The 62,301-nt window shown below is 31.0% G+C and overlaps 6 protein-coding genes and 1 long non-coding RNA gene across 11 annotated transcripts; 1 reads left to right on the top strand and 6 right to left on the bottom strand.

The window, feature by feature from the left end:
- Positions 1–2,157: 2,157 nt before the first annotated feature.
- LOC111638245 lies at positions 2,158–3,146 on the bottom strand. Its single transcript, XM_023383905.1, has 4 exons — positions 3,128–3,146; positions 2,745–2,856; positions 2,480–2,665; positions 2,158–2,358 (listed from the first exon to the last, which is right to left on the bottom strand). Exons 1-4 carry the CDS (start codon positions 3,144–3,146, stop codon positions 2,265–2,267), a joined length of 411 nt encoding a protein of 136 aa, XP_023239673.1. The 3' UTR covers positions 2,158–2,264.
- Positions 3,147–4,053: 907 nt separating this feature from the next.
- LOC111638240 (pancreatic lipase-related protein 2-like) lies at positions 4,054–5,792 on the bottom strand. Its single transcript, XM_023383901.1, has 4 exons — positions 5,492–5,792; positions 4,641–4,752; positions 4,376–4,561; positions 4,054–4,254 (listed from the first exon to the last, which is right to left on the bottom strand). The coding sequence occupies exons 1-4, from the start codon at positions 5,730–5,732 to the stop codon at positions 4,161–4,163; spliced, it is 633 nt and encodes a 210-aa protein (XP_023239669.1). The 5' UTR covers positions 5,733–5,792; the 3' UTR covers positions 4,054–4,160.
- A 582-nt stretch (positions 5,793–6,374) lies between these two features.
- Positions 6,375–11,437, bottom strand: LOC111638241. Its single transcript, XR_002758830.1, has 5 exons — positions 11,358–11,437; positions 7,739–7,968; positions 6,741–6,890; positions 6,555–6,672; positions 6,375–6,470 (listed from the first exon to the last, which is right to left on the bottom strand). It is a non-coding gene; the product is annotated as an uncharacterized LOC111638241 (long non-coding RNA).
- Positions 11,438–16,029: 4,592 nt separating this feature from the next.
- LOC111638253 (lipase member H-like) lies at positions 16,030–20,088 on the bottom strand. The gene is made up of 10 exons (XM_023383920.1): positions 19,939–20,088; positions 18,071–18,300; positions 17,810–17,959; positions 17,624–17,741; positions 17,444–17,545; positions 17,242–17,370; positions 16,886–17,149; positions 16,647–16,770; positions 16,386–16,571; positions 16,030–16,276 (listed from the first exon to the last, which is right to left on the bottom strand). The coding sequence occupies exons 1-10, from the start codon at positions 19,985–19,987 to the stop codon at positions 16,183–16,185; spliced, it is 1,446 nt and encodes a 481-aa protein (XP_023239688.1). The 5' UTR covers positions 19,988–20,088; the 3' UTR covers positions 16,030–16,182.
- Positions 20,089–21,906: 1,818 nt separating this feature from the next.
- On the top strand, positions 21,907–34,226 carry LOC111638252 (lipase member I-like). Of its 3 annotated transcripts, none has more exons than XM_023383918.1 (10): positions 21,907–22,086; positions 30,810–31,039; positions 31,131–31,268; positions 31,342–31,459; positions 31,536–31,637; positions 31,724–31,825; positions 32,083–32,331; positions 32,443–32,557; positions 32,634–32,819; positions 33,853–34,226. In XM_023383918.1, exons 1-10 carry the CDS (start codon positions 22,038–22,040, stop codon positions 33,944–33,946), a joined length of 1,383 nt encoding a protein of 460 aa, XP_023239686.1. In that variant the 5' UTR covers positions 21,907–22,037; the 3' UTR covers positions 33,947–34,226. The 3 variants fall into 3 exon arrangements, with proteins under 3 accessions (XP_023239686.1, XP_023239687.1, XP_023239685.1); XM_023383919.1 differs by having other exon boundaries at positions 31,119–31,268; positions 31,724–31,786; positions 33,853–34,225; XM_023383917.1 differs by having other exon boundaries at positions 31,119–31,268; positions 33,853–34,225.
- A 2,789-nt stretch (positions 34,227–37,015) lies between these two features.
- On the bottom strand, positions 37,016–46,792 carry LOC111638251 (protein toll-like). 2 transcript variants are annotated; one of them, XM_023383915.1, is made up of 2 exons: positions 46,621–46,792; positions 37,016–40,383 (listed from the first exon to the last, which is right to left on the bottom strand). In XM_023383915.1, exon 2 carries the CDS (start codon positions 40,372–40,374, stop codon positions 37,219–37,221), a length of 3,156 nt encoding a protein of 1,051 aa, XP_023239683.1. In that variant the 5' UTR covers positions 40,375–40,383; positions 46,621–46,792; the 3' UTR covers positions 37,016–37,218. The 2 variants fall into 2 exon arrangements, with proteins under 2 accessions (XP_023239683.1, XP_023239684.1); XM_023383916.1 differs by lacking the exon at positions 46,621–46,792 and adding an exon at positions 43,998–44,267.
- Positions 46,793–59,521: 12,729 nt separating this feature from the next.
- On the bottom strand, positions 59,522–60,741 carry LOC111638254. 2 transcript variants are annotated; one of them, XM_023383923.1, is made up of 3 exons: positions 60,474–60,741; positions 60,137–60,411; positions 59,845–60,039 (listed from the first exon to the last, which is right to left on the bottom strand). In XM_023383923.1, the coding sequence occupies exons 1-3, from the start codon at positions 60,652–60,654 to the stop codon at positions 60,004–60,006; spliced, it is 492 nt and encodes a 163-aa protein (XP_023239691.1). In that variant the 5' UTR covers positions 60,655–60,741; the 3' UTR covers positions 59,845–60,003. The 2 variants fall into 2 exon arrangements, with proteins under 2 accessions (XP_023239690.1, XP_023239691.1); XM_023383922.1 differs by having other exon boundaries at positions 59,522–60,411.
- Positions 60,742–62,301: the final 1,560 nt, after the last annotated feature.

Raw genomic sequence — 62,301 nt, 5'->3', positions numbered from 1 at the left:
ACAGACAAACACTACAAACACCACCAGAGATGCAGACGCTGATCAACCCCAGACCCCGTTGCAACCTGCGCATCACTATGCACTCCGAAGTCAAGGACCAGTAAGTGATTATCCCTGGGTCCTTCCTAAATCATCGGGAATAATTCCGCCGAAAGTGACGATGGTGCGAGACGCGGACGTTTCCGAAACTCAGCAGGATGAAAGTCTCCCGCGCTTGCCACCTAACACTCCAATCGGATTATTCACCAATTGTAAATGGTAGCTTCTCTTTCTTGCAAAGAGAGGATATCATCTTCCAAATGGAGAGATGTCCATTGTAAATACGCGTGCTCATTTAAACAAATTGTCGCGAAACCGGAACTTTAGTAATGTGAATTCTTTTTGATAGAAAATGAAGGTAAATCTTGTGAAAAAATTTTTTGTTCTTGTTGATGACATGAGTCGCAACGAAGACTTGAATTTTGTAACTTTGTTGAGATGAGGAATTGTGTTTTGTCAGCACGAATGAAATGTGAAGTCCAGATTCACACATCCGTTATACAAAGCCAAAAATTGTCGCGAGTCAGAGACAAAACTTCAGCTAGAAAAACATTGTCGCGAGAAACAATCAAGCGAAATCTGTCATAGATTGAGCGATTCATACAGTCCAAATATGAGGAAAATTGTCCCTCCTTTTTCAAATGCGCGAGACGATCTTCTGTCACAAGGAAAAGTAGCAATCAAATCACCCGACTCAATCGAACATGCCGATATTAGGAGAAAAATGTCAAAGTCGACATCAAAACCAAGCATCAAACATTCAACAGAATCGAGGGAAATGTCCCCTCAGAGCTACGTGACCTTGATTTGCGGTAATCTGCATCGGAAACCGATAGCAGAAATTGTCACACGTTCAAGAGACGGACACCCAGAAAAAGCGTTGCCTGCAGAGGATGACGAGGTTGTTAGATACCCACCATTCATGCAGACATCTTTTCATTCCCCATCCAGTACAAAATGGAGAACACTCCAAGGTACTTGACAAGATTCTGTTGGAAACTGAAAATCTCGAGAGAAGGACAGACACACTACGAAAGGAACGTGACCATTGGACATAAAGTCAACACTTCCACGTGTCCAGGAAGTAGCAAGCAAAAAGAAAAAAAAAACTCATTTTCTGAGTGACAGACAGACCAGACAAACCCCTTTTAGGCCTTTTTGAAAGAAAATTGAAATCATAGGGAGTGATATGGATAGCTCAATCTCCAAATGAGAAAATTTTATGTTGTCAAATGAATCCGTACCTTGACAGAAGTCAAGAGATGTTACNAACCTCAGGGTGGACATAGGCTGTATATTATTCCGTTAAACATTCATATAAATTAAAATATATAATCTAAGTTAAGGCTTTTATGTCCAACAGATGGCGCTACGAGTACGACGCCCTAAGTTTGCTTTTCTGCGAGGCATTATGCTTTTCTGTGAAAATGAACTAAAGCGGATCATCTTCTATCTATCTATATAAATAAAAATGTAATGTTCGTTTGTTCCTATCGATTTCCTTGAAATTTTGACATAACGCTGCATTCGAATACGCACGTGTTTTTATATAATATACGTGTCGAAATTCCACCCACTGAAGGGAGATGGTTAGGATTAAGGCTTACCGTAAAGAACTCTGCTTCTATTTATACTATTTTAGATGCGGGTTTTTGCGTTTTAATAGGGTACGTCAACAGAATGTACACTAACAACAAATTTTTCGATATTCCCCCCGCGGGGGAGAGAGACAGGATTAAGGCTTACCGTGAAGAACTTGGCTTCTATGATACTATTTTAGATGCAGGTTTTTGCATTTTTGATTGTGTTTTAATAGGGTACGTCAAGAAAATATACACTAAGAAGAAATTTTTCGAAAAATTTCCCCCCACGGGGGAAGTGTTATAAATTTATAATAGATACATTTTGAGCCACAACAACGAGTGGCGGGGTCTGCTAGTTGATAATTAAACTCAATATTGTAGATTATTTCGCTCGATCTAGTAAAATAAATAACAACTTTAAATTATAAACTAATTTTTTCTACTAATAATTACAAGTTTTTGCTACTATATAAAAATAAAAGCTAATTTAAATTATTAAAGAAACTAAATGCAGTTATAATTAATGTATAGAGAATAAAAACACTTTTACACGATGTTCTTGATTATTTCAAGTAAAAGTGAATAAATAAAAATTACAGAACATAATAACTAATAGAAGAAACAATATTTCGATTTCTGAATTTAACAACTCGAATTTAAGGCCAGTAAAATAATATTTTCGGGCGATATTGGTTCACCATTTGTAGTTCCATATGTAGTCAAATTGGAGCGATTTCTGAAAAAATAAATCATTTGTTCAGAAAATAATACAAGTTAAAATTATCTACTTATGCTAATTGTTATTTAATTACCTAATTAAATTTGAATTTTTTTGTTAAAATAAATTATAAACATACGTTTCTAAATTATTCATTGGGACGATCTTGATACATTGAACGTACAACTTATTATCTTTACGAGGTGATACTGTATACCAATAAAACTGTACTTTTATTATTGGAAAAATATCGTGAGTAGTAGTTATTAAATATTGTTTCTTTTCTTCTGGTTGAAATGATTCTGTAATCGATTGCAGATGTTGACTGTAATTATAAAAAAACTTATTATGTTTTTACTATAAATAATCAATTTAAATTGGTATAAGGCAAAATGTATACATACTCTTTATTCAAAATCTTAATTATTCGGCTATTAATAATCAGAATTAATTTCCCAACTTCAGTCGTGCTGTTCGGACCCGAACTCAACTTAACTTCCACGTGATATTGATACACTGATAAGTTATGAAACAGTAAATATAGAGCAATAAGATTATAAAATTTGTTAGATTAATATATAAAAAAAGACAAGAAGTAGATATTTAAAAAAACATTTATTTTTTTCTTTATGATATACAACGTTATAAATACAGTTTCTGTGAAAAACGTGACAGAAGTTCTACGGATCTGCATATGTTGTGCACACAATTGTCGTAAGAAAACATGACAAATGACTGAGATGTCTGGAGACAATATAAATTGAATTCATCTAAAGTTTATGTTTACGGGCATATTCTGATAACATTAATAATTGGAAGTTAGCAAGATTTGTGTTGGTTTAAAGTGATGTCAGAATTCATATTNAACCTCAGGGTGGACATAGGCTGTATATTATTCCGTTAAACATTCATATAAATTAAAATATATAATCTAAGTTAAGGCTTTTATGTCCAACAGATGGCGCTACGAGTACGACGCCCTAAGTTTGCTTTTCTGCGAGGCATTATGCTTTTCTGTGAAAATGAACTAAAGCGGATCATCTTCTATCTATCTATATAAATAAAAATGTAATGTTCGTTTGTTCCTATCGATTTCCTTGAAATTTTGACATAACGCTGCATTCGAATACGCACGTGTTTTTATATAATATACGTGTCGAAATTCCACCCACTGAAGGGAGATGGTTAGGATTAAGGCTTACCGTAAAGAACTCTGCTTCTATTTATACTATTTTAGATGCGGGTTTTTGCGTTTTAATAGGGTACGTCAACAGAATGTACACTAACAACAAATTTTTCGATATTCCCCCCGCGGGGGAGAGAGACAGGATTAAGGCTTACCGTGAAGAACTTGGCTTCTATGATACTATTTTAGATGCAGGTTTTTGCATTTTTGATTGTGTTTTAATAGGGTACGTCAAGAAAATATACACTAAGAAGAAATTTTTCGAAAAATTTCCCCCCACGGGGGAAGTGTTATAAATTTATAATAGATACATTTTGAGCCACAACAACGAGTGGCGGGGTCTGCTAGTTGATAATTAAACTCAATATTGTAGATTATTTCGCTCGATCTAGTAAAATAAATAACAACTTTAAATTATAAACTAATTTTTTCTACTAATAATTACAAGTTTTTGCTACTATATAAAAATAAAAGCTAATTTAAATTATTAAAGAAACTAAATGCAGTTATAATTAATGTATAGAGAATAAAAACACTTTTACACGATGTTCTTGATTATTTCAAGTAAAAGTGAATAAATAAAAATTACAGAACATAATAACTAATAGAAGAAACAATATTTCGATTTCTGAATTTAACAACTCGAATTTAAGGCCAGTAAAATAATATTTTCGGGCGATATTGGTTCACCATTTGTAGTTCCATATGTAGTCAAATTGGAGCGATTTCTGAAAAAATAAATCATTTGTTCAGAAAATAATACAAGTTAAAATTATCTACTTATGCTAATTGTTATTTAATTACCTAATTAAATTTGAATTTTTTTGTTAAAATAAATTATAAACATACGTTTCTAAATTATTCATTGGGACGATCTTGATACATTGAACGTACAACTTATTATCTTTACGAGGTGATACTGTATACCAATAAAACTGTACTTTTATTATTGGAAAAATATCGTGAGTAGTAGTTATTAAATATTGTTTCTTTTCTTCTGGTTGAAATGATTCTGTAATCGATTGCAGATGTTGACTGTAATTATAAAAAAACTTATTATGTTTTTACTATAAATAATCAATTTAAATTGGTATAAGGCAAAATGTATACATACTCTTTATTCAAAATCTTAATTATTCGGCTATTAATAATCAGAATTAATTTCCCAACTTCAGTCGTGCTGTTCGGACCCGAACTCAACTTAACTTCCACGTGATATTGATACACTGATAAGTTATGAAACAGTAAATATAGAGCAATAAGATTATAAAATTTGTTAGATTAATATATAAAAAAAGACAAGAAGTAGATATTTAAAAAAACATTTATTTTTTTCTTTATGATATACAACGTTATAAATACAGTTTCTGTGAAAAACGTGACAGAAGTTCTACGGATCTGCATATGTTGTGCACACAATTGTCGTAAGAAAACATGACAAATGACTGAGATGTCTGGAGACAATATAAATTGAATTCATCTAAAGTTTATGTTTACGGGCATATTCTGATAACATTAATAATTGGAAGTTAGCAAGATTTGTGTTGGTTTAAAGTGATGTCAGAATTCATATTTGTTCGGACATTTTTAAAGAATAATAACTGTTTTATTTTATCTAATTAATTTTTAATTGGAACTTATTGCTAATTCTTTGTCGCCAAAATAGCAATAAAATTAGCAATTTTATTGCTATTTATAACAAAATAATAATAATACATTTTATATTACCAGTAGACCCCCCTATAACGCGGTAGATAATTCCGTGTTAAATGAATTCCATGTTGTACGAGTCACTTAGATTTTACAAATACGTGAGCCGTTTACAGCCCGGCACAACATGGAATTCATATAACAAGGAATTATCCACCGTGTTATAGGGGGGGTCAACTGTATTATAAATATAAAAATCTAATTGTGTTTTATATTGTTTTTGATTTTTTTACTAAAATAATACTTCATACTCACAGCAATAATCGTCGGTGAATGTTGTATGCAAGTACATTGTTACTGTTCCATTTATTATTTTATCAGCATATTTTTCCGAATGAATTCCCATTGCAGCACATTGTTCACCATTTTCTCCGCACTCACTACATTCTCCTCTACTAAACGTTTCGTAATCTGCACAACGATAACCAACGGCAATACATTCAGAGTAAAGTGAAGAAGCGAATAGATAAACTGGGCGCGTATGTGAACACGTCATTACAGATTCTAAAATATGTAAAAATATAATTTGTTAAATATCTGAAATAATTAACTAGATACAGTTTACAATTTGACATTTAAATTGTTTGCACTTGTGTTAATTATCAATACATTACATAAAGTGGATGAATTTTGTATTTATGTAATACAAAAGTATATACTGGTTCCATATAAAATTATTCTTATCCATTACTACAAAAGTATAATTCTTACTTCACATGTGGGGAGATGGTTAGGATTAAGGCTTACCGTAAAGAACTCTGCTTCTATTTATACTATTTTAGATGCGGGTTTTTGCGTTTTTGATTGTGTTTTAATAGGGTACGTCAACAGAATGTACTGTACACTAAGAAGGGATTTTTCGATATTTCCCCACGGGGGAGAGGGACAGAATTAAGGCTTACCGTGAAGAACTTGGCTTCTATTATATTATTTTAGATGCAGGTTTTTGCGTGTTTGATTGCGTTTTAACAGGGTACGTCAAGAGAATGTACACTAAGAAGAAATTTTTCGAAAAATTCCCCNACATGTCCTGTAGGTTGATCCATAATAACTTGTGCTAAATATTACAATATAATTATATTATAAAATAATTGAAATATTAAAAAAAATACGAAATAATCATTATATTTACAAAAAGCCGATCCTGTAATAACGTCGACGAACTTTGCATCTGTATAGTGAAGCTTATATTTTGGTGGAAATTTAACGAAACAAATACCTGCAAAATCTAATGCTAACAATAGTTATAATAATAAGAGTTGTATTTAATAAAAATAAATGGAAGTTTTTAGTAAATATCTACAAATGATATTTTTACCAGTAATTCTTCCAATCTTTCCCGTTTTCATGTATTTTCCAATAAATCCTCCTGTCTGACCTCCAAGACTAAATCCAATAACGTGAAATTTATCAAAGTTGATTTCCTTACAATTTTCCTGCATGAAATATATAAAGAAATGTAATAAATAAATTATTTATTTTATTTAATGAAGTTAGTTGTTACCTTCCAAATTTCCAGTTGTTCTGCAACATATTTTCCTGTTATTAGAGTATTTCTTATTGCGTCTGGGAAAAAAAAGACTGCAGCCGCTATACTCCAATCCACAAAGATCACATTACAATCTTCTTAATGTAAATAAGCCGATTTTAAAAACTATAAAATTTTAACTCTTATTAATATTTTCTAAAACAAAATTTAAAATGAAGATTTCAATCATAAAACATAAGCTTTCAATATTCCATATATCCATATTTCCAAAAATAAAAAGAACAAAAATGTATGATAAAGTACTGTGTATGTAATGTATTAAATTAAATTTTCACAATTCTGATTGGCCTATGTGTACTCTCAATTAGCCATTAGTTCCATATTTTATTAAATTCTGAATTTCTTAGAACAAGATGATGCAACTTCACAGCTGATCTGGATACGTTGGGCTTCGTTCCTCATCATCCGGTCATTTTCATTGTGTGTCTGACTGAATCCAAGACGAGAACTCTCTCAAATTTTCCGTAAATGTAAAAAGTATCGAAGGATTTTACTTCTTGGTGAATAAAAACCACCGAATACTAGTAATTGGCCTCAGATTTACTTCTAAACTCCACTTACTCCGCCGTCAGCGGAGTTTTCTGGATATAGGATTAGTTTCTGTAATGAGATCTCTCTGATTTGGAAGACTGCGTAATAATGCATTGCCTTATCCTAAAAACAACATTTCTAATTTAAATGTTGAACTTTTAGACAAAATTTAAACTTGAAGAATTAATTATTCAAACATTTATGCGCTTTAAAACGAGAAAAAAGAAGCAAAACAGCCATTTTTAACGCAATAAATAAGTTCTTTTGTTGACTCATAAATTTAATAAATTTAAATATTTTCCGTTATTTTAAGAGTATACAAATTTCCGTACAAATCAGTTAAGTGTTTAAATTTTTATAGTGCTAAAATGTATATACTAAAATCGTTATTTATTCAAAAACGAATTGAAAATGATACTTACGACAAGTTCTTCGCCATTGGGATTTCCTTGATAGCCATGTACCACAATGACAGTTTTCTTATTCGGATTGTAGTTGGTATTTCCTGTACAGTTAGTAAATGTTAAATTCTGAGGGTATTCTGGATTCTCTCGGCTATAAAAAAGAAAAAAAGTTGGAGGAACGGCAGCGTTTTCCGCTCCAGAAAAGATAACTTCTGCTGGTAAAGGGCATGGTAATTGAGCGTTTGTTTCTGTGAATAAAAAAATGATTTTATTAATTATTTTTTGGACAAAATCGACAACAACAATATCAAAATTATAATCTACTTCATTATAAATTTCTTATATTCCTATTGAATAATTTAAAAATTGTTTCATTTATACTTTCCCGGCTGTTATACATGGTATTTAACAAAAGAAAAGTATGGCGATCAGTTAAAAAAAATAAACCAGCCCAAGTTTTTTGAACTCAGGAGACCTTGAAACGTAGAGAAATGCAAAAACTTGAGGTTATTTTTTTTTAATCTGTGTGTATGCATATTAGTATGTTTAGGAGGCACGATTTTGCTCATTTTCTTTGGAGTTAACTCTTGTGCTTTTTGTCGAAAATTTCTGAACTTTTGCAGAGAGGTTTGTGTATTAGGGGAATTGCTACTATTAAATTTTGGTGGTTACAAGTCGACGAGGTGGGGAGATAGAGCGGAATCGTATGTCTTATCTCGAATAGGGTCGTACGTACAGTACTTACTAGTGGTTATACACTACCCTACAATAATGGACCGGACAGCAAGATGTGATGGCATAAGTTAAAGAATACATGTATTAATAGGAGTAGAGTCCTCCATAAAATTACATTAAGGGCTGCAATTACATTAGCAACCCTTCTGGGCATATTTTCAAAAAGGTTTTAATACACAGCTATGGGCATTTGTGTCCATTCCTGCTTCAAGAATGTCGCCAGCTCAGCTGTAGATTTTGGACGTGGTTTCTTGGTCCGTAAGCGTCGTTCTAACTCGTTCCACAAATGTTATATTGAATTTAGGGAGGGACTCTGAGCAGGACAAGGAAGACGGTTGACATCCGTATCTTGATACCACTGCAACATGACATGGAGCATTGTCGTCCTGGAAGTAACATTGGCAATTTTATGGAATGGACGAGAGCGTAAGCAGAACCTGATTGTCCAAAATGTTTATATAGGTGTAGGCGTTCAATTTACCAGGAACAACATGCAAAGGTCCCANAGACACCAACACACACACACACACCCACACACCTATCCATGGAAGTTTTTCGTGCTTTGACATTTTTGGGTTCAGGGGATCTTAGAACATGGAGATTATCAAAAAATTCGCCGCAAATTTGACACGATTCCAATAATTTCCTGTGTTTTGTAATTAACAAAACAGAAAAATAAAAGGAACGTAAAAAATAGCAGTTTCAGGAAATATATTATTTTAAGCGCTTCTATTAAACAATATAATTTCTAATATACCTAAATCGGATGCGCCTTTATTATTATTGTGAAAAATAAGAATTACTTTCATGTATACAAACACCAAACCGAACAAAAATGTAATTAATAAAGATAAAAGTGTTATAAAATATGAAAAATGAGTGAAAAATATAACAAAAATAGTTTTCAATATTAACTAAAACGTTATTTAGAACGAATTGTATTAACATCAGTTTTCCGGTAAAATAATAAATTACTATTATTCAGGAAATTTTTGTATGTAAACAATGTCCATCGAAGGAAAAAAAAACAATATATCATAATTTTTAAATTGAAGCATTTTCCATTATAGAATGGATTTATATCATTCATAAATCAAAATTTAATTAAATATAATTATTTTAATAGCAATATTTATAAAAAAGAAAAACTATTAAACTAAAACAATTCAAAATGAAATAATAATAATAATGTCATATTTTATAGATAAAGAAAAACACTAAAAATCTATTGGATTATGTAAGTGAATAACTTTATATGATAATGTCAACAAAAAAAGACGTATTAAGATATAATGCTTGAGTTTTTGTATTATTTTAAGAATAGATTTCTTTACAACGTTATAAATAATTTATTTTATTTATTTTTTCCTATTTCGTTACATTAAGCAGAAAGGCTATCTTTCAATTTGCTTTATTTGCACCCGAAATAGTGGTTATTTCGATATGCCAACGTATTGTTTTATTCTGCATAGAACGACAACATTTTAAAGCATTGTTTTAATTATAACTCGGTTGATATTTTAAAATAAATGGAATTTTGTTGGTACATTATTTACAAACCGTTCAGCACACGTTATTTTCTCGGACGACAGGATTCCAAACTGTTTCGAATTTTCGAAACTATATTGGAATTATAAGAGAGGTTGCGGCCGAAGTTTTCATCTCTCAAACGTGAACGTCGAACGTCGAGCGCCGCTAACAAGATTGCGGTGCTCGACGTTCGGCGTTCACGTTTGAGAGATGAAAACTTCGGCCGCAACCTCTCTATAGTTTTTTTAGTTTTGTGTCTTCCGTTCTGTGGGCACGAAGAGGACCTATTTTAATCATATGGTAGCGCAGGCCTGGCCGACAAGATGGGCGGCAAGCTGATGAGAGACGGGACTCAATATATCTGAAACGATCCCGTGAAAATTCATGAGATCGCTCGCATGGGTTCGATTCCGTGTTCACTGAGCAGTAGGTTGTGCCTTTAACTGTCTGGCTGTTTTATCATCATCATTATCAAGAGAAAAAAAAGCTTATTTGTAGATTTTCTTTTGCTCATTACTTTTTTGGGTTAGGGTATTTTTATATTGTGTTCGGAAATTGTTACTGAGAAAGTTGGCAATTCCATCGGACGATAAATCGAAACTTATTGATCTATCTTCTACTATATTATAGATACTACAATATGTTAAAATTAATAGACTACATATTGTACTTTAATTTTTATAACTAATTAAATTTAATGAAAATTTAAATATCATGGATATTAACAGTTCTGTGACTAATTTCATTTCCTTATCTCTCGAGAATAAATCCTTATTATCCAATTAATGAAGAAATATAAAACCAATTTATTAATCTTTTCTTTAAAAGAAAATTAATTTACGGGCAATGTTTGAGTGAAATTTTGCGACTTAGATGAAAACATTTGCAATTGAACTCATCAAATATTACAAAAATTAAAATTAATCATTCCAGTTTTTGCGCTTTCAAATCATAAACATGATAATTAAATATGTTTTTAAAAATAACATCTGTCTATTTCTATTCGTATATATTTTAAAATAGAAGATTCTTATTTAGAAATTTACTAATGATATCATATACAAGGGAGGATCAATAAATAACCAACCGGAGTAGCCAGCCAAGCAGTTGCTTTTGACTGCTTATTTATTTATCCATTCTTATATATAAAAACAGGTATTAATTCGATATAATTTGTACAAATATTCAAAATAATATATTTTAAATTTCTATATAAAATTGAATGATAATATACAGTGGGTGGTGGGTTAAAAGATGAAGATAAACTAAAATTTATAGTTTTGTATACAGATGATTTAAAATTAAACTGATTTTCTTTTCTCTAAAAGTATTTTTCAAATAAGAAAACAGAAGAAATGAAATTAAAACTCACCTTTTAACAACGTTACTAAAATCAACAGCAATATATAATTGGTAACCATTGATGTCTGTGATTGGAGTAACTTTACTATAATAGTTCCATATCTGGCTTACAATATGGATATTTATATAAGAATCAGATGCTACGGCCCAATAAAAATTGAATATGAAATTAATAGTTTGCTATTGTTATTACTAGGAAATAAATGACAAAGTAATATTTCAAAATATAATACTTTCAATCATATGAGACGTATTTTTCTACAAATGTCTCCAACTGTTTTATTCAATACATCTAAACATTTTTTAGCTTTGTAAAACATCATGCTAATGATATTATTTTGAATTGTAAAGTAATAAAAGATATTTATTATTATTTATTCTTTGAAAATATAAATGTGATTAAATGTACTTTAAGGATAAAATCTATAAATTCTAGATACTAATTGTACTTGCAGTTTTCCTTTCTACTAGTATCATACCATTGCTACTTACATCGTAGCGAAGATCGGAAGTCCAGGATGGTATTACCCGGCTGGAAACGTTAGGGAATGAGAGATAATTGAAGTCAGAGTCCAGTGCTTTAGTTGCTGTGATGAACTTCATGAGGCACTTAGTTTATTTTTGATGTAATACAACAGCAGACATTTATTATTATTAATTCATCAAATAATTTAAAAGAGAACGTCAACCGGAAACTTCATTTTCTAATATCCCTCAGTGGGGAGTACTCGAAAGAATAGTAACAATTAAAGAAAGATTTATTACAGTTTATAACAAGAAATTAATTATTGTAATTGTACTTAATTTGTAAGTAGGCCTATACAACGATCAATACAGGTACTCTTTGGAGCTGTAGGAAAATTATATTGTATAACGAAATAAAGTATAAGAAATCCTCATTTAACGTCCTCGATAGGTTCTTGAAACTCCAACGTTAAACAAAACAACCTATAATGAAATCAATTTTACTGTTTATAAAGAAAATTCAACAACGATAAGTGTAAACGATTACAAATATACAGTACTTGTATGTTTTCTCAATGGGGAAACGTCAAGTCCTCTCCTCACTTGTTGTGTGCAAATGAAGCCTGCAAGGAAAGAGGCATTTCGTGTTAATGACGATGTTGTTGCATGAGAAGATGTTGTAGTGTCATCGTTGTTTATTTTCTATTGATATTATGACGTGAGAGGCGTTTAAAGTACTTTCTAAATGTCTGGTAGGTCTGAAAGTAGTCGTCAGGACAATAAACAACAGTACGAGATGTAAGAACTGCCATAGTTTATTTGTTTTGCTCTTTTTCTTTCTAGTTTTGGCTTGGTAATTAAATAACTTAATTGTTTTATTGTTAAACTGACATTTAGTGACTGAACAAAGAGCCGGATGTTACAATTTCCAGAGGGTAATATTTTATATTTTATCAGCCATATTTTTACAATCAATTCTAGAATAACTATATTTTTATTATAAATTGTCACAAATCTTTCTTTAAATGACACTGTTCATTGATGCATTTTCTATAAAGGGACCATAATAAACAGTTTTTTGTTGATGATTATATTCTCATACGCTGCGAATCCTTTACATATTCGGAATTTCACATTAGACCTGATAAATAGTTTAACAACACTTTCCTTATCAAGCACCCTTATTTCATAAATTGCTGTTCAATAGCTAGACACGTTTTGGAACATTTATATTATTCTCAGAATGGAATTCTACTTTGTCTCATTGACAAGACCTCTTTGCAATCTGAAAATTACTTGACAAGAAAGTATAGTCGTGGACTAATCAGTTCTTCAGTGGTTGTAATGTCTTTTATTTTTCTTTATCCTTGAAAACGAAATATCGAAATACCCCATACTAATTTCTGTATAAATAGAAGGAATCGAACCAAATATAGTCAGGATAGTTTCATTTGGATGGCATCATAACATCATCAACGGAGACCTCTAACCTCATACCTGCCGATGTCATTAAACATCCTATCATCTGATGGGCTTTTCCCAGGCTAGATTGGATAAAAAGGAGGCAGTAAGTCAAGTTGGGGTGGACTGCATCGAACGCCATACATAGGCAGACATCTCCAGCCGCACTGTTTCAGCGGACATTTTCAGACTCACCATAGCTAGTCTGACATATTCCAAGACGCCATACGGAACAGTCCCTATGGTGTCCCAAGTTGTAACACCAAAAACTGAAGATTAACGCATCGTACAGGTAAACTTTCTTGCTACTTGGATGCAGTAACTTAATTATTTACCATCATTCACGTTTTAGCACATTAGGCTATATTATCCTTGTTTAACATAATAGGGTTCTTCAGTAACAAGACAATGCGAAATTGCATATTACTCATTTGACAGTTTCATTCATGGAAAAACTACACATGGAGTGTTTTACTCACTCTATACTCTCATACCTCTTATTTGGATCATTTAAACGTGCTGAGATTCAGAAGGCGGTGCATGAGTAGCTCTACAAGCAACCAAAAGAATCTTATTTTAGAGTAATCCGTGGTCTCTGTAACCTACGGAAAATATATATTGCAAGAAGTATAAACTGCGTTAAAGATTATATGACATTTTTTATCAATACATTGACTTGACTCTCCCTTATAGCCTATATACGAGGGCGGTTTTTTGTTCGATCTCCGATGGTCCATAATAGAAAGACAAGTGTAAATAACAAAATCAATTTATTACCAAAAGTTAGGTACAAACATGCTTACTTTTCGACATAATCACCGTGAAGATTGAGGAATTTTTCATATCTGTGGATGAGCTTTTTCATCCCTTTATCATAGAATGTTGCCGCCAATGACTTGAGATGGGGCCTAACGTTTTTTGGAGATCGTTATTAATCTCGAACCTCTGCCCTCCTAGTCACTTTTCCTGTTCAGGAAAGAGGTGGAAGTCACTCGGCGCTAAATCGGGACTATATGCTGGGTGTTTAAAGGTGGTGAAAACTTCCACCTTTCAGACTTCCATCCAGCTTAAAACTTTTTAATATGTGAGGACTTCCACCTCTTTCCTGAACTGAAAACGTAGCTAGCAGGGCAAAGGTTTGAGACTAATGACGAACTTCAAAACAACTTTAAAGACCATCTCAAGTCGTTGGCAGCAACATTCTATGACAAGGGAATGGAAAAGCTCGTCCACAGATATGACAAATTCCTCAATCTTCACGGTGATTATGTCGAAAAGTAACCATGTTTTTGTACCTAACTTTTGGTAATAAATTCAGTTTGTTATTTACACTTGTCTTTTTTTATGTACCATCGGAACTTGAAATAAAAACAGACTACGTATATTGTATCAATTTACATTGAAAGCAGAGTAAAAATATTTTCGAAGATAGATTAACTTACTTTGTAATAGAAGTGAATTTTCTTACGTCTGAGAATTGATTTACACGGATAATTGGGAATCTACTGTATTAATTTTGCCGTAGTTAAATAAAATATTCACAATAATTATTTAGATAAACTGAGAAACACTTGTCTGTATAGCTCGGAATAGTTAGAGTTAGCTTGTTACAAGTCTTGTGAGCAAATCCTGGATACTGAGCCGAGCTTTCGGTTGTCGAACTTTTCGTTTACAAATACTTTTACTAAACTTCGTGGCAGTTTCTTTCAGATACAATAAGTATACCGATTTCATACCTAACGTTATAACAATAGAAAACACAGTGAAATAATTCTACAAGATTTAATAACGTACTTTCGTTGCTCCCTTAACGTGTTTTCTCTACGAGTAATCAATAAGTATCTTTTGTAAGTAATGATGATTGAAGCGTCATAACTCACCGCTTTGGAACCTTTGGCGTTGCAAGCAACGAAATAGCAAGCTTTTAATATTTCAGATATTGAGACATTAATAAGTTGCATAATAAATGCAGTGGAAACTGTCACTCAAGGCATTTTACGTAAGGTATTACGTAACACGTAACACGCCTCGAGTGACAATCAATGGAATACTGTCTTGATATTCAGAGAGTGATGCATGTGCACGTATCAAAATATTCTTAGAGATGAGCTCACTAATTAGGGAAATCGTGTAACTAGCTATATTTTCCTAATATAAATATGAGTTTCTGTAATCTGTCAGTTTTCTCCGTATATGTTTTATGCAATGACAGTGTACAGTTTTTGCTTTCTTTCTCCGTAACTTCCGGTTCATAGGTTTTGGAAAGATTCGTTAGATGGTTGATGGGGATGAGGGAGCACAACACGACAATCTTCTAACGAGTTTCTTCATAAGAGAACTCTCTACGAGAAACTACAGTAGTCACTGTGTGTTAGACTACACTGTCGTGTTAGACTGTGTGTTAGGATCAGAAACACCAATCACTAGTGCTCAGTGCTCAGTGGTTTTATTTACTTGGTCACTGTTAGTCCGATATAGAAAGGTGGCAATCCTAGTCCGCACTTCAAGTTAAGAACTAAACAAAATATACCGTATTATATTCTACGTTAATTATTCAAATACTTTAAATGCTCATATTGTTACTTTGTTCAAAAAGAGTCTGTTCAAAACAGTAGACAACAAAAGTAAATAGCGACGTCGCGACGACTTTTTGTCAGTAAGAAGAACAGATTTAAAGTATCGATTGTAATTTTATTTTCAATTATGACAAATGTATTTATTAATACAATAAAAAACAATATTTTGTATAATAAATATAAATATTCTATTAATTCCTTCACCATGTAACATATTTTTTAATTAATCATAAATTTTGTAAATTATTATCTATATTTGAATTGTCACAAATATACTATATGATTTAACTAAATGTATATAGAACGAAATTATTAGAAATCAATCTCATATCTCTAACAACTTGCAACCAAATTCAACAACACAAATTCTTCAGGATAAATTGGTCCACCGTATGAAGTGCCATACATAGTCAAACGGGAGCGATCTCTGAAAATAAATAAATATTTACGATTTATTCGGTTAGACCACTGCACAATAGCTGTATACGTTATAATAATAATATAAATTTATGATTCTTAATAGAAAGGCAACTTACGTCTCCAAGTTATTCATAGGAACAATCTTAACGCACTTCACAGATAACTTGCTGTCTGCACGTGGTAGTGTAGTGTACCAAATAAACTCCAAACTAATTACTGGATAGATACTATAAGTAGAGACTATTAAAGATTGTTTCTTTTCGCCAGGTCTAAGCGTGTCTGTATTATAATTGACATACAAACTGAAATATAAAACGATTTATTCAATTTAACACATTAAAACAATGTTAAAAATTTAAAATTATATTAATACGAACACTTCATCCAGTACAACGTTTACTGTTTCACTTCGATCGTAATTTATAACCAGAAGCATTTTACCTACTTCGGTTGTAATATTCGGACCCGAACCCAGTGTGACTTCAACGTGATAATGGTACACTAAATACCGTAAACAATTTTAAAATTAAATTTTGTAATTGTAAAACATTCGTAAATTAAACTTTTCATACAATGCAAAATTAAATATTGATTTAAATTATGAAGTAAAACTCACAAAAGTAATCATTAGTGAATGTTGTAGCCATGTACATCGTTACGGTTTCATTTGTGCTTCTATAAGGGTACTTTTCTGCATGTATTCCCAACATAGCGCATCGTTTACCATCTTCACCACATTCGCTACATTCTCCTCTCTTAAAGGTTTCATAGTCCTTACATTGATAAGCAACGGGAGGAATTTTAGAGTAAAGAGAAGAACCGAAAAGATAAACTGCACGTGTATGAGAACATTCGAATACTATTTCAGGAATTACAATACCTAAAATATTTATAAAACTATTAAATTTACATTAAATGAATTATGTGTAATCTTGTTTTAAACTTTTAATTAATAAATGTTTTTATAAATACCGGCGAACTCATATGCAAAATCTAATTCCTTATTTCGCATTAGATATTCATCTCCACATCCCCTACCAATATGGCCTCCGTCTGGTTTAAAATTCAAATGTCCGGCTGATTCATTCACGAAACCTTGCACTAAATGTTAAAACTTTTGTAAATAAGAATAAAATATAAAATTTAGAAAGATTAAATTAAGAAAAATATTAACAGGATATTGAAGTAGTTATAAAATCTACAAAATATGCATCTGAAATATCAAGTTTAAATTCTGGTGCATTCCCTTCGAAGCAGGTGCCAGCACAATCTAATCCTAGTAAAAGCATAAATTTAAGAAATTAAATTAAGAAAAATACAGTTTAAAATTTAATTTAAATATAATAAATTTTGCCTGTAATTCTTCCAATCTTTCCTATTTTTAAATGATTTGCAAGAAATCCCGCTACCTGACATCCCAGACTATATCCAATTATATGAAAATTGGAAAAATCGATTTCGTCGCAGTTTCTCTGTAAGAATCGGAAAAAAGTTTATTAAATAGAAAGAAAAAAAAATGCTTTATAAAATGAATTCTTACCTTTAAACTTTCTAATTGTTCTGCGATATATTTGCCTGTCGGTAGCGTGTTTCTTACTGCATAAGGAAATAGAGGAAGAGCAGCTCCTAAACTCCAATCCACAATGATCACATTACAATGTTGGTAATATAAATAAGCGGCTTTTAAAAACTACAAAAATAAAATCGATTAATGATTTTGGAAATTAAATTTTACGTATTATTTTTAAATTATAATCCTTAGATTTAGTAATTTTATTTCTCTTTTCGATTGTTTTCTTACTATAATAGGTTCAGCATAAGGATCCATCTCGTATCCACTTATTATCATTACTGTTTTCAACTTTGGATTGTAGTTAGTATTCCCATAACAATTGGCAAATGTTAAATTCTCAGGATAATACCGGTTATGTGAAGTATAAAGTAGAAAAGAAATTGGATAAACATAATCATTTTCTGCTCCGTAAAAAAGCTCTTCTGCCGATATAGGGCACTCAATTAGAGCATTTGAAGCTATGGAAGAAAAAAATTAATAATTATTTAAAATTAATATAGGATCAGGTGAAGTTTAATAGTTATAAAACTAGCCTTTCTAAAATTTGCTAAAAATATACTTGAATTTTAGGCACAATTTCATTATATTTATTGCAAATAACGTTTCGTTATTGCATTTGAAAAGAATTTCAGTGTATTTCTTGCGATATTTCACTGTGAATACTAACTTTAAAACGATAATAACTTGTGTCAAAATATATTAATAACCCTGGAATAGAATAAATACACATATTTTAACATTATAATTTGTGTTATAATGTTAAAATTATATTATAACAAACTCTCTCTACTGCTTTCTGAACCTTTTCGTACGTATAATCAGTTTTCTCTTGTGATTTCTATACATTTTGTTGAAAATAAAACACCATTTTATAAAAGACCAACTTAATCTTTTATTATTTAGTAACTTAATCTGTTAGAATATTAGAGTATATGATATTTTAATCCAAAAAAGCTGGAAAGGGCTCTTGCACTCGAACAGGAATTTAAGGAGACCGGGGAGTCTAATAATTCTCAATTATACTACGCTATAAAATTGAAATAATAATAAAAGTTTAAAAGGACTAATCTTGTGAAATTATGATAAAAATCTCATTTAAAAAATATTTAAGTTTAAAAAAAATACCATTACACACTAGCAAACAGTTAAAATTATGTGTCGCCATATGTTATGAGATTTTATTTAAAAATAACTTTTATATTATTAATTACTATGAAAAAGCAAATTGCTTAATTGCACTAATTTCACGGGCATTTTTTAATATTTCTAAAATTAATTATAAATAATTTTTATATAAATGTAAAGGTTATGTTATCAGTAAATCAATAATACTAATAATTATACTAAGAAAATTAAATTGAATTTAATTGAATTGATGGAATAAAAGCATATACTATTATTTCAAAGCCATTTAATTGTGAATGGCATATGAAAACTATTATTGTTGTTTAACATATAATAAATTAGAATGTAAACAATAACAAGTTTTAATTATCAGAAATTAAATTTGAGCTGCAATTTTCAAATTAAAGACTTATAAATTCTTAATGTCTAGCTTATATATTTGTTCAATATATATTATTATAGATAATTCAGATAAATCAGAATTTACAGAACAGCATCTGTTAATAAAATTAGGCAGGTGCTGATGATAATTTTAATAAGACTTTTCGAATCTCTGCATATGTACAGTTGACATTTTAAATACTTATACACTTAAATATTTTATACTTATACACTTATAAAAATTTAATTTTTAGTCTATTTATTATAGCAGAACTTCAAATGTATAGTATATTTATCAACATAGAGATTATTTATCAACATTAGAGATTTAAATCTCTGAATAATCAGGCCACTAATAGAAACACATAAAGTGCGACCTGAGTGGCGTTATTCTAATTAAATTAATAAAATTATATAGTGTCATACACGTTAAAAATCTACTAAACTGATTGTTGATCAATAAAAGCGATAAAAATTATTTCAAATATATAATAATAGAGAAATATTAGTCTATTACTTGCACAATATTTTATTGTTTATTACGATTAAAACAGAATTACATATTAATAATTAAAAATAAATAAATATACCTGATATCTCATTCAACAAAAATAACGGGAGAATAAAACTAGCAAACATTGCTGCAATATTGTAAAATTGTCTACTGAAAATATTTTAAAAGTGCGTGATTTTATATTTTATATTTTCGAAATTTACGTAACGAACAACAGATGTTTTCATCGAAAAACCATATTGAAAATACAAATGGTTGCTTAGTCACTTCCAATTCAATAAAATATTTAAAACAAATAAATATTTAATTGTATTTAATATTTAAAATATATTATCTCCACTTCAAATTAGTAATGTCTTGTCATACTTTTTCTGTTAGTAATAGAGTCGTGCCGGTCATCTATTTAACACCTTTCGGAAGAAAATTTTTGAATTAAAATAAACATAACTTCCGATTTATATAGGTCGTTCGTATATAATTANATATTTTATATTTTCGAAATTTACGTAACGAACAACAGATGTTTTCATCGAAAAACCATACTGAAAATACAAATGGTTGCTTAGTCACTTCCAATTCAATAAAATATTTAAAACAAATAAATATTTAATTGTATTTAATATTTAAAATATATTATCTCCACTTCAAATTAGTAATGTCTTGTCATACTTTTTCTGTTAGTAATAGAGTCGTGCCGGTCATCTATTTAACACCTTTCGGAAGAAAATTTTTGAATTAAAATAAACATAACTTCCGATTTATATAGGTCGTTCGTATATAGTTAATCGGGGTCTTCCGCCTCTATGGTTTCCTTATCTGGCTTCATCTTTTATCTATCTAACTCCATTCTCGAGATTAAAGAAGGACAGACAAACGACAGTGGAAATTTGTCTACAATTTATTTTCTTAAGAAAAATATTTTGAAGTTTTTTTTTTTCATATTCAATTGTTGCTGCTTCATTGTTTGTCTCAAATATTTTTGTTAAGAAAAGGAAAGACTTTTAAATGATATAAAGCGTAATTTATAAAGTTTGTGAATCTTTGCCCTAATAAAATCTATTGTTGTTTGGGATTTAAAGTATTAAATTATTTATAATTTTTTTAATACAAAAACTCGCGAATTAAAAAAAAAAGCTTTCGGTTTATTAAAATCCGATATCAAAGTAATGCTATTTAAACTATATTTTATGGTCAGGTTCAGTCCTGGTAGGTATGTAGGTGGCCATGTATTTTCTAGTCAAAATTACGAATGTTTTATTCGTAATTACTATTAGTTAAAAATGAAAATCAGTTAAATTTTTAGATTACTTATAAATAAATTATTTTTTAAAAAATTAATACAATAATATTAATAAAATACGAGTAGGGGAAGGTGGTGCAAGATGGGGTCATGGGGTAAGACTGGGACGTCTGTTTATTTGTTGTTAATGTGATTTTATCTAACTGTTATTTGGGGAACTAAATATCAACCTCAAAAGGGATCATGGGACAAGAGAATGTCCGAATTGCTCCCTTTGTTTGAAAATAAGACACGTTTTTTTATGTTTCAGCAATAATTCATCTAATTTTACGCCTGCTACAAAGTTTCTACAAAATAAGTATCATTATGAACTTTTACATTTTTACGTTACTTACATACTTTTACGTTTTTTCTATTGCTTTTTTTTGTAATGTTATAGGTCGTGGCCAATAGATGAATGTTTCGGTTGTAAGCTTTCCTGGTGACACATTTGAAAGATGTGTCACTTTTGAAAGGAAGTGAATCAGGTGAAAGATGCAATCATATACTTCCATCTTTTTATTAATTGTTAGGAAAAATTATAGAGTTTTCTTTGCGTTTAATATAAATTTTTAATCATTATTTTTTGGTTTATATAAATGTGCAAAAGTTTTATAGTTAAATAAAATCCGGGATATCATATAAATTAGATTAGATAAAAATCGTATCGTATACTGTTTACTTTAATGATATATGTAACTACAATCAACAAAATATAATTCGTTTAAGCAGTTATTTGTAAGTTTCATATTTTTTGTAATATTAAATACTTACATAGTTTATGAATTTAATCAGTCAGCATTATTTGCAATTTATTTAACTAAAAATTATTTGCCTGACATTGAGAAGACGTAAGAGAAGTAATACTTATCCATAGATAAATAATTTAACTTGGAATGTTTGCTTACGTTCTACTCTCTATATTTATGTTCAATTTAATAACAGGTAGGCCTATATTATATTATTGATAATTAATACTAATTGCTCCTTTTAAAAACTCTTAATATATCTGTATTTTATTTAATAGAGCTATTATATTATCCTCGAATTCGTAGTGTATATTTGCTGTATTTTTATTCCTACTTATTTTAAATATTTTATTATATTGTATATTAACAATAAATAGTTTGGATAATTTAGTTGCATCTTGCATGTAGTCTCATTAATTTTTTAAAATTATATTATGATTACCAGTATAGCTTGACTGCTTGTTACCTGTTAATCAAATTACATGTAAATTAAGTTATTAAATATAGCTTTAAAAACAATAACAAACAAGTAGATCTAACATAAAGGAAAAATGTGAATTTACACTTTGATGGGCCTTTATCTTAGAAACTACCGACCAGAACATTGTATTCTTTATGTAACAAAACACCTGAAAAGTGAAATCTTTATTTAACTTGTGTCAAGCTAAAAACAACAAGAAAAAAGGGTATTAAGCATTTTTGTAAATCTTTTTGCACAGAGAATGATAAATATGACATTTGATTGCTTCTTACACACACATAAGCTGCACGAAATTTGCTCATGCTGGTTATACTGTACTTCGTAGCATTGTTTATCATTTCTGTCGATAGCGAAGTTCATTCTTGAATAAGGGCATCTTGAAGTACTTGAAATGTTTTTGGCGGAACTGACAGAATGAAACTCGGCTCCCTACATATATTTTATGAATTTTAGTTCAGGATGTCTTGCTGACCATTCCTTGAGTCAAATATCTTCACTGTCAAGAAAATTATTGACTAGTTCACCCGTCAGCCTATTTCCTGGTAAGAACACTCCAGGAACTTCGAGATTCTCTTGTTCAAAAATGAGTTTTGCTCCCAATAGATCTGATAAACAATGTTATAACCAATACGAGCAATTACAATGCAGCGTATTTGCGTACAGGAGACAACCACCAACCGTACAGTACAGTACCATATTAATGATATTCTGTTTAGATATGCTTTAGAGTTAAATGCATAGCATGCAACTCTGTAATGAAGGTGGAGACTAAAGAAGAAATCTGATCTACCACGATTTTATCATGACAGACCATGACTAAACCAGCGTAGTTCTCAGATTTAGAACCATCTGAATGTATGGGAATACTAGCTTGTTACACTCGGCGTTGTCTGGGATTATAAATATACCAGTTGCAGTAACTGTTTCATCCGGCGTTATTAATCGCAAATTTCAGAAATGTGTGGTAAAATCTGATTTTAAGAATAATATCACAATGCCTATAAACTACTTGGGAAGTATGAACTTGTAAATACAGAGCTTTATAGAAAAATTATTAGAATTAAGAAAATACTATTCAGAGATGAAAATACTCGAGTTGTTAGATGTGGAAAACTAAATATTTCTATAGTTTTCACAGTGTTACTCAGTGAAAACTATCTTTAACTTCTTTAAATTTAAATCTCTCTAAATGTAAACTCTAAGGAAACACGTTTAAAATTTCTTCATTGATAATGAATTTGGCATATTCCTAAATTACATTTCTACAGATATAAAGGATTCTTTTCACCCTTCCTCCTTGTAGGCACTAACAGAGCCTTTAATCATCGATGCATTATGGATTTACTTCCATAATAGGAACAGCCGGGTGATATGGAACGGGATCCGACATTATCGTAGACGGAAAAATCCTGAATTCCTAAGTCGCACTCGAACTTAGAGAAGCAAGTTTCCACTTTTCTGCTACACCCACCCAGCTATCAAAGGTAGTAAAAGATGTACAGTGCAATACATTCAGAATTCTGCAGCAGGATATATTGACAGTAATATTATTTACTCTTTAAAACGAATAGCCAACATGTTACTGTGACACTTTGAAAAATACAAAAATATCTTATAAGAAATATGAGATATTTTCTGGACTTCATACCACTGAACCTCTTCAGCAGCCAGCAAAACATGGAAGATGTGACAAATACTTGAAATAGTTCGTTTCGAATTGAAATGAACCGAGTAGAATGCACCTGTAACATTCAAGTTTGAACGGACCACTATAAGACGTGTTGAGTCATACTTAGGCTGTACCATGCTCGTCATGCTTTGGAAAACTGTATCCACAGAGATGTAGCTATTCAACGAAACGAACTACAGTAGAGCATCGATTATCCGACCACAGATTAACCGTCACCTCGGTTAACCGACCGCGTTCTAGTCGACAAATTCAAATGTCCGCTAGTGATGTGGCGCTACAATATTTGGCTATGTCTTGGCTACTTTAATATTATTTTTACATGTTTTAGCTGGCAACATTGGATCGACCATGAAAGTGAGCCAGTAAACCAGTTTAAACGAGACATAATTTTCTAACTTTTGACGATACAATAGCGGCGATTATTATTTTTAAAAAAAATTTGATAGGATTAACATGGAGGAAAATTCAACGCGAAGTAGGTTAATAGCGATATACTAATATACTAATTACATGGGATATAATAATATACTACACTAATAATGGATTTTTCCATTGTGCTGTGAGTTCCCCCTTCTCATATGGCAAAGCAATCGAATGTGGATGTATTAGGAAGCCCGACCCATAGTGGATCGGAACAGCCAAACGTGGAAGAAGAACTTCTCTCTAATATCAACTCCTGCTTAGAAACAATCATGACAAGAATTCCAAACAATACTAGTCAAAATGTCAGAAGCAGTGAAAGAGCAGTAATCCGTGATGCAGCAGTAAAAATGCACGCGGCGGCGAATCAGTTGTTTGGAATAATTCTTGAAATGAGGCAAAAGGAAGCCATTGCAGTGCCTCAGTTAACCCCTCAGCTGTATTCAGATGTGGTAAAGAAAAACAATAGAAAGGCCAGCAGGGAAACAAGACTAATCAATGCATCAGCGGGTAGACAAGGCGGAGTGGGTGTCAAGGAAGGAGATGCCCATAGGTTGATTATCTCCTCGGTGGAGGCTCAGAACGAGTCAAAGCCGGTGGCAGAGGAGTTAATGGTGTTGCTTCAAGAAAACATATCGCCGAGGGAATTAGGCCTAAATATTGGTAATATAAGGCCACTTCCAAGCGGTGATATCTCCTTAGAGGTGAAAACTAATAAAGATACCACGGCCTTAAAAGCAGCAATAGAAAAGAATACCAAGTTAGCCAACAAAATGGAGGTAAGGGAAAAAAGAAAAAGGCTCCCGAAATCCTTCTGAATCTACCACCAAGATCTGCAAAGTGAGGAACTGATGGAGGATCTTTTCTACCAGAACTCAAGGGTAAGCAAGCAATATTCTATGGAGTGCTTCAAGAGAGAGTACTCCTTAGTGAGGTTCATCACTCCAAAACACAAGGATGTACAGTACAGCATGCCATCTTGTCAGTATCCCCCATTTTGAGACGTAGATTCATTGAAACAGGGCGTGTGGCAATAGGTTGGAATTCGATACAGGTAGATGACCACATACCAATCGTAAGGTGTTTTAACTGCTGTGGATATGGGCACATAACTACCAGATGTGATTTAAGGCAGAAATGTAGCCACTGTGGGTATAAGCATAGATTAAAGGACTGTCCAAATCGAGACAAAGAGCCAAAATGCTCCAACTGTGCCAAATTTAATAAGGATAACCCAACAAGTAAGAAACTAGATACAGATCATAATGCCTTCGCTGCAAACTGCCCTGCTTGAAATGGTCCAAAACTCAAGTGATAGCTAACACCAGTTATTAAAGGGACCTCCTCCAGTATCTGTGTACCCCCCCTTCAATGGCTAGTACAACGGTAACGAAACCCCTCAGCATCTCTGCCCCCAGTGACAGTCATGTCAAGAGGGGTATTAGGTTACTCCAAATCAACCTCCAGAGGTTGATTTGGGAGAAGGCAGCATCATCAGAGGCCCTCCAAATGGTCCACGATCATGAGATCGATATTCTCTGCTTTCAGGAGCCATATGTTAATAAAAAGGTGGCAATGTTGGGATCAGCAATGGTCTATGCGGCGAAGTACCCAAATGGAAATATTAAGGTCGGGCTAGTTATTTATAACAAAGATATTACTGCACAACTGATAGCCCAGTACTCGAATCAGTACTATACAATGGTAAGGATTGTCACCAGTGCTGACTCTCTATACATTATATCCTTTTACTGCCCGCCAGGGGATGACCTCACCCCCATTAAATATGCTAAGCCATACTATGGATAATTTGAAAAAAGAACAGGTGCTTATAACCGGAGACTTTAATGCAAAATCACACTTATGGCACAGCCCGATTGAGGATCCAAGGGGTTATCTGCTCATGGAATTTATGGCAGGGCATTACTTGTCCTTCCTTAATAGTAGCCCATTACCAACCTTCTCCACCGATGTGGGGGAGAGTTGGGTGGATGTCAGTCTAGGCAACGCTGCCCTACTGACCAGAAAAGTAGACTGTAATACTTTGGATATTATTTCTGCTAGTGATCACAACTATATCCTTTTAAATATCGATGATAGTAAGGTTCGGGATCGCAATAAAATTGTCAACCTAACGAATTGGGAACTCTTTGGTCAATACCTAACTAAAATGTGGAAGCCGGACCCATTGATCAATATCTCATGTGGAAAAGAAATCGACTATACAGTAAGCTGTCTGTGAAACATAATACATAGAGCTTATCAGAAGGCCACAAGAATTAAATTAATAAAGGAAAATACTCCATGGTGGAATACGGAGCTTAACAGGATGAGAAAAGAGGTAAAAAGATGCAAAAGAAAATTCTGGAGAGAAGAGGACTGTACTGAGAAGGAACATAAGAGAAAAGAATACAAGGACAAATACAGTCAATATAAAAGGCTGATAAACACAGTACGTCTAAAGCCCGGCAAGATTTTTGTACAGAAAGGTGTGGGAGTAGCCCTTGGTCCACTCCTTATTACATAGTGAGAGGAAAAAAGAAACCCGTCAGTATTCCACCAACAATGAAGAAAGAGGACGGGACATTTACCAGTTCAGTAAGGGAATCCTGTGAGCTTATAATGGAAGTGCTCTTCCCGCAGGACACCTCATGCCAGCATTCGGAGGGCCAAAGAAATATTAGACAAAAGGCAAATACCTATAAAGGTCTCATAGATGACAAACCGTTTAGTGCTAGGGAAATACAGAAGGAATTCAAGAATATCAAACCACACAAGGCGCCAGGGCCAGATAATATCACTTGGCGGATGGCGAAAGAGGCCTATGAGGACCTCCCCACAACATTCCAGGTGATTTTTAACAAGTGTTTAGAGATTGGTTATTTTCTGCTTTCCTGGAAAAAGGCCTCAGTAAAGTTAATTCCAAAAAAACCCAGATAGGTGCTTTCAGTGCCATCTGACTACCATCCTATCTCCCTTCTGCTCTTCTTTGGTAAGGTCCTGGACTCTTTAGTTATAAATAGGGTCAAATTCCACCTAGACCAATTGAATTTTCTCCACCCACTCCAGTTTGTCTTCCGGAAAGAGAAAAGTGAATGCCCTGGACAACTTAATTGAATACATAAATGCTGCCAAGAAGGCAGGTAATCATACTCTCCTAGTAGCAATCGACTTTAAGGGAGCCTTTGACCACGCCTGGTGGCTAGAGATTTTGCACCAGCTTGGCAACGCCAACTGCCCAGGTAACCTTTACAGGATTATCCAAAGCTATTTAAAAGACCGCAGTGCGGCCATTTATAGTGAAAATAGGCTGGTGCATATTCGCCCAATAAATAGGGGCTGCCCACAAGGCTCAAAGTCAGGACCCTTGTTATGGAACATCATTTATAACAGTCTCCTTAACATGCAGGATGGAAAGCCTAATAACACCAGGATACAAGGATATGCGGACGACATGATAGTTGTAATGTTCCACCGAAACCAGGAAAACCTACAGGAATCCATGAACAATCTTCTCACCCAAATTTATGACTGGAGCATGTGCATAAATCTCCGGATAAACTACAATAAGTGTAACAGCATAGTCTTCCCAAAAGGGAACTCCCTAAAAAAAGCTCCATCGATTAAAATTAATGGTCATCACATCAAGCATTCCAACTCAATAAAATACCTGGGACTCCTAATAGACCATAAGCTGCTTTGGAAAGAGCATATGTATTATACATATGAGAAGGCCATGAAAGCTGCATGGGCTCTGGTTTCCAATTGTAGGAACAAATGGGGTCTTAACTACAAGTCAAGGAAAACCATATATCTTGTGGTCACTCAGCAAATTGCCACTTACGGTTGCGAGGTCTGGGGGTACAGAGTGAGAATGATTCATATAAGACAGAAGCTCATCTCCCTACAGCGACTCTCAGCACTGTCCATTGTACGGGCCTACAAGATAGCCCCAACAGACGGTATTCTTTCCATAGCCAACCTCCTGCCAATTGATTTACATATAAAGCGTATATACCTCCTCTGTACTCTGAAACGTTTGTGTTGCAAGGAGTTGACTAGAGAGAGCTTCAATGCCAGGACAACATGAATTGATAAAGAGGACAGCATTGCAAAACTGACGGACTTTTTAATAGAAAAGGGTATTGATAAGACTGATAGAAGCAAGCATCCACATCCAGCCATAGGTCCAAGCTGTCGGATTCTCCTGGAGGGTGGTGTTCCGCACTCTGCAGGGGTCAATATCTACACTGACGGGTCCTGGACTGATAGTGGTACCGGGGGCTCGTTTGTGGTTTATAACCAGGGTGGTAGAATTCTCCATCAACAGTACTTTAGGTTAGACAATCACTGTAGTAATAACCAAGCTGAGTTCCTGGCCATCTTAAAGGCACTCAAGTACATCCAGAAGACGCCCGGACAATTCAGTAATGCCAAGATAGAAATCATAACGAATAGCAAAATTACATCAAATTAATAAGTGTAACGTGAACCTCCCAATAGTTAACGACATCATCAGTACGTTGGCATCCTTGGATCGAGCATCGGACATCACAATGGTATGGATAAAAGGCCATTCTGGCAACAAGGGAAACGATCGTGCAGACTTCTTCGCAAGAAAAACGATTTCCAACATAAACTCAAGTGCTTACTCAAGGGTCCCAGCTCCCAGTCAGCTGGGTTCTAACGCAACTGCACAGCTACTTTCTTAGCTGCTGGCAACATCAGTGGGATAATAGTGCCACTGGCAGGACAACCCATTGTTTCATTTTGTCGCTGAAGGAAAGGGCAAAGTTCTCCTACTTCACTCCTTCCTACGTGCTTACTCAACTATTGACCAACCACGGCAATTTGCGTGCATATCTGGCACGCTTCCTAAATAAAGGTAACGGGTACTGCCCCTGTCCTCTCGGGGAATTGGAGAATAGTGCCCATTTCCTTTACAGGTGCCCTCGCTACAACATGGAACGACGAAGCCTCATCGCAGCGGTCTCAGCTCAACTCGAAGTGTGGCCATGTTCTCCAGACTTGTTCCTCAAAAATAAAGACATTTATGATGCCCTTGTTGATTTTGTATATAAAATTAATATTCTCAGCTAACAGTGCGCCCGGGGGTCTCCCCAGTGTTGTAGTCAATGAAACCTCTGCTGTTTGGTTAACTGGTTACTTTGTTCAGCGGTTTCTGTGGCATCAATTGCGGTAGGATTCACTAATTCTCGGGATCGTTCTGTTGCATACTGTTCTTCACTTTACACATTTTTTGGGCTTAACTCCACGTGTATTAAGCCATTTGTACTGTTCTGTAAGTTGTCATGTACTGTACTCCTGAATATTTTGTATATACTCGTTGGTCGTATTGCTAGTTATCTGATTAGCAGCACTGCTAAGGGGTTTGGGGTTCGTTTGGGGTTCGTTTTTACGGTCCTATCAGCCCCAAGTGATCCCCAACCACTTTCCTTCCTTCCTTTCTTCCTTCCTTCGTTCCTTTCCCTCCCCTCTCCTCCCCTCCCCTCCCTTCTTTCCTTCTACTTTCCGGGTATGCTGAAAAGCGAGGCCGCTACTACTGTAACTGCAACTGTTTATTAGAAAAATAAATTTTTACGCCTGCAATTGCAAATCATTTTTAGCTTTACATCTACAAATCATGCAAAATGTAGTCGCATCGAACCGAGTGTAATCCAGTGATTGATTTGCACGATGATTTTAGCTAATTTTTTTCCACAAACTCATAATTGTGAAAATATCTAATAGATTGTAGAAAACTTTTTCCGCTGTTTAACTTTCAAATTATTGCAAAAATAAAAAATTTCAAAATGATCCTAATAGTAGATACAGATTTATACTTAGCGAAGTTATCATCGTAACCTTATATCTGCCTCCCTTTTCTTTAAGAAACCGTAAGGAAATATGAGCAACTGTTCGATGAAGAACTGTTAATTATACTCTATTTTAAATACGTTATTAATGTTTTAATTTTGAGAAATCTATTTAAACTACATGTATCCCTCGTATAATACGGTAGCTATGTTCCGAAAAAGTACCATGTTATACGAGGTTTATACTTAAAACTTTTTACATTCAGTTTATTATTATTCCTAGCACATTTCAATGTTATGTCTTCTTGACTAAAGAATTTTTCAACAGATTATTTGAACACGTTTCCTACTGTTAGATTTCTACCATTTTGTTACTTTATATTATATTACAGAGTGATAATTTCAACAATTGTTTCCTTTCTATACTTAAAAAAAACTAGGATATTATCCTCTTATCCTATTTAATTATAAATATATATTTAAAAAATACGTTTAATTCTTTTTATTTGCAGAAATTAATGCCGATATTCCGTGCCCTTTATGTGAAGAAATAATATTTTTCGGTGCAGAACATGCTTCTGTTCCTCCAACATTTTTCTTTCTCTACACAAGAAAAAATCTATATTATCCAGAAAATATAACATTCGTAAACTGTTCTAAAAATAGTAATTATGATCCTAATAAAAAAACTGTTATTTTATTAGATGGATATAACGGTAGTCCCAATAGTGAACATATTATTGTAAGATAAATAATTTTACTCTCGTTTCAATTTGATTTCCCATATATTACATTATTTAATAATTAATTAAATTATATAGTTCTTAAAACAGGCTTACCTTAAGTATGAAGATTGCAATGTAATTGTAATAGACTGGAGTATAGCATCTTCAGCTTTAATATTCCCGACTGCCATAAGAAATACTCTTATAATAGGAAAGTACATTGCAGAACAGTTTGAAATTTGGAAGGTAAGAAATAATTATACTGAATGTTATTAATTTGTAGTTTCAGTTGGCATTTTATTTGCATTTTTTTGCATAGAAAACTTGCAAAGAAATCCAGTTTGAAAAATTCCATGTAATTGGATTTAGTCTTGGAGGTCAGACAGTAGGATTTATTGGAAAGTATTTGAAAACGGGAAAAATTGGAAGAATTACTGGTAAAAAAAAATATATATATATATAATATATGTTTAATAAATTTGAAAATTTTAATAGTTTTTCTATAATCTTTAGGGTTGGATATCGCAGGTTTCTGCTTTGCAAGTTTTTCATCAAAATATAAGCTTCATTATACAGATGCAAAATTCGTAGACGTTATTTCTGTTTCAAGTGCTAGTTAGTATTGTTAAATAAGTACTTATTTTTATATTTTATACAGTATATTATTTATCTTTAACTTTTTTTTTATTTTTAATTTCTAGCACAGTTGATTATTGAACAACCAACTGGACATATACACTTTAAACCAGATGGAGGGAAAATTGGTAAAGGGTGCGCGGAAGAGATTCTTGATTTAAATTTTGGTAAAAATTCATATTTACGTCAATTAATATTAATATCATCATTCTATTTATTGATGATTGAGTTCGTTGATGGTCAGACTCATCCATAACATGGTAGTCTGTACAGTCTGTGTTATTAACCTGTATAGCTGGCCATATGTGCCACGTGTCATTTATAAATTGAATTTGTTAGAAAAATTAATTTTAAATGAGGTGATTTGTTATGTATATTTGTTATTTATGATATAAATAATAGATTGATTTTATATATTCTACAGACACGTTGTTTCGATGCACTCATATGCGAACAGTTTACCTGTTTACTTCTACTTTTTATTCTGAATGCTTACCTGTGGGTTATCAGTGCAAAGATATGAAAACTTTTACTAGAGGAGAATGTTACAAATGTGGAGAAGACGGAAAACAATGTGCAGCTTTAGGAATTCAAGCAGAAAAATATAGCAATAAAATAATAAATGGAACAATAACCATGTATTTGGCTACAACTTTCACTGATAACTATTGCTGTGAGTTTAAATCCATATTATAGTAATAATAACTTGTAGTTTATTTACTAATAGTTATTGATTAACTTTCTCACGATCTTATAATTATTCTTTGTTATAATTTGCATTCAGTGTATCAATATCACGTAGAAGTTACTTTGGCTTCCAAGCAAAACAGCTCAACAGAAGCTGGAAAATTAATATTAATCATAAATAACAGTACAGTTAATCAAGTATTGAACAGCGAGTATGTAGTAAATTTTATAAAAATGAATTTTAAAAGAAACGTAAAATTTATGAAATTCACTTTATATTTCTTACAGTTTGTACATTCAAGATGCTACAGATATATTTAATCCTAGTAAAACGTATAGTTATTTAATGATAACTACTCATAAAATCGATCCTATAACAAATTTAGAATTTTTTTGGTACACTACAAGACCGCAAATTGATAATAAGCTTTATGTAAAATGCATAAAAATCGTTCCTATGAATAACTTGGGAATGTAAGTATATAATCTTATTAAATACTGTTCATATTTCAGAAAATTATTGTTTTTATAATATAAATTCCTTTGTATAAAATATATGGGATGGCCCAAAAGTCAGTTAAACGAAATGTATTTGAATGTCGTCTATTCGTTTTAAATAGCTACAGAGAGTTCATGAAGACCTCCAACTCAAACTTTGAAAGATTATTGCGGGCGAATGAGTGATAACGTAATTTTATGTACTGTACATACGTACAGTACACTACATAGCGCCGTTACTGCCAGGAAGACGATGACAATGCTGCATGAATTGTTCGGAAATCGCATAATTTCCCAAAATTTATGGTCACCAAGATCCCCAAACTCGACATCCCAATTACTTTCTGTGGGGATTCTTGAAGGGCAGAGTGTACAGAAAAAGTACACATACCCTAGACTAGCAATCGCCAACCGGTGTTTGTGGACCAAGATAATCTGCGAGGAAATTTTGATGGTCCGTGGAGAAATTTGGACATTGATCAATTCAAGATTACGCAAAGTATTAAATTAAGAAAGAAATGCAAAATGTCAATTTGTGTTTTCAGGAAGAAGAACATTTTCAGCATTTGTTGTAACGTAATAAAGTTTTAACTGTTAATACGTCAGATTAGTGAATAATGGTAGCATACGAACCAACATAACTTATTTATTAATTCATACCCACTTGTTCAACATAAATTAATGATACAACTAGTACATCGGAACTAACTGGCCTCCATTTTTGCATCTTGCACGCTTCGAATGCCGGATGTTCCACTTTCCATAATCATTATTTACATTACTTTTCGTAAAATCTCCATATCTGTATTTATCCTAATGCACAGAATAAACTTTAAATGTGAGTTGAGAGACTATCGACATTATTACCCCTGTATTATTACACAAGAAGCTTAAATGAGAGGTTAACTGACTTTTAGATCAACCTTATATTTATTTAGAATAAATTATATGTAAATAAATTTGTTTTAAATTAAAAAAAGTCACAATTATATAATAAATATTTTTTCAGGAATCGTTCGAAATTAACATATTATGGTACTACAAATGGAAAAGCAATCTACCCTCAAGAAACTGTACCTATCTACTCGAAAACTATCTGTTAATAAGATAGTTTCCTTATTTTTTAAGACATTATTATTAGGATTTTTTAATTAATTTTTTAAAATATCTTGCTAAATTATTTATATATAATTAAATAAGTTTATTTTAAGGATATTTAAATGTTCTTTTAATGTAAAGCATTGTCTACACTTCAGTATAAAAATTATAGGAACATTTCTTGAAATTCGTCTATTATAAAGACAAGGAAAATATTTTTAGTATTGGCTAATACATTTTAAAAGTTAGTCGTATTTATTATTATTATTATTATTATGAAAGTGTAATTCGTTTAATTTACATTACTATATATTACATACGTAAACTATTGTATGTATTTGCTGTATAATAAATAATTTAAAAATTGTTTTTCATATATAATTAAATTCACTAAAGTATAAAAGGATTAAAAGTGTTAATAAAGTATTTATTTTATATTGGTTATTTAAATATGATAAATCCTAGCTTCCATCTGGCATCATTTTTGGGTATAATACATTGTTCTGTACTTTTAAAATAATTTTTGAATGATATTTTTAATTATGTGAATATTAACAATAACCAACACGAAGTGAAATTAATTAATAAAAAATAATTAAATCATTATTATTTTATAGAAAAAAGTAGTAAAATATCCTGTAAAGAAAATGCTAAAAAAGTTATAACTTAAATAAATATATATATATATATATATATATTTAAACATCTCTATCCAAATTCCCATAAGTTGTTCACCACAGATTAAGAACCACTGATCTAAATTATTCTGTCTCGATGTTTCTCTCCTTATTAGTCTTTAGTGCGCTATTTGGCACGAAGTGAAAAAAAAATCCAGTAACGAGTTGCATAACTTTTCCGGCGAAAAATATTCATGTTTAAGAAATACTAAGATACATTAGCACAAAGTTAAAATTGTGTGTGGTACCATCTGCTACGAGATTTTTATTTAAAAAAAATAACTTTTATACTATTATTTATTATAAAAAAAAGACAAAAGACATAAATTTAAAAGTATAAATAAGTTTCTCAGAAAATTGTAAATGCTAATAACGAGTAAAGTCTTTATTAAATCCGACCCCACTCGAGATATGACATATGACCTCCCTCTATCTCCCTATTCTCGACTCGATTTTCTGTTACAATGCTGTTTATTTTACCTTTTCGTTTACTAAATTCCGTTAGACTCGCTCAATCGCTTCAGGAAGCACGGACATTCACACTTTGACCCCACTGTGCCTCGAAAACGAAGTCATATATGATGTACTGTACCCCTATCTTTTATTACATTTTTGAATTTCTCATTTTTCAAGGAAAAAAATGGCGAACTTTTATCAAAATCGACCGATCAAATTTTGAGAAATAACGCAATTCTTATGCCACATAAATAGAGGAGGAAGAGCGTTAAACTTTAAGTATAATTTATATATTTTACTTAAAGTTTTTAGCACTAGATGGAAGCACTAAACCTCTACCCTCTTGATACACATCTAATTCTGAAACAATTACTTTCACATAATTCAAAAGCTTTATTTTAAAAATGTATACATAACGAATTAATTTTGAATTCAAAAATTCGTAAATTTAGAATAATAAATAAATAATAGAAAGCATTTATTAATATATTCCTAAGAATAATTTAATATGGCAATAAATATTCATTCCAAATTAACCAATTTAATAAAGAATTGATGATTTGCAAATTTCAAAATTAAGCAATATAATAACTTAGGAAACTAGTTTTAAGAATAATCATCTGTTAATTAAATAGCATTTATATTCAAAGATGATATTCATGAATAAAAGGGATATTTTATAAATTACATAGCTTTAAACTACCATTCTATCCTCCTGTAATATTCCGTAATACTGTCTCCAGCATATCCTCGATCAACCCCTTTAATTCTGCTAAGGAATAAAACACAGCACGTAACGTAAATTACATGTATAACGTGGAAAACAGCGACATAAAAAGTACGGTTCGGAATCATTCTGTTGCCTTAAGGTCGAGATTCTAGCGTTACGTAACGTTTTGTAATACCCCACCCCCTTTTAATTCATTGTAATGATTACCTGCATACTTATTCACCCATATCTGCGTTACGTAATTTATGGAAGCCCAAAGTCTATAGAAGGTAAAGCAGTCGTTAAACTTATATACATCTCAAACACCGTCATTAATTTTGGAGATAACATCTAAAAATACTTATTTACATCCTCTATTACTCCATCGAGTGAAATATATAGATCAAAACATTTTTTTTATATATTTTATACACGTTTTTTCTAATGTATTTCATGAAAATATCCAATTATTTTAGTAATCGGATCCTGTCTTCTTCATCCGATCATCCTCATTGTGAGCCTGGCTGAATCTTCCGTTAATGTCCACAGGAAAGAGAGAGTTTAAAATTAAAACAAAAAATCCGTTATTATTTACAATACTTTCTTGTAATAGAAGCAATTTATACTCATTACAAAATGCAGTTTACAAATTGTAATTATGTAACAATACATTGTTACGGTCAGATGGATATGACACGTGTTATCTTTCTGGTGAATTAGTTTCGATTAGCTCTGGGCTAATCGGGATAGAATACAGGATACATCTACCTGAATTCTGGCAGTCTCCAGAATTTCAACTGAACACTTCAGGATTCTGTATTATATGGTGCATGCTAGAACTGATTGAAGAAGCTGCGAATGCCTCGTGAATCTTCAGGGGATGTGATCGATCGGTTGGTTAATCTCCAAACAATCTACAACGGTTCTGGAGGATCTAAATTTAAATTTAGGTCGTATCTTCTGGCATATCTCGAGGGCATTCCGCCCCATCCCATGAGAAACATTTAAAAAAAAAAGTCTTATTGATGCTTACGGGGAAAAACGTTAAAAAATAATGATTTTTTAAAGTAATTTTCTTTATTATGATATATTTTAGACAAAATTTTACCTTGTATAAAAAAAAATAAAAACAAAATAAATGTGTTTATAAGACAAATTCAAAATATGATCCAATTTGTCTGTTAATCATGATTTTACCATTCATAAATATTAAAAATTTTAATTTTAATTAATTCATTTATTTTTATGGAAATAATACAAAAATGATTTTATTGTGAGGTAGATATTCAACATAAATTATGAATTGTACATTTAATGAAAAACACACACACAACATTCGTTTTACTGGCATTGATGGAAATGTTCGTATTGTACACGTTTATCTGAACTTTGAACTTAAGAATTTTGAACTTTTTACATTACGTTTATCACAGATTCAAACATCATCCGATTCAGAGATGATATTTTCTGTGGAAATTGATTCTAATGAATAAATTCCACTGTCCGCTTGACTCGGTGCGATCATTTTAGGATCAGACTTGACACATTTCATCTCTACGTTCCTACTGTCCGGTAGATATATGAAACTAGACATTTTGTCTTCCACAGATTTTAACAAATCTGGATTGGCAGTTTTTGTACTAAGAACAATGCGATGATCGGTGCTGGACAATGGTTTCTTTTTGTGAGGCATGGCATATCTTAATTTCTCCCAGAACCATCTTTCGCCCCATACTAAATATGTTTTAGTTGATAAAATCACTTGTAAATTCTTATCTAAAGTCTCTTTCGGTGGCAAATCTCCTTTTACGATAACAATTAATCGATTTACTTTATCTTCTAACATTTGGTGATAAGCAGTCTGAAACTCTACTTGAAACCATACACTTTCCAAGAAATCTTGTGTTAAAATTAAAATAGTTCTTCTACTGTACTGAACAGAATTAACAATGTTTAAACTTATTAAATTTCCTGGCATCCAATCTCTTTCGTGGATGCACAGTTTAAACGATGGATCTTTATTTTCTAGTTCGTTCAAGAGTGCCATCATAATATCACGATCATTACTACTATAAGAGACAAAGGCATCGAATAGTTTATCTTCATCTAATTCATCTTCATTGTATAGACAAAAGAAAACAAAATTAAAGTGAAAATAAAAGTAAGCTATCACAGTGTTTCTGTTTCTGTAATAAAGAATTAAAATGACAAATAGTAACAATGCTAATAACACACCAATGACTGTCACGGTGATCAATTGTTTTTTGTGTGGCCAATTATCTGGTGGACATATGATATCATCGGGTACTCTGATTACATTCATGGTTCCATTTTCGTCTCTTTGATTTTCGCAATAAACTTTATTAATGTCTTTTACTCTACGATAGTTTTCCGTAAGCCACGCTTTAAAATTTGTAGTTTCGCAGTTGCATTGCCACGGATTTTCTCCTAAAGTTATTTCAAATGTGGGTTTGGTGGCTGCGTAATCCATAAAACCATACGGCAGAACTCTCAATAAGTTACGGTTTAGATACAATTTCGCCAAGTTTTTGTGAAAACTCCAATCTTTGAGAACACTTATATTATTGTTATCCAAAAGAACTTCTGTCACATTTTCCCAAATTGCCTCTTTCAAATCGTCCAAACTAGTAAGATGATTACCGGATAGATCAAGAATAGAAGTATTCCATGGTGCAAAATTTGGGAACTTATCTAATCCTCGATTGCTACAATTTACTAATAATTTTTCTTTTGCAATTATCGAACAATTACAGTACGAAGGGCAATCTTCGGTGATTTCACATTTAAAATCATTGAAACCAAGCTTAGATAGTTTGTTTCCGTTTAATCGTTCCGGCTGAGAACATTTTAGATCGTCAAAATCAGCAAACTTAGCCAAGAAAACCGTTTCTGTAGAAACTTCTACATCTCTAATGAAAGACACAAAAGGATAAATATGGCAATCGCACGAGATAGGATTGGGGAAGAAGAGCCATTTAGCAGGTAAAGATGGCGTTTTCTCAGTGCTGAAATTTTTATACACCTTGCGAATGTTCTTCAGTTCTGAAATGTCAATGTAAGATATATTATTCCATCCCAATCTGATTATTGTTTTCTGTGAAAGTAACGAACGAATCGATAATGAAGTTATTTTATTATATTGTAGATTTAAATCTTCCAAATATAAATAAATACCCCAATTAAAATTAGGAAATTCACTTAATTCATTTTTACAGATATTAATTTTTTTTAAATTACGTACACCAAAGTCGTACATTTTTGTTAATTTATTATTACTTATATCAAATGTTTCTAATGATTGCATATTTTTAAACATATCTTGTTCTAAATGTGTTATATTATTGTAAGATAAGTTGATGGTTTTCAATCTTATCAGATCCCAGAATATATTTCTAGGAAGATGCTGAAGATTATTTTTAGAAATTCCTAATGTTTCTAGATTGTATAGCCTTTTGAAAATTGCAGATGGAAGCGTTGTTAAGTAATTGTAACTCATGAATAACGTTTGCAAATTCGAATTATTTTGGAACAAAACATCTGATAAAGAATAAATTCTATTGTTGTTAATTTTAATAATCTTCAATTCTTTAGCTTGTGAAAAGAATAACTCTGGTATATAACTGATATTGCAGCTCTCCATGGCGATGTTTTCTAATTTCTTTAATCCAAATAAAAGAGTTTCAGGCAATAAATCTAATTCAGAATTTCTACCGAAATCTAATATTTTTAATTTCATAGTAGATCTAAACAAATTTTCTGGAAGACTTTTTAACTTATTCCTCTTTAAATTTATTTGCTCGACATTCAGAAGAGAATCAAATATTGAATCTGGTAATTTCTCTAAATTATTACTTGATATATCAAGTATCTTTAATGCTGAAAGATCTTTAAAAATATCTTTAGATAAATTCTTTAATTGGATTTTATACAAGTGAAGGACTTCTAATTTGTAAAGCTTAGAAAACACATTCTCAGGAAGGAATCTAATTGGATTTCCACCTATTTCTAAATGTGTAAGATTAAAAAGATAATTAAATGATTCCTCATCCAGTTTTTGGATACGATTATCATTAAGACGGAGGACTTGTAATTGTTTTACATTTTGAAAAAGATCTTTAGAAAGGAATGGAATGTAATTACGTTGAAGAATCAGTGTTACCAGATCGTTCAATCCTTCAAAATTTTCAGATTTTATGCCATTTTTATTACTAATAAACGTTAATGAATTCACTGTGTATCCTTCTAATATTTCATTAAACGATATATTTGGTGGAGGGCAACGAGTGAATTCAAATCTGACGATTTCGGTAGTATTCATATTTTTAAAAAGAGCAGGAGCGTAAGGAGGTTGTGGAGTCAGACATTCTAGTTTTATTAGATCGTTAATGGTATATTCTATTAGATACGACCTGTTATCGGGACAACTAATGTGTACGCCTTCTTCTGGTTCAAGAAGCTCAGCTACAAAGCATTCACAATGCACAGGATTGATGGAAGAACAAGGTATAGAAAAATAACTCTTCTTCATCATTAAAAACGACATTAAAAACAATGTTAACGAAGCTTTCATCTTTCAATCCTGTAATAAGTAATAAAAATTTATCAATTTCTAAATCTATGGTAATTAAAGAAATGTAATTAAGATTTATCCATAATTAACAATATTATTTAAGTTAAATATACCCCAATTGTTGATTTTTCGATACAAATTACATAATAATTTTCAAGAATTTTAATTGAATTTATTTTAAACTAGATATTTTTTTTTAATTAATTAAATACTTGAAGTGTTTTCAGCTTCTAATGAATTTCATTTATTAGTATTAATTTCAATAGACAAAACACGTAAAATATGTATTATAAAATGATAGTAATCTCGATAAAAATCGAACCCGGAGCCTTAATGACGAAAATTCCAGAAATTTGATCTGTTTTAATGTCTATATCGAAGACCATATTGAAACATTCAGCAGAATACAGTAATAGACTGTGATACGGATATATATAGGGACTGAAACAGCAAGCTTAAAAAAACTGAAGGCTTCAGGTTACAACCCTAATCTCTCTAACTTTTGGACATTTTATCAAAAAATTATTAATTAAAACGTATACAGTAGAGCGTCGATTATCCGAAAGTCAATCATCCGAAACGTCAATCATCCGAAAGAATTCCAGTCCGCAAATTTAAATTTTTGCCAGTGCTGTGGCGCTGCAATCTTTGGCTATGTCTTGGGCTACTCAAATATTTTACGTTTTTGATACTAAATTAACTTCTGAAGTATAATTTTTTATTGTTTTTATATTTTTCAATATATTTATTTTGTTTGTACAAAATAAAAAAATAATTTTTAACGATACAATAGTCTTCGTTAGGCTTAACATCGACGAAAATTCAACGCGAAGCGACACGCAACGGAGAAAAATGTCAAGATGAGATAAATTAATATATTTTTTCGTAAATAATCGGTTATCCGAACAACCCCAGTCCCCAATTGATTCGGATAATCGACGCTCTACTGTATGTATTTAGTTTCAGTTAATATATATATATTTTTTGTCAAGTTTGTAAATTTATGCAATAAATATTATACGATAGCAAATGATAATTGTTTTTTGAGTTGACTTTTTTTTGACAGGGTCCAAATTACTTTTAGCCCAATGTTACTAAAAAGCATGATCCACCCTGTCATAAATTAAAGATTATTATCGCTTTCTTTTATTCTAAATATAGATAATTGTAACAATATGCTTTTTATGATAATTTATTAACACATACGACAAAGGAAAACTGGGTTATCGTTATTCTACATTATTTTCCTCCAATTATTGCTAAAATAATAAAATGTTATAGAAAAAGTTATTTAAAAATTAATTAATTTAATATCATAAAATGCTTTTGGCATTGTATGATATAGTAGTTTTATAGTGTTTTTATACTCTACCGTACTGTAATGTAGTTCAGTAGACCCCCTTATAACACTGTTAATAATTCCGTGTTATATGAATTCCGTGTTGTACGAATCACTTAGATTTTACGTGTGCCGGGCTGCGAAAGGCTCACGTATTTGTAAAATCTAACTGACTCGTACAACATGAAATTCATATAAAACGAAATTATCAACAGTGTTATAGGGGGTCAACTGTACAGTACGGTAGAGTACAGTTATCATACTCTATATCGCTTCCAAGTAAAAAATAATTTAAAAATAAAACATTTGTATTTTAATTTTATATACATGAAAACAATTTAAAAATAATCTGGTCTGGTTTTCCATTATTTTCCTTCAAGGCATATGGTATATTTAAATAGTAAAATGACTTTTAACATTTGTTGGAACGTCCTCAACATTCAAATTCATTATATTGTGTGTTTCTATTATATTGAGATCAATTTATTATTTTTTAAAACCTTCACCTTGCTTACTTTATTTGTATTTTGCATGCTATCAATGTTAAAAAAAAACTGGGATTCCCGGATATTCGATAACAATAGCGTAATAGAATGCCCCCATAAAATCTTTAATGGACTTCCGTGATTTTTCTTGGAGGAAATATAACAAATAACGTGTACAGAATATATTTTTAATATTAAATAAACTAAAAAACACTCGGTTTAATCAGTGGGGCGTTATAGTTTCATGGGGCCCATGAGAATTTGAATTAGAAGCCCCATGTAGCGTTGATTTCAGACATTTTGGGGTAATAAAAAATTGGTTTGGGGCCCCAGGCCCTTTTTGTCCATAAGATAACGTGTCACTGGGTTGAATTAATTGAGAGTGTAAACAAAATTGTTAATTTAAACTATAAAAACTGCAAGAATAGCTATGTAAATGCTAATATTTAATAATAAAATTTTTAATTTATAAGTTTTAAGTGAAATGTTTTTAAAAGCTGTCAGATACAGTAAAATTCCTTTATTTATAATATAAACTTTTTATTATTCTCTTGACATTTAATTAATTCAGAAACATCTCATTAAAATACGTAAAGAATTGAAAGTTATAATTACTTTTTTGTGCTTAAAAATCCTGTTATTTTATAATGATGTAGAATATAAATTACATTAATATATGCCAGAAAATTTGGAAATGATACGTAGGTCAGTTTACAGTAGGTCATTTACTGCAATAATTTATTCTGAGAAGTCATTAAAGAAGAAAACATGAAACTAAAGTAAATATATCCAAACGATAGAAGTAAAAATAGAATTTTAAGGACAAAAAATTATATTTTTTACCCTTAAAAATAAGGAAAAGCAATGATCATTTTCCAACCTGTCTGCTATTAGTATTCATTAGTGGCGCGTTATATGGAGCCCAGGCAAATTGGAATTACAGGGACCCCGTGAGCGGTGTTGACTTCAGATATTTTTCTTTAGGAAAATATTTTCTTATAAAAGATTGGTTTGAGGCCCCTGTTGGCGGAGATCCCAGTCAATTTCCTTTTTGCCCATAAGATAACGCACCACTGAGGGGTTCCCAATTTGGTCTCTAGTAATCGATTTATTTGGGGAGTCGATGAATTACAAGGAAATTTGGGGGCCGTTTGAGAACAAAGTTATGTTATATAATTTTGAAAATATAATAAAACACTAATATTAATGTTTAATTTTTAAAAAAATGCATTGTCAACTCATATTTGGTCTTGTGTTTCAACCTATTTGTAATTCATTCTTGTCTTGTATTAATATAGAAAGAGTATAATATAGGTCGACAAGCAAAAATGGTTATAAACTCGTGCTTTTCATCAATCTCTCGCTAAGAAAAGAGTTATAAATAAGGTTTTATATGTGTATTCCGTAACATATGTTACTTATTATGCGTGAAGTAACTTTGGAATAAGTAAAATATAGGCGTCAGTGAATGTTGGTGACATTTGAACCAGTCAAACTACTTTATTCGAGACAAACAAGTGACTGGCAAAAATGTTTAACAGTTTTTTTATATAATAAATAAAATTTTGGAACGTTTGAATTAAATTATCTCTAAATAGTTGTAAGTAAATTTAGTTATGTTTGACATTTTTAAGTGGTCATTCATTATAAATAAATAATAAGGCCTTTCAGAGACCAAAAACTTAACAGTTTGAGGCCTTGATATATTTAAAAAAACAGAAAAATAACGTTAAAAAATTGAGTTGTATTTTTAAAAATCATATCTTCCGAGGAAGTTCTTAATGTCCTACTAAACTTACCTTCCTTTTCATCACCTTTTATAAGTATAAATACTTTTAAATTTATTATTATTATTTGATGGAAGGGAAGAGACTCTCTTCCTTCATCAAGCAATAATGAATTTAAAATCGGAGGAAGAAGAACAATATGAACTTGGCTATAAACTTTTAAAGTATAAAATAACATAAATCGAAGTATAAAATAATGTTTAAATCGAAAAAAAGAGAACCAGGAAACCAGAAATGCAAACGTTTAGTGTGTAAAGGTTCTTAACTCTTCTTGAGCTAGTGGCACAAACAATTTTTTGATGGCACAGCAATGGGTGTCGCATCAAAGATGCTCTTCTATATATATATATATAAACGAATAGTGACGTTAACGATCTGCATTTTTAATAAAAGTATACAAATATTAAAAAGTGACAAACTATTAGCATTTTTAATTGCTCTGTTTATTGGCATTTTGTGGCACCCCAGCGAGAAGTCCATACCCATTTATTTAGTGTATCGACTAATAAATTATCTCCATTTACGATATTTGTAGTTACATATTTGATTCCCATTTATGAAAACCACAACGTTGGAAACATTAAAGGGGGGAAAGGGAAATTCTGTACCGAATACACAGAAAATAATGTTTTTCTGTTTATATTTCAGTACAGTAAATACTCTACTTGTTGTAAGCCAAGAATACAACGATTGCTTATCAAATTGAATAATCTTATAATAGAATTTAAATTTTAATACATAAAATAACACGTTTTAAAACTGAAATTTCATAAAATAAAAACATTTGTAGACCATTTTTCCTTGTAAAAATTATGAAGAAAATTTATAGTAAGTACGTGTCTCGCTTTGTCTACTTAATATTCAATTAAGACTAAAGAAAATTTTCTAAGAAAGAATTTATAAATAGAAACTATTTATATAAACATATCTACATTGTCAAAACTAATTTCTTGTTTTCTATACTGTGACATCATACGATAGAGATCTAACAAGAAATTTAACTCGACCCTATCGATAATGAATCATTCGTAATTATAATTAGTTTCCGGTTTAAGTAAAATCTTTTTTTTCTTTTAAATATTTCTTGTTGTTTAAACAGAAATCTAACTGGAACATCATAAAGAAATCTCCGAAACTAGTTCAAAGGAAAAGTTCAATGTTCTGGAAACCTAAAAAGAGTTTCCTCGTACGAAGATATTTGTGATTGCTTAATACGGAGCTGGATCAAGAGGGTTATGCAAGGGCCCATAAATCCAGATTCCTAGGCCCCTGCATAACTCTGGGCCCTTCCATAAATGCGCTTACAATTACTTAATTAATAGAGATATAAGAAAATAAGCTTATATATTTAAAGGTAAAGAAAAATAGGCCCTTTTTTATCTGAAGAAACTACTCGGTTTTAAGAAAAAATATGTTTGATAATGAAGAAAAATTGACCCTTTTTACCTTAAGACCTTATACAGTTATCTTACGTACTGTACAAGGCTATAGTTTAAAGTTATGATGTAATTTTAACGAATATTTTTCCAGTCTTCGATGCTGTGTTAAAAATATCGATATTTCGTAACCAGAGCCTTTAAAAAAAGTTAATTATTTATAGTATACTTTCCGGTGACGTCAATGATACTATATGTAAATTAATATAATTTTTAAAGGCTGCTAATTAGTGGTTTTCGTACATATTTGACGTTACTAGTACCTTTCAAGTTACTCGGAAATTGAAAGACAGTGTATTATATGCCTTTCGTGACTACCGGATCGAAAAACTGATAAGATTTTTAAAGCAGGGTGGGTAATTTGAAAGTATGATGTCAACATCGCACATGTTACCAAGGTTATCGAAAAGAAGTAAACAATTTTGGTGGCTTGTTAATTGTTCCGTATACATTTTATATACTTTTTAAAATATTTTTTAAATATCGGAATAGTTTTTTTCGAGAATATTTACGCTAGAATTATGTAGGCCCTATCGTAGGGAAATCAGTACAGCCATTTGGCACGTGCGGAGGCCTCAAAAACATTTGTTACAAATTACTCATTCCATTGTATTTCTTGTAAATTAAGAATTTAATTATTTAAAAATACAATTTTTAACGCTATTTTAGTGTACCGAAAGCCTTCAAAATGTTAAATAGGTCGGGCCTCTGTCGACTTCTGACAGGCCCTGGATTAAAGCATTCTTAATATACCGATTAATTACAATTAATTATACTTTTTTAATCGAAATTACAATATATTTATGGTGATTTTACTATTGTAAACTGTATAAAATTGTTATACAACGTTAATAATTCGATTAAATTTGTATTAACTATGATCAAGTCAGCTTAAAATAATGTTGCAAGTCAGTATCATAGAATTGATGATCATTGTTTTTGTTTACCAGCATTTAAAAATATTTACAAAATCTGTTATAGAAAAATGTATAAACAGAAAAATAATACATAAATGAGAATTAAAAAAAAAAACAAATAAAATTTAAAAAAATTATAGTAATAAAATCCTAAAATTTTCTACAAAAACTTTATAAATGATTAAAAATCACCTTTATTTCTCAAGAATATATTATTAAAAACTTCTACTCAATTTAATGATGTAAAATACAGAAATAAATAAAAATTAGGCCAATTCTTACCTGTTTTTTTTATATAGAATTGCTTTAGAAAAAATCAAAACTTTTGAGATTTAACATGTTGACAACAACTACTACATCTTATATCCATAAGAAGTAGCTTATACGATAGTTTTAAACAGAAATATATTCCTTAGTCGCCATCGTAGGCAATACTTTCTATAGATACATCTCATCAAGGACTGTCTACCTTGCTTGACTGGGTACTTGAATTCAATTTACTATATTCAAGTCACGTGAACAGCTAGCTACTCATTGGTCTTGTCTACTATGACCTCGTAAGAAGAAAACTTGCAATTCGCCCATAAATTCCCGGAATTCTTATTATTGGAGATATAAAACGACTTTTATTTTCATAAATATTTTGTAAATATCGTGGCTAGAAACTTTTTTTTTTTCAAGTTCTTTGTTAATTTTAATGTATTAACCTCTAAAACATCCTCTATAGAATACTACATTTAAAGTCTTTAAAATTGACTTTTTAAGTATAGGAAATAATATTAAACAGTTTTTATTTCGATATTAAATATATTAAGATTGTTTTAAACGAATTAAAATGAAAATATTTTAAGTTTTAACCTTTAAGAATTTCTAATTATAATGAGATATGTAGATGTGTGGTTACGATACATTTTTTAGCGTATAAGGAAGAAATGGACTTAGTTGTTTATTTGTGATTGAAATACATAATTATCATAAGAGAAATTACATTATAGAAACCGCAAACTGTGAATTTCCTCTTAAGAAAACGAACATCAAAATAGCTTTAAGGGATGAAGTTCTGACAAGTCCTTGAAAAGGTTACTGAAAAGGACTCGCTTTCTTAATAAAATTAGGCAATTTGTTATCGATTTTAATATATTCTCTGAATCCGAAATAACATTTTTGCATCTACTTTACAGTAATTAATGCATAAATAATAATAATTCAAATCCGTCTTGCCATAATTCCTCAAAAGAGAGTGAAAAACATAATACCTGTGGCTACGACCATGACCTGATTGGATTAAGTTATTTGAAAAAAATCCCTTCTTTTATCATTTAGTTTAATGCGACCTCATTTTTTTTAAACCACTTTGGCCATTCTGACCATTTTTCTTCAAGAAACGTTGGCCTTGAATCCATCAAGATGTGGAAAACAACAACCTCTTGTCATTTTGCCTCATTCTTTTGTCAATATTTAATTGGTTGCTTCGTAACAAATCATGTTTATAGATTTTTATTTGAATATAATAATAATAATAATAATAATAATGCTTCTAATGTGAGGTTCTTGGAATTTTAACATGCACTGTTTAATAACTGAAACTCATTCTAAAGTTTTTTTTTTAAAAATATTTTTAATAATTTAATAAAGTTTTTTTATATATATCATAATTTATAAATAATTCTTATAACTATAATTAAATGTTATTAATTTATATCATAAAATTATGTTGAGGGAACACCTAATATATGCCTAGGAACCCTAGAAGGTTTTAATCCGCGACTGATCCCTACCTGAACTATGCAATTCCTGTTCTATATACAGGAATCGGATATATTAAGCACCCTCCATTTTGTGTAGCATTGATGCTGCACATCGCCCATAAATTTAGCATTAATGTTACTTCTACTCTAAAGAAGCCACTCTAGATTAAATTAAGGGAATAAAATTTAACATTGGGCCATATAATCTCACAATTTATATAGGTTAATCCTTCAAAAGATTGTAACTATCTAAGGTATTTAGTAACCTCTTTTGAGGTCGTGACCTTAAGTTAAGGCTATCCGACTAATTTCACGTTTTGCGTTATAAACTCATATGGTATATATAATATAAATGGAGTTTTTTTTTTAATTTAAATATAAATTAACTCTATTCATGAGCTCTTCATTGTTAATAGAATTTTAGTTGAATATCGGCCTTGACCTTGGAAAGTTTTCGCGTCATTTCCGATGGTTACAGAATTGACACGAATTATTATCATCATCATTCCCGCAAAATTTATTGTGTCGTGATGTACTTTGACATTTATTCTATTGATTCTATTCGAAATAACGCATTTAACTTTTATTTCGAAAATGCTTACTGTATTATGACCCCCTCAATGCTTTTATATAGAGAAAATAATAGGAGCTAGATGCTATGGAAGATAGAGAACACATTCTTCATACTTTTAATTCAAAAAAATATATGAATAATATTATATAATAATAAATTATTCTTTATTTCATTTACAGATATTAAGATTTTCTTCATTAATTAATATAGGCCTATGTATTATATTGGGGTTTACTCGTCGTGTCTCTATTCATATTCTTGTCTAAGAAAACATAATTGAGCTCTTATTATTGTGTATAACTCACTCAGAATTTATTTCTATTCTGACGTCTCGGACCATTAATGGCATTGTAATTTCCTTATCCCATAAATCAAAATAATCGATCGATCTCGATCGATCTGTTTCTATCTACTATATTTATATCCATTCTTATTTCGATCACAGTCATGTTGTATTTTTCGAACAATAAACATTAAAATAATCATATTTAAAATATAAAATAGAATAATCTTAATTAAATACTGTAGAGTTCGACATTTAACATTTTTATTTAAATAATTAAAACAGTTTCCTATTATAAATATTAAATAAATGATAAACACTACCCTAAAATAGTATTTAAGTATAAGAAAATTTATACTATTTTTTTAACTTAAACAATTCAATAAATTATAATGAATTAAATAACAATACGTTGTGCTAACTCAATACTTCTCCCGGCCATTGTCAGGGCCTCATCTCACTACTCACTACTAATCCACTTGTTCTATATCTGTATCCGTAAAAATGTCTGTAAGAAATTGGGCCAGGGGCCTGAAAAGTGTTTAAAAATTCCCTGTTCTGACTAGCCAACAAATAACTTATATCAAAAATGCAAAAACTCTTTTAGTTGCACCGATATTATAATCGTTTACCCTCATCCATATTACACTTTTTAAAATGTTTCAATGTATAAACAATACAACAACGAAAATAATAAACAGTAAAATTTGAAAAACAGATAATTATATTACAATAAATAAACGTATTTTTTTTAATTAAAAACGGAAAAACATCCTTTACTTTTCATAAACGTTTTCTGCCCCCTTTCTTTGGTTCGCATCCCAGTTTGTCCCTCACTTATACTTTATCTAATCAGCATAATAAGCCCACTAAATTGGCAATTATCTTATAACTAGGAGTAGAACACCTGAGAAGTTATTTGTGACATTATATTTTTGTCGATTTTTGTCGACACACATAATTCTTGTATGTATGGAGTACGGTACATACAAGCATTGTGTGTGTGTTTAGGTGTTTAAAGATTTTTATTCCTTAATCACTGCTCATTAGCTAAGTGGGAAAGCTTTCATATACCAGTATTTAATAAGCTTAGACATAATAATAAAATAACTAAAAAAACTTAGACATAAAATAACTTCTACAGTATACAGATATTACTTTTGAATATGAAGTAAAATCTGTGTATTTAGCATTCTATGCTTATTAAATACTTCTTGTGGTCCAGTTTTATTTAATGCATAAAGATATTAAAGCATTTAAATTAATATAAGTTGAGTATCTGTTAAGTTTACTAAACGAGTACCTTCAATTATTCATTTTAACATGCAAAGACACGAAATAAAACAATAGAAAATAAAGGTTGATTTTTAAGGTCACGTAATTCTACTTTAGTTTTTATTATTATTTTTTTATCTGCTTTTAATTACGCTCTCACTAATGATGATGTGTTTTCTATAAAGAATATATTTTAATTATGTTTAAAAAGTATTAATAAATTTAAATGATATTAGAGAGGTTGCGGTTGAAGTTTTTATCTGNCCGCAACCTATCTAATATTGACTTTTACCGAGGAAAATGTTACAGAATAATAATACTTAATAAATTTAAGCGCATTTATTCTCATTTGACACTTTAGAGGAAAAATCTCAAAAAAATTTGATTTATAAGTTAAGAACAAAAGATTCTTATAAATTGTATTAGATTTTACTGAAAGTTTGTGCCTTTTTTTTATTAATAAACCTAAATTTATTTATTAATTTTATTCAATAATAAGTATACTGTATATTATTTATTCTCTTTCTCTTATAACTCCTCGTAATTGCTTGTAACACTTCTTCTTCGTACGATGATGTCCTTATTCCTTTCTATAAAACTTTCATCTACTGAATGAAGTCATTAAATGACTTTTATAACAGTCACATTATTAATGAGGGTTATAAAACAACATCTATTAGAAACCGGAATGAGTAATGAGTTGTCTTTTAAGACAATTCTTTACTTCTTCTACTGTTTATATATTCTTATGAATTAATGCTTGTGTGTTGAACAGTGAATTAATGTCATAACAATTAATGGAATTTAATTACTTTTTAATTAGGTACCAAAAATCTATTTTAAAATATGAAAGAAAATCAGTGGTATAGAAGCTCTAAGCTGCTAAAAATATATATCCACATACAGGGCCATACAAAATTAGTAAAATGTTCAAAATGCAAGAATCAAGGAAGAATAATAAATAAACTAAATATATATATTTATTTAATTAATATTTTTATTCTATTTATATTTTTCAAATTTCATTCTGTTGTGGGTCTATAGACCGATTCACCCCTCTTTACACGGTTGTGTTCATATAAATATACATAATTTTTAATTTAAAAGACGTATATTTTAAGTTTTCCTTCTCTGATTATAAATTATATTAGCTGAAGAGTTTCGATTTTAATAAAGTTTAAGAAATTCTTAAATTATTATTAATTAACTGTATTAATTTGAATGTAAACAAGTAGGTTATATTTCAGTCAGATGAATGAAAAGGTAGGGAGGGAGATAACTTCTTCTTCTTCTACTACTCTAGCAGAACTAATTAACTAGATTTACAAGGAAAATAATCATCCGTTACAAGGAATTTAGTAAAAACATCTATGACAATACATTTACCTAGATTTCGATTATGATATTTTCAGACTTTAAAAACAAAAATAAGTTAGTATAAATTATAAATATTTTATTTATTTATTTATTTATTAACGCAATTATTTATACTGTGTTTTATTACACGAGAATGACGTAACCTGAAAAAATACAGGGTGGGCCAAAAGTCGGTTAACCGAAATGCATTTTTTTTTAAGTCGTTCCGTTGAATGCAACTGAATCGCGAACTGCTCCAATCCGGTTTTAAAACGATCCTAAAAAAGTACATACATCACGGTTAACTGACTTTTGATCCACCCCGAATTTAAAATTTAAAATGTCGGAAGATAATCGCACGGTAAGAGATTTTATTATGGCGAATTTTCTTGCGTAATTCGGTCAGAGAATTTTTTTTGTTTTGTTTTTAATTCCTCTTTTATATTGCTGAATCATTGAAAAACAGGTTGGTCGATAACAAACAAAATTAAGACCCGCGATTCGCTATTATTCCGGGAGATAAAATAATCTAATTTAATTATAAGTTATGTAATTATGCATTCGTAGTAACGAATGCATAATTAGTTAATTACATAACTGACTAAACGAAAAACCTGCATAACAGAAAAACGAATCCCGATTTGCTACATTAAACACTATTATAAGTCGGGAAACCTGTCTAACGCGGAAACGGAAAACTTTTTAAGCACAAACTTCCCAAAATAATTTGAATAATATAGAAGATTTCTGGTAGTAGCAACTGAATTTTAATTTATAATTAATACTAAAAATAGTTGGCTTGGATCTTGGTCGACTTCTCCATAAGAACAGTTATAGTCTATTGTACTTTTTATTTACAGTACTTCATTGTCTGGAAATAATTCGTGACAAGTTAATATCGCTGTTTCTCCCCAACTCTCTAGAACAGTTAATTAATTTAAAAAAAAACCCTTCCATGAAACAGAAAATTCTGAAAGGTAACATTGTATTCCATTTAAATGGTTGACTAATTGAACATTTATCCAGGGGCAAAAGAGATCTTTCCAGTATTTTACGAATGTATATGTGTGGTGTATGGTGTTCCATCGCTAAAATAAAAGAAGGAAAGGCGATTTAGCATAACATACAAATAATGACTTTAAAGGAAAAGATTTCATTGCAGAAATTCATAGGAAAAAGTGAGCTTTAGATCGACCAACTTTAGCGGCAACACAAAAATGCATACAATCGAGTATTACGTTAGTGATTTTCATGTACTGTACCATTCCTAGCATCGCCTTTTCTTCTAGCATGTACCATTCGGGTTTATCACATGCTTTTCTCAAGTTAACCAATATCACTCTTCACTGCACTGCTCATACATCGATGCTTTTATGAGATCCACAAGAAAAAATTAGAGATCAAGTCCTTGGAAATGTGATTGCCACGGAACAATGACGTGTTGTCAAACCATTCTGTGAGCCATTTATAAACTTCTGTTCGGAATTGAGATGGTGTACCATCGTGTCAGTACAAATTCTGCTTTAGTTGCATTGGCAAGTCATCAAGCCGTACGTCCACCGTTGTATTTAAGATGTTTTCAGATATCAGTCACTATTCGGGTGCCGTCAATGAATATTTTGCGTGCATCGTGAAAAACGCTCTATCCAGAGGTGCACGTTGTAACGGTTATACACTCCATTCCGGGAAAACAGTGTGCATCGTAGGTTCATAAAATGTACTGAAGAAATTGCAGTTCGTAATGCTTTAAATTTAACATATTGCACCACTCAAATCGCTGTGCAATATGTTGTATCGGTTACATTAACCGATCAATAGATGTATGGTTTGAAGCTCACATTCTGTGATTTTTCTGTCAATAGTTCATCCATCTAATAGTTTTTTTTTCATTTTCAAAATTATTATTAAAAGCAAAACTTGGGATATTTTTTATTCATAAATCTGTATATAAATAGTTTCAGTCTGGACTCAGTGTCACAAGCTTCTAAGAATGTCTCGACTCCTTGATACCCAAGATTTCATCTAAAATTTAAATACATTAAATTATTAGATATCAGACGGGTCACACAAACACATAGGTGCAAAATTAATCAATCAAGATGTCTGCTTCAAAACAAAATTAAGAACTACTGCTCTACGTTCTAAAATCAATTGTCTTGGTGTAAAATTATCATCAGTTTTCACAGAATATAATCATATTATACGCTCAATTAATTATTTAAGAAGATAAGTGTAAATATCGTATAAACGTCTATTTAAAATTCTATGTAAATACTATGTAAAGATTTCATAATTAAAGTTTACCCATTTTCACACTTTCCTAGAGGAAAACAAATTATTTATATGCATAGTTGTTAAACTATTCGAGTAAATAATTTGTTTTCTTCGTAGAGGGGTCGAAACATACACGTTTTAATTGTGAATATTCTTCATTTACATAGTAAATACTTAGTAATTTACATAAGATATATCATTTAAATTATCATTGGAAAGGTATAAAAATCGAAATGTTTATCTTCAAATTTCATTTTATAATGTTATAATGTTTAAAAATAATAAATAAATTTTAATTTTTTAAACGTCAGAGACGTAAATATTATTGTTTAATGTCCATAATTACATTACTAAATTCACGATGATAATTCAAATAATTAACACAGATTTTTATGATTATAAAGATACTCTTTGTTAGCGATATTGCATAAGTATATAGCTATATAATTATTTTTAATATCATTAAAAATTTTCCTAAACCACGGTCTTTTTCGCTCTTTTCACTCTTTAGACACTAACATGGGCTTTTAATATGCTTATTATGGATTCGTCCTGCCTCATAATGAGAGCTTATCTGGTGTTAAAGAGGTGGCACGTCATAATTTAAAAATAAATGAAATTAACATTATTTCAAATCATAAAAATAAATCTTAAGGGAAGAGAAATTAAGGAAAAAATCAAAATTTCGTAAACAACAGAGAGATACGTAAGCTCATTTAGAAGAAGTCTCTTTTAAATCTATTATTTAATATAAATTGAATTTAAAGTTTTCCCCATTCTAAGTACTGTATAAAAAGAGTTAGAGATTGTCCCATATTTCTGTAACATAATATTGACCCTTAACGAATATTTAGATCATTCTCAATAGAGTAGCCAACCTGAATAAAAGGGAAAGTTTAGTGAAATTTATTATGAATTTGCTCCCATTTCTACTTAAAATTAAACTATTATAAAGTCGAAGTTATTTATGTAGATAGATTTGCTAATACCAGACCCATTTAAAGACCTATACGTTTTTTCTAAGCTTGTCTCTCATTTAAATCTTCGATAATATAATTCTCCCAAATATTCTTGGCTTTATATGTTTTCTTACTTTAAAAGTATTTCGATTTACGTCACGATTGACCTCACGTTCTACAGGGGTCGAGATAACTCAAAGGTAGCTAGACATGTCTCCATTGACGTCAAGTTTCGTTGACTTGATGTCAAGGGGTGGAAATAGAAATTTTAAGTTTTTTCGTACTTTGAAAACGACATATATGATTTAATTTTTAATTAATTAGAAAGTAATTGCTCAAAAATTATTACCTGACAGGCCATTTGACTTATAAATAATGTCATCATTTGTCAGTAATTATTTTATTTAAAAAATTGTGTTAAAATTTTCTAAAATCTAATAATACAGAACAGCTCAAATCTAACTTTATAAAAATTAGAATAGTCCAATCAGTAAAGGCCCTCCAGAGCAGAACCATTCGCTTTCTGTTCTGGGAGGGGGCCTTCGAATCCGAATTTTCTTGAACGAATTGAACAGGATATATCGGGGCCCTTTGTTTTTTCCTCAATCGACCGCTCCTATATTGGGCCCAGTCGAATCAATTATGGATATGAAAAAGGCCTTCTTAGGGCCTGCAAGGTAGAAAAGAGATTTTTTTAAATGTATGAATTTAGCTTGTAAAGAATCGCATTTTATTTTTAGACTATATTTTTATTATTGTGCATTTAACTTAAATAAAATACTGTATTATGTTTAAATACAAAGAGAATTGTTCTCTTGAACAATTGAAATATAAGCAATTTCTAAGAAAACTGTTATATAATAATATAATGCAGTTTTTCTATACTTAGTATATTCAAACCGGTTCTTCTGATCGTACTCCAAATTAAAATTTGTTAAATGGTCTCAAATTTGTACAATAATACAAATTTTTAAAATTATTTTATAAGGAATTTATGAAAAATTAAATAATTTATATCAAAATTTATAATTTTTTTCCATTCTGAAAGCAACGAGACATTAATAGAAAGAACAGTCGAATAATAAAAAAGTTTGCTTCATTACTCGACTGTTCCCATTGTTGGACTGTCCAAAACCACGAAGAACTTGAAAAACTCTTTCGATACTTCTAAGCAAATTATGGCCTGAAGTGTCAATTGCTATTTCAAAGATCGGTATTGATAGTATAAATTACAGTTGAAAAACATCTCTTGTAATATAGTAGGCCCTACATACTCGCAATTAATGATGCTTTTTCCCTGACTGGCTACAAAGTTTGACTTGCGCTTTATTAATTAAAAAAAAAGTCGGGTATCAGAAACTATTGACTGTTTCTGTTAAGATATGTCAAAATGTTTTATTTATACAGGTATGTACTGTACTTGCTAATGTATTAATAAAATACCGTACCTCCAATCAAACTTACTACTGTTTACTGTGTACGAACCTTTATATCTCGAAACCTGTCTATCCCAAATTTTTTTTCTTGTTTCTGTAAGATTCAAGATAGACAGGATTCAATTGTATTTGGCCCACCAGTGGCCAAGCGGTACCGTTCCCTGAACACTGGGAGTTCGCCTCGCCCGGACGGGCTGGCCATGTGGAGTTTTTTGGGTTTTCTCCACTTCTGTAAGGCCCGAATAGGGGCCAGTTACCCTTAAAAAAAGACCTCCCGGAAGGCATTCCCCCTAGGAAGATAGCCCAAGTGTTGCGTTGCCATGACTTAATAAAACAAACATCAACTGTATTTCAAGATTAGTTTCATATTCAACTTTCATTCATTCGGACCAATTCCATTATAATCCTATAATATCTTAAAAAACAAATAAATTACGTTTTCTATAGAACATAAAGTATTCTATGGGAGTTTAGTAATGGGGCATACACTCCCTCAAACCTCTTGAACATAAAGTATTCTACGGGATTTTAGTGAGCAATGGAAACTTCAAATCCAAACAATGAGCTATTCTAGTGATAACTTATAATTAAGACTAGGATATCTAGACAATAAAAGCCATACAAGTTATAAAAATTATAACTCATAGGTTTTGATTTTATAGTACCCAGATATCCTATCTCTAGTCACTACTATTCAGACAACAAAAGGTCTATGTGGCAAGCAGTAAGAAGCATAACCCGTTTTATATAAAACCGCTCATGTGATTGGCTTGCTTACTTAGCAACTATCATATAGACTCACCCAAAGTTAATGGGCATAAACCAATTATATTAATAATTGAACGAACAGTTTTCTTGTAATTTCATCCATCGAATTATCATTTCAATTGAATTTCTCCAATGATTCTTCTCTCGGAATAATTATGTAAGAATCGCTTCTGTGACACCTTGAATGTTGATTTATTTGTCCGCCACAAGACAAGTTTAGGTCAAACTTTTTGCGAAATATATAACCGAATTTCTGAGAAATAGCTACGAGGAAAAGTCAAGGAAATATTTTATATAATAATATTTTAAATAATTACAGATTTTTATGATTCAATTTATTTCCTTATACTGTATAAATTTAAAAATGATATTGATGATAACAGAATAAAATTTAAATTTCTTTTATAGATTAACTGGCTTTAACTTTTTGAATGAAATTTTTATTTTGTTTGTAATGACATTGTTATTTTGTAATTACAACACGAAAATACAGTTAAAACTTTTTTTTTTGTTTGTAGAAAAGGGCTGAGAAAAGGGCTGGCAGAATTACAATTTAATAAAAAGTAAAATACATCTGGATACGAGTCCAATTTTGCTTGCCATGTCCAGGAACAACTATTTCCATTGCAGATACAACCTTTCTTTAGAGGCACAAATACACAAAACAGTTTAAAATGTCCTCAGGTGACAATCCCAACACAATTAAAAATATAATATTTCTTTGTAAGGTTGTCTCTGCAATGGAAATAGTTGTTCCTAGCGATTAAACATGGCAAACAAAATTGGACTCGTATTATATATGTATTTTACTTTTTATTAAAAAGTTAAAATTTTGTTAATACAAAGTCGAATGGACTTTAAACTTGACATTTTATATTAACAAAACTAAAGCTTAGTTCGCACTGAGCGCGATTCGTTGGCGAAGGCAAAAACAGAGCGAATAACCCGTCAAACGAGTCATGTTTGACTGGTTATTCGCTCTGTTTTTCGTTTTCGACAGCGATTCGCGCTCAGTGTGAACTAAGCTTAACACTGTTGAAATGCATATTCTCCCTCCTCCACGGGACCTCAAATCTACTCATTTAACACGGACTTTGCACAAAGTGATAACGTAATAACGAGGTTTGACAATATTTGATTGTTATGTATAAACAACACCTTTTTAGTGTTTTGTAGACGTCGAATCCTACAATGAAAGATCGACGTCGTGATCATTTATAATGTGTAATTTTTAATAGTGTTTATCGGTTAATTTTATGAAGATTTTTGCTTATTATTTAGTCCCTTAATTGAGTGTAAGAGGATTTAAAGGATTCGAACATTGTTCGTATTGTCTTGATTTTCAAAAGTAAAAATATTTTTTTCAAATGTGAAAATAATCTTGAACTTATGTATGATAATATAAAAGTTATTTTTTAAGTAAAATCTCATAACAGCCGGGAAAGTTACGCAACTCGTTGCTAGATTTTTAAACCGCTAAGCAGTTTAATTATCTAAACCCAATTTTTTAAATTGTGTTTTAGCTTTCCCTGAAATGTTGCAAATTTTGTGCTACAAATTTTTCACTTCAGACCAACGTTATAATAATTTTATGCGTGTCAAACTAAGTGAATGAAAATTTTCAAGTAACCAATAAGCCAAACTTATATACATGCCCGCCATTTCTCTATTTTAAAGCATGGGCAATGCACTCGATGGTGGAACGTAACTGACTTGGGTGCAGTTGTCGCACATGCAAAGAAATTCTGCTATATAAAACAATAAGTTGAACATCGCTCTGATAAATGAGACTCTCCAAGTTTGCCCATGACCAAAAATCACAAGTCTGGAGATCACAGGTGCTGTTGGAAGCCATTGGCTATTCAGCTTTTCCATTCATAAAGTACGCAATAACTTTTGCACATTGACGCCAATATTAGGAGTGCTCCATCTTACATAAAGATTGTGGTATCTAAACAATTTCGTTGTTGAAGTGCGGGAATGACAAAGTTTAGAATCATGTCTCCGTATCTAATGTCATTAGCTCAGATACAGTGTTTTCTTCAAAACACTACTGTCCAATGAGGAAAGATACCGAGAATCCGCACCACACTGTGATTTTTGGTTAATGCAAGGAAATTTATTGATAAACGTATATGTTTTTTCCAGACCAAATAGTTGTAAGTGTTCACATACCATTCAAACAAAAACGGGTTTCATCGGTCCATAGAATTTGCTTGTTCCATAAATCGTAGGTCGTCATCTGAACTACGAATGAATCGGATCGATGGAATAAGGTGATCTGGCAAGGAAGTGGGTGTTTTCCAGGAAGACTTGCTATGAGAAACCGGTCCATGTTTAAGAGTTATTGACTGAAGATAAACAAACGGAAAAATTCATGAGGTTAACCTGCTAGTGAAGCGCGAACCCGTGACCAACTACCATTGTTTAGTAGTTTCATCCACTTAATCTCTGATGGGAAAATAAGTTTATTCTTCAAATTTCGATATCTCATTCCATCCGTAAATACGTATTATGCTTATTTCAATAATACATAAATCATACATTACCGACTTTTTTAATCTTTCTGCTCTGTGCATAGCAAGGGGTCTTTTCTCATGCTCTTCATAGGCCCACGTTGAGGGGTAGCTGGGTGATAAAGAACGGAACACTCCGGGAAAATTCTCGAGTTACTCTTCTAAATTAGATCCTGGGTTTCCCAGATCGATTAGTTAATGCAACAATCACCATAGCTATCCGGTCATCCATGCTTTAGTTTTAGAACTGAAGTATCAAGTGAATTATTTTATTTAGAATTTTATAATTTTAAATATATAATTCTTTATATCAAATCATTACATCAGAATTGTAGATTTAGGTTAATATTAATATTAATAAAACCAAGTACATATTATATATAAGTAATTTTCAAGCAGAAGATGAACTTAACAACACATGTAATGACGTTCTTCAGGTGGTGAATAGCCTGTGAATGACTGATAAAAAATAATTCTCATTCTTTCATAAACATCCGGAAGAAATTTTTCGACTAATGAAATAATGACAATAATTACTATAATTACGGAAATGCAAGAACATAATATAACAATAACGATGTACATTGGATTCGTTGGTGATCTACGTACAATATTGTCTGATAAAAATAGTTTGGAAATATCCACATTTGAAATGTCTTGATGTTTTTCCTCCTCTGGATCTTCGATTTCTGGTAAATGAAAATCTCTCCTCAATGCGTTGGATACTTCGCGATTTACACTTCGTGATAATCGATCAGCTACATTAATTTTTCCCATTTGTTCCAGTCTTAGAGCTAGTAAATGATATGTTTCATTCTTTGCTTCGTGCGTATTCCAATGTTCAAGCAAACGAAGACACGGGATGTTTTTTGGTTCGTGATTGCCTAGAAATATAAACGTTCAAAATGTATTATGAAACACTTATCGTTAGAATTTAATTAATTACCCGACGGAAATGGATCCAAAATGTAGTCGTCTCGATGCAAACTCTCCAAAAGACGTCTACATTCGCTGGAAGTAAGGCTATCTGCCACCATTTGTAATTCGGCTCTATTAATATCAATGGTACTGTGAGAAAAATCAAAAATATAACAAAAAGTAACGAAGAATATCTTATAAACCATCATCTTTAATGAACTTATAAAATTCTTTTAAGCAAATTCAGAATAATGATGATTAATAGCTTTATTTCGAATTAATTTTACAATTTTCGAATTCTACTTCGAATCGAATTTAATTTTACAAATTTCTCTTGTACTTTGATTTAATTATCTTAAATTTTTTATTTAAATATAAAAATGTTAATAAATCGAAATGAAATTGCAAAACAAACTAAATAATATAATACGATAATACAAAATAAAAACATCAATTAAACAAAACATTCAAAATTGTTATAAATATACAGCAGTTAAAAATAACGTAAAAGTGATATTTTTGGGGCTTGATATTTTGTCATCGACGAAGGAAATAATTTCATGCCGCCTGTACTTGTAAGAATAAAGAATTATTAATATCATTTAATTAATAACATTTTCATTTTATATTAATTACAAAACAATTTTTGTAATCTTCATTGTAATCTTTATATCATAAGGCTCGGTAGAGGCAAGCCGTCAAGTAAGCGAGTGAACGAACAATTCTTTTCACTATTGCTTTAATCTGATAATAATTCCTTCAAACTGTTTATAATGATATAAACTTTGGAACTAACGAAATAAATCAGTAATGCACCCGCCAAGTGTTTTTGAAGATCTATTATTCGTCGAACACTTTCAATTGTCAGCAAAAATTTCGTTGTAAATCTCTTAATTTTTCCACAAAGCCATTCTAAGCTCAAGTTAAGTATTAGGCGCAATGCAATTTTAGTGGAAAAAATTTTTCAAAAAGGATTTTTTACTAAGGTGAAAAAAGTAGTATTTGATTTGTGTAAATTTTATTTAAGCAACTTACATTAAGTAATTTCTTAACCGTTGGCTGACGCCTTAACCACCATGATCCGAGGAATAAAACAGGCAGGAATCGAAATATAAAAATTTTACAATAGTAGATGTTGAAACTAGTTTACGCCAAACACAAGGGGACAATCATGAGCGAAATGTTCTTCGCTGTCTTTCGTATTCTTTTGGTCCATCAGTGGCCGAGTGGATAAAATTACTGAACACTGGTTGCGTGTTTACTCGCATCAACGAACTGCAGTTTTCCTGGCATTTATCGCGTGCCTAACACCTAAATAAGGGTCAATTTTTCATCGAAAATCTAGGGAGGCACTTTCTTGTCTAATGTTGCTTTGTCTTAATCCGTCAATCCATCGCAACCTTTGCAATTTTCGTAGTTTCATTCGTTCGGGAACGAATTCGAGCAAACCTCACAAATTTTTTATGGGTGGTTTATTCCGGACACATCAAGCCAGGTATCTCACTACCAGACCTCTCTCATTGTGGGTCTGGCCGAACCCACAATGTGTATAATTAAAAAGGCCCAGTTAACAAAAAAGTAAATAAATAGGACATATGATGTCTATGATTTAATTTTTTTTTTATTTTACTAAAATTTTCATAATTTAAATTAGATTTTTTCATTATAAGAAATATATCAAAAATACGATTATTTAATTATAATATTAATTCATTATTATTATAATACACTACTGTATATATATTTTTTCTCTACTGTTTGCTAAGATGGCAACACTGATTGTCAGAGATTAGAAGATTTAGAAGCACGTTTCTCTGTTAAGTCATAGAAGTAGAATAATTTTAAGATTATGATCC

This window comes from Centruroides sculpturatus, unplaced genomic scaffold (genome assembly GCF_000671375.1).
Source record: "Centruroides sculpturatus isolate CEXI.00-Female unplaced genomic scaffold, Cexi_2.0 scaffold938, whole genome shotgun sequence".
Taxonomy (NCBI): Eukaryota; Metazoa; Arthropoda; class Arachnida; order Scorpiones; family Buthidae; genus Centruroides; species Centruroides sculpturatus.
The sequence above is the reverse complement of the archived record's forward strand: the minus strand, read 5'-3'. Positions and strand labels throughout refer to the sequence as shown.

What these genes read in the sequence shown, in the direction of transcription:
- LOC111638251 (XM_023383915.1), bottom strand. Translation starts at nt 40,374, where the DNA reads ATGAAAGCTTCGTTAACATTGTTTTTAATGTCGTTTTTAATGATGAAG.
- LOC111638240 (XM_023383901.1), bottom strand. Translation starts at nt 5,732, where the DNA reads ATGACGTGTTCACATACGCGCCCAGTTTATCTATTCGCTTCTTCACTT. An exon ending in ATTAAGATTTTGAATAAAGA is followed by an intron (nt 4,562 to 4,640) that starts GTATGTATACAT and finishes TTATAATTACAG; the next exon opens with TCAACATCTGCAATCGATTA. An exon ending in CCAATGAATAATTTAGAAAC is followed by an intron (nt 4,255 to 4,375) that starts GTATGTTTATAA and finishes TTATTTTTTCAG; the next exon opens with AAATCGCTCCAATTTGACTA.
- LOC111638252 (XM_023383917.1), top strand. Translation starts at nt 22,038, where the DNA reads ATGTTTGCTTACGTTCTACTCTCTATATTTATGTTCAATTTAATAACA. An exon ending in CCAATAGTGAACATATTATT is followed by an intron (nt 31,040 to 31,118) that starts GTAAGATAAATA and finishes TAAATTATATAG; the next exon opens with TTCTTAAAACAGGCTTACCT. An exon ending in GATTCTTGATTTAAATTTTG is followed by an intron (nt 31,826 to 32,082) that starts GTAAAAATTCAT and finishes TATATTCTACAG; the next exon opens with ACACGTTGTTTCGATGCACT.
- LOC111638245 (XM_023383905.1), bottom strand. An exon ending in ATTAAGATTTTGAATAAAGA is followed by an intron (nt 2,666 to 2,744) that starts GTATGTATACAT and finishes TTATAATTACAG; the next exon opens with TCAACATCTGCAATCGATTA. An exon ending in CCAATGAATAATTTAGAAAC is followed by an intron (nt 2,359 to 2,479) that starts GTATGTTTATAA and finishes TTATTTTTTCAG; the next exon opens with AAATCGCTCCAATTTGACTA.
- LOC111638254 (XM_023383922.1), bottom strand. Translation starts at nt 60,654, where the DNA reads ATGATGGTTTATAAGATATTCTTCGTTACTTTTTGTTATATTTTTGAT. An exon ending in TTTGGATCCATTTCCGTCGG is followed by an intron (nt 60,412 to 60,473) that starts GTAATTAATTAA and finishes TTATATTTCTAG; the next exon opens with GCAATCACGAACCAAAAAAC.
- LOC111638253 (XM_023383920.1), bottom strand. Translation starts at nt 19,987, where the DNA reads ATGTTTGCTAGTTTTATTCTCCCGTTATTTTTGTTGAATGAGATATCA. An exon ending in AACAATTAGAAAGTTTAAAG is followed by an intron (nt 17,742 to 17,809) that starts GTAAGAATTCAT and finishes CGATTCTTACAG; the next exon opens with AGAAACTGCGACGAAATCGA. An exon ending in TATAACTACTTCAATATCCT is followed by an intron (nt 17,371 to 17,443) that starts GTTAATATTTTT and finishes TTTAACATTTAG; the next exon opens with TGCAAGGTTTCGTGAATGAA.